The 72,089-nt window shown below is 35.3% G+C and overlaps 6 protein-coding genes across 6 annotated transcripts in view; 4 read left to right on the top strand and 2 right to left on the bottom strand.

Moving 5' to 3' along the window:
* Positions 1–5,748: 5,748 nt before the first annotated feature.
* LOC104882754 (uncharacterized) lies at positions 5,749–9,990 on the bottom strand. The gene is made up of 5 exons (XM_059734965.1): positions 9,956–9,990; positions 8,207–8,575; positions 7,402–7,517; positions 5,938–6,529; positions 5,749–5,848 (listed from the first exon to the last, which is right to left on the bottom strand). The coding sequence occupies exons 2-4, from the start codon at positions 8,536–8,538 to the stop codon at positions 6,516–6,518; spliced, it is 462 nt and encodes a 153-aa protein (XP_059590948.1). The 5' UTR covers positions 8,539–8,575; positions 9,956–9,990; the 3' UTR covers positions 5,749–5,848; positions 5,938–6,515.
* Positions 9,991–12,298: 2,308 nt separating this feature from the next.
* On the top strand, positions 12,299–13,898 carry LOC100853970 (UDP-glycosyltransferase 88F5-like). Its single transcript, XM_010667084.3, has one exon. The coding sequence runs from the start codon at positions 12,340–12,342 to the stop codon at positions 13,789–13,791; it is 1,452 nt and encodes a 483-aa protein (XP_010665386.1). The 5' UTR covers positions 12,299–12,339; the 3' UTR covers positions 13,792–13,898.
* A 16,344-nt stretch (positions 13,899–30,242) lies between these two features.
* Positions 30,243–32,302, top strand: LOC104882785 (UDP-glycosyltransferase 88F5). The gene has a single exon (XM_010667155.2). It carries the CDS (start codon positions 30,769–30,771, stop codon positions 32,218–32,220), a length of 1,452 nt encoding a protein of 483 aa, XP_010665457.2. The 5' UTR covers positions 30,243–30,768; the 3' UTR covers positions 32,221–32,302.
* Positions 32,303–48,680: 16,378 nt separating this feature from the next.
* LOC100854044 (UDP-glycosyltransferase 88F5) lies at positions 48,681–50,351 on the top strand. Its single transcript, XM_010667085.3, has one exon. The coding sequence runs from the start codon at positions 48,818–48,820 to the stop codon at positions 50,267–50,269; it is 1,452 nt and encodes a 483-aa protein (XP_010665387.1). The 5' UTR covers positions 48,681–48,817; the 3' UTR covers positions 50,270–50,351.
* A 10,402-nt stretch (positions 50,352–60,753) lies between these two features.
* Positions 60,754–62,603, top strand: LOC100854078 (UDP-glycosyltransferase 88F4-like). Its single transcript, XM_003634550.4, has one exon. It carries the CDS (start codon positions 61,062–61,064, stop codon positions 62,511–62,513), a length of 1,452 nt encoding a protein of 483 aa, XP_003634598.1. The 5' UTR covers positions 60,754–61,061; the 3' UTR covers positions 62,514–62,603.
* Positions 62,604–69,823: 7,220 nt separating this feature from the next.
* LOC100249918 (UDP-glycosyltransferase 88F3) overlaps positions 69,824–72,089 on the bottom strand; it is a 6,031-nt gene continuing 3,765 nt past the window's right edge. Inside the window, exon 2 of the mRNA XM_003634551.4 lies at positions 69,824–70,004. The gene's annotated coding sequence lies outside the window, so the exon portion shown is untranslated. The remainder of the gene's footprint in view (positions 70,005–72,089) is intronic.

The raw sequence follows: 72,089 nt of genomic DNA, 5'->3' as shown, positions 1-72,089 counted from the left end.
AAGAGTTACCTATGCATGCGTTGAAGATGCCGAGGTAGAAATGAAGTCATTGGGGTAGCAAACGTCCAAGTTCCGCTTCCAGAAATCAAGGTCTTCCCCTTCAACAGCACGAACAAGAAACTACTCCCTCTACAACCAGAAAATCTCTCAAAACCTCCATCTCCTTCACTCTTTCCTCTGTTCCTTTTTTCCTATTTTTTTCTCTCTTCTTTCTTTTCCTTTCTCTCCCAACACACAGAACTTTCTCAGGTCCAAAACTCTTCCCCCACTCTCTCTTTCTTTTTTAAGCTCTCCATCCTCTTCTCATTTGGCTTTCACTGTTTTGACAAAGTTTCCTCCTAGAATCCAGAGAGAAGTCCCCCTCTTCTTCCCCTTTTTTGGCTTTTATATCAGACCCCTTTGTTCCTCCAGCTTCCATTCATTTTCCTATGCATTCAGCTCTGGAAAACAATCCTTCAACCTCGAAACCACACTCCCTAATAACTCTCCTCACCAATTCTCCATGCAAGCTGACACCTTTAAGTTTTCAGCTTGCTTCACCACCAAGGATCCATATGGATTCATGGTGGGCTACAAGAAACCCAAACCAAGGCCCAAAATGGACCTATAATATAGCCCAAGACCGATCCGGAGCTTATGGGCCCAAGCCATGTAGGAATTAGGCTTCAAAATCATCAAAACCAGTGCTCCATACAAGCTAGCTTGATGAACCGGTTGAATCGAACGCCAACTGGTTGAACTAGTTGAGAAAAATTATGAAATTTTGATAGAATTTTTCATGAAGAATAAGGAGTCCACAAAAAAAATGGTGTGTGATTCTGAGGTCGGATGAGGAAGATATGGCCAAAACAAGCTCGAGTGCTCCGAATTCAGACTTGCTCCCATGCATTCTGCCTAAATTGAAACTTTGGGGACCGGTCGAGTTGGTTGAGAAAAATTATGAAATTTTGACAGAATTTTCCCTGAAGAATAAGGAGTCCACAAAAAAAACGGTGTGCAATTCTGATGTTGGATGAGAGAGATATGGCCAAAACAAGCCCGAGTGCTCCGAATTCGGACTTGCTCCCATGCATTCTTCCTAAACTGAAACTTTGGGGACTGGTCGAGCCGGTTGAGAAAAATTATGAAATTTTGACAAAATTTTCCCTGAAGAATAAGGAGTCCATGAAAAAAAAAAAACAATGCGCAATTCCGAGGTTGGATGAGGGAGATATGGCCAAAACAGGCCCAAGTGCTCCGAGCTCAGACACACTCCGATAAACTCCAATTGAGCTAAAACTTTGGGATGGCCCCACTTCCTTCCTATGGCATGATGCCAACAACTAAGAAAATGGCCACGATGACACTCCAAAATGAACCATACTCGCACCACAATGAACCACATACGAACCTAAACAAGGCTAAAAAAAAAATTGACTAAGCCCAAAAGGAGGCCCTAATGGTGCCATATGAAAGCATGGGTGCATGTGACACTTATAGGATAAATGCAAGTGTCAAGGGACAAAATTGAGGGTCTACAAGGTGAAATATGGAAACAATGGACTTTTTATATATTATCCCTCATTATTAATTCTAAAAGTGAGCTCATTAAGTTATAATACTTAAAAAAATTTATTTTATATGATGTCACTTCCCGATAAATGACACTATAAATATAAAACTAACATCATCTAACTACCTCAATTGAAGATTTTTAATATGATGTGTCACCTTTATTAATTATAAACTCTATGGTGTCATTATTTTAAAAGTGACACCATAAATTATTTTTGTAGTAGTGTTTTTAAAAGGTGAGTTTCTCGCACATTCTACTTTGCACAAAACATGATAGTTTTAGAAATATTTTGAGGCGAAGATTACTTTTGTTGTAAAGGTAGAGAAATTAGGGAGAAGAAAATAAGAGAGCGTATAAATTTCCAAGCCCTATTCATAGGGTTATGATCATAATGAATAATAAATGCTTTGATAATTAGAGTTACATGCATAGTTGAAAAGTTTAATATGAGAAATGGTGACATCTATAATTTTTTGTACTTATTTCTATTACTGAAGAGTATGCATTCTCGTAGTCAACACTTCGTTTGTACAAGAAACCTTAAGCTATAAGTCACACTTTATATCTTGTAATTTCATTTTTATCATTATACTTTCTTACGAATACTCATTTGTATTTGACTGGCTTGAGAACTTGAAGCAGACTACATGTCTAAATATTTCTCATTTTGTCAATGAGTCTAATTCTACCTAAGTAACTTCTTTCCATTTTAACCAACCTTTTCTTTGTGGACAATGTTTCAGACGTAGTTTAGGGTCATCATTTTTAATGATATCAATAGTCACTTGAAAAGAGAATATATTATCAAGAATAAAAGTATTTCAATTCCATTTTTCTCATCAATGTAAATTGTCAAGTAACTATACCTTTTCAACAGTTAATTATATAATTTGTGCATTTTTAGGGCCTATTTGTTTAATCTATTACTCTTCGGACTAATCAAGATTAATTTTTCATTTTTAATTTTTAGATGAAATTTGTTTTATGAAATATAAAAGATTTTAGCTAAGCAAAAAGTTAGAACCACAATCAAGCTAAAATCATAAGAGAAAAGATAAAAGTACCATTACTTAGGTGACGTTTATTTTTTTGGCTTAATTTTAAATAGAACTTATATTTAACTTAATACTAAATAATGCTTAATAGTATTAAGTATTAAGTTGTTTGTTTTTTTATATACTAAAAACCAATATCTTAATATTTTAATGTACTAAAAAAATATAATTGAACGTATTTCTAAAAAGTTCAAAATAATAACATTGTTATAATAAATAACTTATCATTGTCATCCTTACAAAAAATAATTAATATATTTATTTTTTATATAATTAAAATAAAATATTTAAACTTAATAATCTAAAAAATAATGGATTGATAAAAGCTAAATTAAATTAAATAAAAAACATAACAATTCAAGTACATATTTTCAAATATCCAAAGACATCACATTTTATGCTAATATCTAAACATTGCATTTCTTACAATGGTAAAAAGCTAAAAATGGCAAGTTAATTAAATACTTGAAATGATTCATTTGTGATTTGGTCTCAGAACTGTTGCATGAATTCTTGATCAGATGCTGCAAAGAAACTGCTTGTAGTTGAGTTTTGATTTTGATTTGCATTGCCACTTTCCAATTCCACTTCATTGTCATATTCAAAAAATAATCTATCCGCAACTGAGATTTTTCGAAGAAAATTGTGAATGGAGAAGCATGTCATGATAATTTTTGTCTGAGTAGTAAACGAATAAGGTGTCATTCTCTTCAATATTGGGAAATGTGCCTTAACAACACCAAAAGCACGTTCAATGACATTTATTAATCTTGCATGGCATTGGTTGAATATCCCCTCTTTTCCTACAACTTTACCACTACTACAAAAATCACTCAACTAATAGCGTACATTACAATATGGTGCCATAAAACCTCGAGTGTGTGTGTATGTTGCATCTACTAAATAATATTTTTCTGAAAAAAAAAAAAATTTGTGTTGATTATTATAATGAATAAATAAAAATTATATTAAATAAAATGAAAATAAAATATTTACCCAATGGGGGCATTGGAAAATTATGTTGTGGGTTATGGATAGTTTCTGTCAAAACTCTTGAATCATGAGTTGTTTCTGCCATCCAACAACAACAAACCTAAATATCATGTCAAAATCACAAACTGCCATAACATTCTGAAAACATTCTCCTCTCCCATGACCTCGATAAGGTACTTGTTGATTATTAGGAATGCATGCATGGATAAGAGTTCCATCAATTGCACCAACATCCTACGTGGTAATAATTCTTTAAAATATAGATAATTATTTCTATATGAGAATAATACAAATATGATATCAATAATTAGAAATAAAAAATAATATACCTTAAAAATTTGTCTTAGCCGACAATTGGAGATACCGTTTGAACTATCATTGAATGATGAAGGAGTGATCATCTCTTTTGAGAAATTCACCATGGCCACTAAAACCTCATGGTAGTATTTGTGAATTGTTTGACTTGAGTGTTGGAATCTATTCTTAATCAATCGATTCCAAAGATTATGACTAATAGTCATAAGAAACATGACCATTTTCTCTTCAACATTCAAATGTTTACTGTCAACAAGCAATCATTTTTCTTGAAACATGTGACATAGAGAAATAAATCAATGTTTTTCCACTCGCATTAGTTCATAACATGTGCTAGATGAACCATCTAAAAGCTCTTGAGTGAAAAGTGAACCTGTAAATGATGATGTAGAGACTTGTTCCTTATTAATAGATGAGTCACTTAATAATTGGAGCAACAACACAACCAATTTTTTTAAAAACTCTTGTAATTTCTAACTTTGTATCTTCATCTTCACTGATGATGATGAACTTGAACTATTTGAGTGATGTGAAGGATTCTCCATAAGAATATCTATTATAAAAAAAACAATAGTTATGAAATATAAGCATAACAATATAATCAAATAGTTATAACAATATATGAGTAACAAATATCCAAAACAAATATCCATAAAATGTAGAGAGAAAGTCTTATAATTGGAAAAGTTTAAATGTATCAAATATAAAAAAAAAAAAAAACAAACCAAATGTACCAAATTACAATCATCAAATAAGCCATATACCATATGCATTCCACAAATCTAAAACAAATATTTAAAAAGTTATTTTCGCAAGCTTTGAATCCATTCCATTCGCTCTTTGTCACTTTCCATCTCCACCCACACCTCTCTATACTCTTTCTTCTTGCAAAACGCATTAATTGCTACATAGTATAATGGATCCTCATAAGTCAAGTGCCTCTTCAAAATCTTCATGCATTATTTGACTGAGGATCCTTCAAAATTCTCCAACACATTCATTATTCTATTCATTTCTTCTTGAGTTTGCTATTTCTTTCATTTCTTCTACTTTTTCTTAAAACCTTCTGCTTCATCATTAGTATTTTTTGGCAAATTCTCATCTTCTTCTAAATTAGTTGAAGTTTCGCTAGGCATAGATGTAAAATGTGTTGATGATTCCTCAGCCCCAGAAGCTATCACTCCTCCAAAGCTCCAATTTTTAGACCCAGTAGCTAACAATCCTCCAAACAATACCTCTAATTCTTCCACATTTGCTAATGGTTTAAAACAAAATTGTTTAGCTTCTAGATATTTCTATTTTACAAGATAAACAACAAATTAGTCATGCGTACATATATAAGACAATTATTTTTAAAATTCACTCAAATCCATAAGAAAACTACCTATAGATATTCTTCCCATTTTTCAGTTGGCCAATCAAAAGTTTTGGTTACAGAGTTGTAACCATGTCCTGTCATAGTCATCATTTTACTCCAAATTAAATATTGTCTTTTCATGTAATCCTAAAACAAGATATGAAGAGAACATTACAAAGAGGACTTCTAATCATTCTCAAGTTTTTGAGAATGTGCTTAATTGCCATAATAATACCAAACTTCAAGAAAACAAGGGGAATTACCTTGGAAGTCTCCAACTTTGAGAGATTTAATTGCAATAATTGGAAATTTATCAGCATTATCCAACAATTCCTACCCTACATTAGTAGCATGATCATTCCACAAAGAGACCACAACACTCTTCTTCCTACAATTGAAACGTCCATAAGTTCAATATGAAGCAACATTAGACCAAAGTGACCAGTGCAAAAAATAAAATATACACTCACGTCTTGTCCGCAATAGTAATATCACGCTTAGGAACAATCTCATTGTTACTCTTCCTTCGTATGCTCATTGTAGGAGAGACACTTTGAACAACTCCACTAACATCTGGAATTAATAATGATATGGGTCATATTAAACAAAAGAACAAGTGAACAGGAAAATAATCCTTCATTGATTCTAAGATTGGTTCTTACCTACAAGCTCCTTCCCATTGACATAAGGACCCAACTCTTCAATGTCAACAAATTTGAATTTTGCTTCAGGGATAAAAGTTTCTTCATTACTGGCCTCCTCAACCTCTGAATTTTCATTCAGGGTCATTCCATAATCATTTTGTACAGTTTTAAACTGCTTGTTGGCTACTTTTAGAGCTCCTTTTCATATGTAATAGACCTTCCCCAATTGTCTGTGTTTTCTCTATATGATCATCCATTGAAATTTTGGAATTTCGGTTACAAATTCCTAGTATTGCCAATATAGAAAAACTACAAACCCCATCCATCATAAAAACAGACAACTCTGTTCAACACACCTCAAACATGTCTCTCTATTACCATAGGAAAACAATCATTAATTAAATCAAAAACGAAAAAAATGGGAAGGGATGCAAAACTTTGCATTGGAATCTAGAATGACCTAGTTGCTGAGTATAGCTTAACATATTAAAAAAGGAACCAGGAGGGAAAAAATGTGGGTATAAAGACCTGGAAAGAATGATCACAACTGCCTCCACTCTTCGCCAGCATAAACCACTATTTCCCCAAGCTCTTCTTCAATCTGAATCAACTGAAAGAAATTTAGCAGTTAATTTCATATTTTCCTTGTTGTACATCTAAACCACATGATTTCACAAACTTGCGTTTGTGATCAAAAGCTAAAGACTTTTTGAACTGTTGACTATATTAGCTAAAAGACTAAAAGATCATGAAAGAGCTGAGTTTTGGGGTTTCATGCGATTTTTTTGTTCAGGAGTCAGTGATTCACGAATGTATACTACAATAATGACTAGGGAGAAACTAAATCAGGATATGTTAATTAGAGTTCTTCCGACATTGCATTATATTCTCCTGCTCATTTGGAGCCTGCTTTTCTGTATGTGCAAAAGCTTTATCTCCCTCTAAAGCTAGGGAGAAACTGCATTGTCAAAGCATTTTCAACCCAAAAAGACCCAGTAAACGCTCCGCTTGTTTTTATGGAAAACAAAATCTTGGAAAGAGAGGACACTATGCCATCAGATGAGCATTATATCACAACTATGGTAATATCTGCAAGTTACTTGAATATTTGCAAAATATTACACAAATGAATTATGAACATCCTTCCCATTTTCTGGAAAGCAGTCTCCTAGATAATTAGTTTTTTTAAAAAAATCTAGAGATCAAGAGAAAGCATTCTTTATCGTAAAAATAACCTTGACAGTTAACATAACCTGGAGAATTATGTAGTAGTGCAATATACAAAACTACAAATTAAATTAGCAAAAAATACAAGGGTCAGAAAGGAGGAAGATGCATATTATTTTCCAGTTGAAAATGAAACAGATGAAGGTACATGACTAATTATGCAAAACAAGTACTTCTTAGTTTAAATCATCATCAATTTCATGCCAAGGAAGAGCAAATCAGAGAAAAATCAAATTGTTATAGGGTGTAACATACCTTTGAAATAGTGTAAACTGCCAAGCTTAGTACCGGTAGACAATTCCCACATGTACACAAGTCCATCATGTGTACCAATGATCCCATGACTAGCTGAAGCACCAATAGCAGCTGCCCTGCACAGTGAGATGATTTAAATACTGACTACATCAGTCAATCAGCCTTTTAAAATAAGAAAATAAGTTGTGGATTCCCGGCCAGACTTCAGTTGAAATAATAGTTTCAACACTAGTTATTGTCCATCAGAGTTTCAAGTGCATGATACGTTTTAGGTTCATGCTTAATGTTCCAGAAGTATATTCCTCATACTAGTTTCCCAGAAAAGAACATTCACTAGTACTTGTCTTATTAACCCATCTCCTTGTACTAAAAGGATTTAAACTAATGAATAATAATCTATTAAGTGGGGGCCACTTAAATGTTCCTTGGAAATTAAAACATCACTTAGCAGTTACCATAGCTTTCTGGATCAAATCCACCTTTAAGGTGAAACCCATAACAAGACCAAAGTGGCACAATAATGATTTATGTTTCCAAAAACCTGGACTCACATCATTCCTGAAATCTTAAATATCATCCTATGCATGCCATGAAACAATTTTATTACAAATGCTATTAAAACATTCAGAAGGTCATGCAAAAACACAATGGAACCACTTCTTTTCTATGGAACATTTAAGTGCCCCTCAATGTTTAGAACTAGGAAGCCTTCATCCCAATGCTTTAAAAAGACATAAAGCAGAATCATTACATGGGATACAGTATATGTTGTATTTAGATACTGTTTTAAAACACTAGAAAGCACCTTGGATCTAATGCACTTCCCAGGATGACCATATTTTTCACCAGGAGAGCTGGTCTCCACCATCCAACTGGATTTGTTTGGCAATCATTCATTTGATTGTCATGCTGAGTGTCAGAGTCAGAAAGAGTTGCAACAAGAAGCCACACAGAAATGCTTTCCCCCCCTAATGGAAGAAAGGTGTAATTTTCATTGTTCTTTGAGAACCACATTTTTGTTGCAGCCATTATTTTGTTGATGTGAAAATCCACATCAGGATAGCTGGAAAGAGGAACCTCACTTTGGAAACTAAACAAGCTGATTGGAATGAACTCAAAAATTGAAATGCTTGGCATTGCGAACCTTGATATGAGGATGCGTTGGGAAATGTCCCTGAAAGAAGTAAAAACAGGTGTGCATCATCAAATAACAAGAATAACAAGAATTACAGGACAGGCTGATGCAGCTTAAATGTTGATAAACTTTGTAATAAGAGAATTTAATGAAAGTACAAAAAAACTTTAAAAAAAAATTGGAATTTATAAGAACCATAAGTGGCAATAAAAACTAAATAGTCAATCACATTAAACTCACCTGGGGAAACGTTGTAATAAGATACAAACTGATTCCACATTCCAGAAATTGTAGAGGTAGTAATTACAATGAAGCACCAGAACATAACAAATTGGATGAAACAAAAAATACTAGCAAAAGATAACCAAAGAATAGAAAATAAAATCCTGGAGTGCCAGACGTAAAAGGCCATATTTTGACTAAATTTTTTTTTTAAAAAAAAAATTATCATGAGAAGGACTTGTTGACCCTTAGAATAATTGAATGCTGCAGGTTGATGGTTATTCCGTGTTTGTGTGTGTTCCATCTTTGTTTCCAAGGCATATGGTCCAGGACTTCCTCACTTTAGAAGAGGGAAAAAACAATTCACTAGTCACAGTGGCTGACCTTTTATCAAGCTTATTATAAGTTCACATTTAGATCAAGTTAAATCCTTTTTAAATGACTGATCATTACAGGCATTTTCCTTCACACAATTAAGAGTATCTTGATGATTTTTCATGACCTAGTAATACGTTTCAGTTTCCACTAGAAACAAAATTAAGTAATAAAAGCCTGATCTTTATAATTTATAATACAGAAGAATCTGCAGATGATATGAATATGATAATAGAAGTTATAACATTAAGAAATTGATCTAGACAACAGAGTTCCTTAACTTTTCAATTTCAATGAATTGACAGATATCAATTAGAGCCCTATAACTTGGTAGCGGATTGGAAATTCAAAAAATTTTCAATTGCACTTGAAGGAAAAAAAACAAATATCACTGCTGGCTACACCTATGCCTAATTTGAAATGCAGGAAACAGAAATAATTGGATCCATTAAGGTAAGACAGGGAAACTAAGAAGTGCAAGAAGCTGGTTACCACTCAAAAAATGTAGAGACAGTTAGCAATCAAAATTCCGAACCAAAAAGAAATTATGATAATTTGATATTTGTTTCTATTCAAACCATTTCAAAACTTTATTCACGCATTTTCCTAAGGACAATCTTAAGTACTTTGCCGAGACTTGATATTAAGTATCAAGTGCAAATAAGTCAAAACCAGTGCAGAAAATCAGATAGAACCTTTTTATCCAGATAATACTAATGATGTATCTTAATAAACCTGAATTATGCTAGCCAATTAATTCCCATATCAGTAGCCTTTCAATGGATGGAAGAAACTAATATGCAAGCAGAGAAGGCAGCATACCATAAACTAAATTCCCCAAAACCATGCTGTCTGATGTGAAGCTCTATGCATTAAAAAAAGGAAGAACAAATTATAAACTTAATTTTTTTTTAAAAATTAAAAAACAGCTCTTTAGGTGGCAGGGGAGGTGGGTTTTGGTTCAAATAGCTTATACTGCCTCTGGCATCTGTTCTTGAATTCTCCAACTTTGTCTCCCAAACATGTCCTAATTCCCAAGAGCTCATATTGTCGGACCTACTCATTAGGGTTTGCATCAGTTTCCATTAACATTTAACTAAAAAGAGTTAAAAAATTCAATCAAGGTCAAACAAAATCAACAATCCCACAGAGCAGAAGTTACATAGATATTCGAGAAAATCAGTCATGTCACAAACTGAGCAACTAATCACACAGCAGAAGTTCAGAAGTTCAGCTTTCCTCAATCCAACTAGCTTTGAATTGAGATTTTTGTGTTTATTTATTAAAAGCACAACCGTGACATGGAGAGGGAGATGGCTGCTGACATGGATGTGGAGGGGTAATTTTGGAAATGAAATTATAAAACAGTACATATTGCATGAAAAGCATAATTTTTTGGGTAACAGTGGACATATATTGGGTTATGCAAATTTGGGTTCTGAAAAAACTACTAAGATTTTTGTGTTTATTTATTAAAAGCACAACCGTGACATGGAGAGGGAGATGGTTGCTGACATGGATGTGGAGGGGTAATTTTGAAAATGAAATTATAAAACAGTCATGAAAAGCATAATTTTTTGGGTAACAGTGGACATATATTGGGTTATGCAAATTTGGGTTCTGAAAAAACTATTAAGATTTTTGTGTTTATTTATTAAAAGCACAATCGTGACATGGAGAGGGAGATGGTTGCTGACATGGATGTGGAGGGGTAATTTTGGAAATGAAATTATAAAACAGTACATAGTGCATGAAAAGCATAATTTTTTGGGTAACAGTGGATATATATTGGGTTATGCAAATTTGGGTTCTGAAAAAACTACTAAGATTTTTGTGTTTATTTATTAAAAGCACAACCGTGACATGGAGAGGGAGATGGCTGCTGACAAAACTATTAAGATTTTTGTGTTTATTTATTAAAAGCACAACTGTGACATGGAGAGGGAGATGGCTGCTGACATGGATGTGGAGGGGTAATTTTGGAAATGAAATTATAAAACAGTACATATTGCATGAAAAGCATAATTTTTTGGGTAACAGTGGACATATATTGGGTTATGCAAACTTGGGTTCTGAAAAAACTATTAAGATTTTTGTGTTTATTTATTAAAAGCACAATCGTGACATGGAGAGGGAGATGGCTGCTGACATGGATGTGGAGGGGTAATTTTGGAAATGAAATTATAAAACAGTACATAGTGCATGAAAAGCATAATTTTTTGGGTAACAGTGGACATATATTGGGTTATGCAAACTTGGGTTCTGAAAAAACTATTAAGATTTTTGTGTTTATTTATTAAAAGCACAACCGTGACATGAAGAGGGAGATGGCTGTTGACATGGATGTGGAGGGGTAATTTTGGAAATGAAATTATAAAACAGTACATAGCGCATGAAAAGTATAATTTTTTGGGTAACAGTGAACATATATTGGGTTATGCAAACTTGGGTTCTGAAAAAACTATTAAGATTTTTGTGTTTATTTATTAAAAGCACAACCGTGACATGGAGAGGGAGATGGCTGCTGACATGGATGTGGAGGGGTAATTTTGGAAATGAAATTATAAAACAGTACATAGTGCATGAAAAACATAATTTTTTGGGTAACAGTGGACATATATTGGGTTATGCAAACTTGGGTTCTGAAAAAACTATTAAGATTTTTGTATTTATTTATTAAAAGCACAATCGTGACATGGAGAGGGAGATGGCTGCTGACATGGATGTGGAGGGGTAATTTTGGAAATGAAATTATAAAACAGTACATAGTGCATGAAAAGCATAATTTTTTGGGTAACAGTGGACATATATTGGGTTATGCAAACTTGGGTTCTGAAAAAACTATTAAGATTTTTGTGTTTATTTATTAAAAGCACAACCGTGACATGAAGAGGGAGATGGCTGTTGACATGGATGTGGAGGGGTAATTTTGGAAATGAAATTATAAAACAGTGAAAAGCATAATTTTTTGGGTAACAGTGAACATATATTGGGTTATGCAAACTTGGGTTCTGAAAAAACTATTATATGCGCAAATGGGCGGGCCAAAACACAACTTTCCCGGAAAAATATGTGGGCACGCACTTTGATGCAGACCATTCAATGATGCGCTATTGCAATATTTTTTTGACTGAGCTTAACATTGAGGTGACCTGAAAGTTCTCATTCTGAGCTTGTCCAATCCAGAGATCCAACACTGAGCAACAATGGATGATGCAATAGTCCTGTATCCAGGTCCAGGCATCGGCCATGTGGTGTCCATGATAGAGCTAGGCAAGCTCATCCTTCGCCGTTACTCCCACAGATTCTCCATCATCATTCTCCTCTCTACTGGTCCTTTTGACACCCCGGCCACCACCTCTTACATTGACCACATCTCCCAAACCAATCCTTCCATCTCTTTCCACCGCTTCCCCTATCTATCGGTTGACACCTCTTCTTCCACTTGCAATATCGTCGCTGTCTTCTCTGAGTTCTTCCGTCTCAGTGCCTCTAATGTCCTCCATGCTCTCCAGCAACTCTCCAAAACTTCCACCGTTCGGGCATTCATCATCGACTACTTTTGCGCTTCAGCTCTTCCTGTTGCTCGTGACCTTGGAATTCCCACTTACCACTTCCTCACCACCGGTGCTGCTGTTAATGCGGCTGTCCTTTACTTTCCGACAATTCACAAACAGTATGAGAGCAGCAATAAGAGCTTCAAGGACATGCCCACTACATTTTTACACTTTCCTGGGTTGCCTCCGCTACAAGCCACTCGAATGCTTCAACCATGGCTCAACCGAGACGACCCCGCCTATGATGATATGCTATACTTCTCAGAGCTTTTGCCAAAATCCGATGGACTTTTGATAAATACTTTCCATGATCTTGAGCCAATAGCCGTTAAGACAATCAGGGAGGGGACATGTGTTCCCAATGGGCCAACTCCGCCAGTTTACTGCATCGGCCCTTTGATTGCGGATACTGGTGAAGATGAAAGCAATATTGCTGGTAGTGTAGCTCGCCATGGTTGCTTGTCCTGGCTTGACACACAGCCAAGTCAGAGTGTTGTCTTCTTGTGCTTCGGGAGCAACGGAACGTTCTCGCCCGCTCAGGTGAAGGAGATAGCTAATGGACTGGAAAGAAGTGGCAAGAGATTCTTGTGGGTGGTGAAGAACCCACCATCCAACGACAAAAGCAAGCAGATTGCAGTGACGGCCGATGTTGATTTGGATGCTCTAATGCCAGAGGGGTTCCTGGAAAGAACCAAAGATAGGGGAATGGTGGTGAAGTCATGGGCGCCGCAGGTGGCGGTGCTGAATCACCCATCTGTGGGAGGATTTGTAACTCATTGCGGGTGGAACTCAGTATTGGAGGCAGTGGTCGCAGGGGTTCCAATGGTGGCCTGGCCTCTATATGCTGAACAGCATATGAATAAAGCAGCTCTGGTGGAGGTCATGAAGATGGCTATTGGAGTGGAGCAGAGGGATGAGGATATGTTTGTGAGCGGAGCTGAGGTGGAGAGGAGAGTGAGAGAGTTGATGGAGTGTGAAGAGGGGAGGGAGCTGAGAGAAAGAAGCAGGAAGACAAGAGAGATGGCTTTGGCAGCTTGGAAAGATGGGGGTTCATCCACCACTGCCCTTGCCAAATTGGCTGATGTCTGGAGTCAAGATTGATTGGAATGTGTCTGAATCTAGCTTGCTTTTATCTTTCTAAGTAGCACAAATCTATGTTTGAATCTTTCTTTCTACCTATTAATGTATTGGAGCAGTTGGACGAGAAATATTGTGTAACTCATCATCAAGAAAAGTTATTAAAAGACTCAAAACACAACCACTTCTAAAACTAATGATTGGTAATGAATGGCAAAGGAGAAGATCATAGGGTAACTCATCATCAACAAAAGTAATTTTGGTTTTCAAATATTATTGACATTTCATAACATGATATTTCTATACAATTAGTAGCTGATAATGGATGATCAAAGGATAGTTTGACAAAGAATTGATAAAAAAAAAAAAAGGCAAGTAAAGTCTTCTAAGGATAATTATAAGGACTTCGGTATAAAAGAAATGGTTAGATGGGCAAAGGATAATCACCCTTGGTCTTGTATCAACTTTATTCCAAGGATAATCACCCATATTTGTCAGACTATATAAAGTTGCTGGAATAAAGGATGATGACCCTTATAAGGCTGATAAAGAAATGGGTTGATGGCAACAATGTAGGCTCGGGCGAGTCGTCCCGTCCCACCACATCCCACCTCAATTGTTTAGATCTATTACCTCATCATGTCGGAGAAATAATAATAATAATAATAATAATAATAAACACAAGGTAAGACAAGTTTTTTCAATTCTTTTTTTTTTAATTTTAACTAAATTAAAAATAAATATAATTGATAAATAATAAATATTATAAACTTTTTATAACTTAATTTTATGAGAAATACTTTTTTATTTTATGTGTTAAAAAAATGAATTAGAATAATTTTTATTTAATTATATATATAAAGAGGGTGCAGAGGCATAGGAAAATGTAATAATTAAATTCATTTCAAACTCGTCCCAGATTTGAAAAACTTTCCTACATCCACTTTAAACTTGTTTATCTTTATTTCACTTTAAATTTGTTTATCTTTATTTCAAACTTATATTATTAAGAGGATAGGAGAAAGAGGGTAGAATAATTGAATTTGCCATAGTGTATATATAACATTTGTTTTATCTTAATAGTGATGAAAAGAGATGATATTTGTGTGCTGTTTAACAAGACAGGTTTGGAATGGTTTAAATGGCTTAGTGGTGGGTTAGTAATTTCCCTATATGTTAGGAATATGGTTTATTTATTTCCTTGTACACCTCATCTATATTTGTATATAAAGTTTTAAAAGAAGTAATAGAAAATATAACTTTAATTGTCAAATTATCAAACTTTACAAACATACTAATTTTCATAACCTAAAAGCAAATGACGTTAAAAATTAAGCTAGTGTGATGAGCAATTTCTCATGCACTGTGGTAAATAAATAAATAAATAAAAACCCAAAAATAAGTAAAAAATGATTTTAAAAAGTATTTAATATTAGTGATCTAATTAAATTAGAAGAAAATTTATGATTTTTACTGAACTACCATTTTATGTTCTTCTATAGTAATTTGACGTGGGAAGGTGGACATTTGGAGCTACCGAAAGACTAGTTTTGGCAAATCTAGTTTCCATATATTAATTTTTTAGAATTATAATCAAATTATTATACTTTTAGATAATTAGAATTCTCCAATATGGTTAACATTAAAGTAAAAATAAAAATAAAAATAAAAAAAACTGCTACTTCCTGTACAACCTCATTTTGAATTATTCAAGATGTTCTTTCATATTTAATAAATTTCCTTCAATACTAATATTGACCTATTGAAAAAGTTCTTTAATATTTAATAAAACTCCTTCAGTATCAATATTATCCTTGAAAATTTATGACTTTGATTTTAATTTCATTATCCATTAAAGCCAAAAAAAAAATCCTAGATGAGGCTTTCTGATAGTTTGGTCAAGCTCAAGTTTGTCTGAGTCATGATCGGGCTAAAAAGTAAGCGAACCCTTGCCTTAACGTGGTCAAGCTAAGTTGAGTCTGGCCAACGCATGCAGTAATGTTAAGTCAGGCTTTGGTTCAAAATCTTCGAGTAGGCAAGACCGGATTTAGATCACTTGCTTGTGTATGAATGTTTGTGAGTGGAGCTGAGTTAAAGAGGAGAGTGAGAGAGTTAATGGAGGATCAAACAGGGAGGGAGCTGAGAGAAAGAAACAAGAAAATGAGAGAGATGGCTTGGGCATCTTGGAAAGATAGGGGTTCATCCACCACTACCCTAGCCAAATTGGTTGATGTATGGAATCAAGATTGATTGGAATGTATCTGAATATTTCTCCTACATGAATAATGAATCTTGCCTTAAACTTTCTAATTAGCATAAGCCTATGTTTAAATCTTTGTTTCTTCCTATTGATCATGTATTGAAGCAGTTGGATAAGAAATATTGTGTAACTCATCATCAAGACACAATCGTACAAGACAAAATTTTTTACACAAAAATCACTCTCAAAATCTAGCTCCTAGAGACTATGAGGATGTAAAAGCCAAGGGGTAAGACACCATTGATCACAAATCTACTATCGAAAGAAAATTAAATATATAGATTTATCTAGGAATGCTATTCCAAAGTCTTGCCCCCTAGTACCTATACTAGTCTCCATGCTCATGAAGTAGCACCACACATGCACCGAGTGGACTATAATAACACTTAACGGGATGTAAAGCTCTCTCAAAAACCCAAGAATGAGAATTATCAAACATTTGAGCATTTTGGGATGCGAGAAAGCTAGCACTTGATTTTTCTAAAGTTTACATCACACACAAAAAGATTTTTAGGCATAGTATTTATATAGATGAAACCATAATGGACATAATCCTAAATTTTCAAAAAATCAATCTTTAGAAGGTAGAAAGAATTAAAACAAATCACAATTTGTAATTAGGAAAGTATGCTATGAACACTTGAGTGCTTGAGCACCTCTAATGCTTGAGCGTTTTCAAGAAGCGCTTGAATGCTTTCAAGAAGCACTTAAGCACACATAGCTCTTGAGTACCAAGTAAGAGCTCTTGAATGCTTGACTAATTTTTTAATTTAATTAATTAAAAAGCATTTTAACTCAATTTAAACCTAAAATCCACTTTATACCATATTTTAATCAAATTAGTCTTTCTTGGATCTCTATACTTGCTTATGTTATTTTGAGTTGATTACATAACAACCTTGAATCTTTAATAGATAGTAAGACACGGTTAACTAGAAAAGTCATAAGCCAAGATGAATGGAACAACATTTTCAACTTAAACTAAACAACCTAATGTACTAACAATCTATGAGTTATTTTCAATAAATCAACTATGGGTCAACTTTTCATACCCATGTGTATACCCATTTTAATAATTAAAGAATACTAAGAAGTGCACAATGTTTTATATACCTTGGGAAATAAAAATACATGAAATCCTAGTAACTTTAGCACAATAATTTACAAATCAATACCCAAAAATTTTTGTAATGATGTGGTGATTTAGTGGTGACCGTATTGACAATCTATGAATATGTATGTTTTTTATTTATAACATTATGGACTCAACTTTTTTATTTTTTTATTTTTTTATTTTAGGAGTAGATTAATCGGTTTAAAGGAGCGATTTGTATTTTAAAATATTGTAGCCAATTATGGAAAATTTATGTAGTAAATACTTGTGATATTTAGAGCCCATTTAGGATAACTTCTTATTTTTAATTTTAATTAAAAAAATAAATAGAAAGTTATAGTTAAGGTTTTGGAAGGATAATATTGATTTTATCAAAGTTTCATTAAACATAAAAAAACTTCTTGCATAAACCAAAATAGAAATTCGACAAGAAATAACATTTTTCTAACTTTCAAATCAAGCAATTTTTTCTTTTTAATTATGAGCTCTTTGAATAAAATTAATCAAATAGGCATAAAAACGCTTCTTGAGCTCAAAAAAGAGCTTGTGACTTCAAAGTAATCAATCCAAACATATCCTTAATAAATTATAAAGAGAATGAATAAACAATGAAGACAAAAGTTTCCATCACTTTTAACATATAATAAATTAAATAAAAAATGAAATTCTTTGTCCACAATTTCAAATAAACAAAAATTAACTGCTTATGATCACATGCTTTGTTGTGTAGGCAGAAGCTTCAATGTTGATACAAGAAACAAAGATAAAACCAATCCACATACAAAAGGGATGTGAGGTTGTTGAATAACCAATTTTTATAAAAACTTAAACTTGTAGAATTTGAGCTCACAATGTATATCAAGCATTTTAACACCCTCCTTCACATATAGTCTCCACTTTTAGGCTTATAGATGGGCTTAATAAATTGAGAAGATAAACATACAATGGTGATGTTCGAATGCTTGACCTACGACTGAACAAGGCTTTGATACCATGCTGAACAATCAATTTTTCTAAAAGCTTAAACTTGTAGGAATTTAGGTTCACAGTGTATGTCATGTACTCTGATAGAGGTTTTAATGTGGTTCAACCAACCATACTTATGTTCATGGATGAGAGAGATTATTCTACTACATTACAAAGAACATTATAAAAGATATAAACTCGATACAACTATTTGATTTCAAAACATTCAATGTTTCCCCACTTCCTATATCTACACCTTGAACCACAAGTCTCCTTAATCCATCAAGTGTCTCTAATTCTTTCTCACATTTTTATCTACCACATAATGTTTTCACAAACTCATCTCAATTTTTTAACCTCTTTCCCCTCATGACCTAGAATATTTATGGAGATATTCATGATGAATTTCTTTATTCTATAAGAAAATCTAATATTATAATGACATATCAATATATGAAATATATGCAATATTTTTTAATAAAAAAATCCATACTAATTAAGAATTTGATACAATTTGCAATAATTTCCACATCCAATCAAATTCCATTACATAAATCTTCTATCACTCTCTATACATGCTTTATAAATCACACCCCAAAGAGAGAACAATTAATTCCACCTTCAATTAAAATCCATTTTGTTATTCTATTATGTGTTTGTGCTCTCTTTAACTCTTTTAGAAAAATTTAATCAAGGCTCAGATACCAATTTATTGTGTCAATAGAAGTTTTAACAATGTTTTAAAAACCGGACCGGACCGGCCAGTCTGACCGGTCCGACCGTCGACCGGTCACCATTCCGGTCCGGTCCGGCCATTTGGCCCGTAAAGAGGTTGAGCCGGAATCGAACCGGCTGAACCGGCGATCGGACCGCCGAACCGGACGAACCGGCCGGTTCCCTCCGAACCGTCCGACTCAATCTTTTTTCTTTTTTTTTCTTTTTTTTCCTCCCAGCATCCGCGTGGCTGTTCCCATGTTCGCCGGTCACTGGAGCGTCGTCCCTCTGGCAGCAGCCCCCGCGCTTCCCCGAAACGCTGCAAAGCCCCGTCGCCGGCCACTCAACCCCCCTCCCCCGCGGCTGTTCCCATTATCGCCGGCAATGTTTGAAATATCGAAAAAATTTGGCGATATTTCTCAAAAATCGTGGAGTTAGGGTTTGTGAAATTTAAATCCATTGGCATAAAAGCAAAGAGACCCTTAGAACAGATCCGGAAAACACAAGGAGCAAAAAAAATAGCAATTTTGTTGGTTTTCCTTGGGGGTTTTGAACGGATTTTCTCGGAAATCAAACGAGAATGAATTTTCCCGGAAATCAAATGAGGGATGGATTTTCTTGGGAATCAAACAGGGGTTGCAAAGAAAAAAATAAAAAACATGGATTAGTAACTGCGAGGATTGAGAGTGGCAGAGGAAAGTAGGGTTTTTTACCTTTTACTTTTAGGGATTGTGTCGTTTGGAGTGCACCTTCAGAGAAAAGTCAGAAAACTGAAAAGGGCTTCTTTGCCTCGAGTGAGAGAATTCCTCCTTATAAATAATTATTAATTATTAATAATTCATCTTAATTTTTATTAAATCAAAACCGTGCTTGAGTTCAATGCATTATACCATTGGACTAGTCTTTGATAATATATATTTAATTTAAATTTGTTAAGGTTCATCATTAAAAAAAAAAAATCTAATTTTAATTATTTTATTTTAAATTATTTTTAATCTATTAATAAAAATATAAAAAATAATATTATAAATTATATTTTTTAAAATTTTTTAATAATATATAAAAATATATATTTATGACGTCACCGGTTCAATCGCGGTTCGACCACCGGTCCGACCAGTGAACCGTGAACCGGTAACTTTTCCGGTTCAATGACCGGTCCGGTTCTGAAAACATTGAGTTTTAATGAAATTATGTTAATACAAGAATCCAAAGATAACAAATCCACACACAAAGATATGTGAGGTTTTAATATGGTTTGACCAACCATGTTCATATCCACAAATGAGAAAGATTATTCCATTATTCTATAGAAAATATTATAAAGAATAGAAATCAAGTACAATAATTGAGTTGCAAAACATTTCATGTTTTCCCACTCCTTATATCTACACCTTGAATCATAAACCCCTCTCTCATTCTTCCTCATATCTCTATCTACCACATGTAATCTTCACAAGTTCATTTTCATCTAATAACCTTTTTGTCTTTATGACTAAAAATATTTATAGAGATATGCCTAATAACTTTAATTTCTTATTGTATTAAAAAAGTTAATATTATATTAACATATTGATATAAAAAATATTTTATACAATATTCTTTACAAAAAGAAACATGTACTTATTAGAATTAAATGAGACAACATGTTTGCTAATAGAAAATGAAATTATCTTGAAATTTATGCACTTAACCATTAAACCATTATGATATGAAGCACTCTAAATGTTACAATGTCTACTTTTTAAATAATTATACTAATATTATTACATAGCAAATTTCATTTTTCACTTTTTAAATTCATTATTGAGGAAAATATGTTAATTGCCTCAAAATATATACTTGATTTAATCTACAAATATTTTTTTAATGCCAGTTTTTTACACATACACTCTTTCTCTCTTGCACACTCTAAAGTTCAAAAAAATTTTGTTTATCTTATTATACATCTAAACGAGTAGCTTAGGTGATTCATTATTAGTCTATGTTAAGGGTTCTCCTAATCGGGTTTTGATGATAACAAGTCATGGTTAAGTGACTAATTGGTTTAATGGTTAAGAATCTCAAGCATAAACTTGAAAATTCATCAAATAACCAAATGGATACAAGATTGAGATGCTTGGAAGACTTGTGATCATAGGAAACTAATGTAAGATGAATGCATGAGTGCATTTAGGATTTTCACACGTTTCATGCAACTTAGAAAACTCAGTTTATTCTTTAAAACTTCAATTTCATTAAAACCTGAGTTTTTAACAAATGTACCTTAGGCAAAATGTTTTATAATTGGATTAGTAATTCTCCTAAAGACCTTGCCTAAGTGTTAGAAAAGAAAGGAATTGAAAAAGATAGTTTTTCAGGGCCAAAAGGCTCAACCAATCGAGGCTATGGCCAACCAGCTCAACTGGTTGAGGAACTGGTCGATCGGTTGCCCTCGTCCGGTCTAGGACCGGTCGAGGGATGCACAAAAACTTTCTCTCTCTCCCAGTGGCCTTCTCTTCTCTGTCGAGGTCCGGTAGAGGCAACAGTAACCTATCAAGCATTAAATGCTCCAACGGCTAGTGAATTGGTTGACCCTTAGCTCGATCGGTCGAGGTTACCCTTTGCTGTTTTTGACTCCCAAGCTTAGAAACCTATAAATTAAGAGTTGCACTTCATTTATTGACAAGAGAACACTTGCAATCAATTGTCTACCTACCTGTTCTTGACCAAAAGCTCTCATTTGTTTCTTAATGCATTAAATCATCACTTGCATATCCTTTAGTGCACTCTTGTGTGTCATCCTAACTTTGTCTTGTATTTGAGCTATCCTTAAGCTAGGTTGAGGGATTCTTTCTTGTAAAATCTGAGTGTTAAAGCCTTCAAGAGGTTTGAATCTTGAAGAGATTGTGTAAGAGCCCATTGGAGCTAGAATCCAAGTGTAAGAAGATTGGAAGCTTGGTTGAAGCTTCAAATTAGTAGAACCCTCACTCGGTTAGGAGATTGAGGAGAGTGGACGTAGGCAAGGAAGTGTCGAACTACTATAAAACCCGAGTTTGAATTCTCTAACTCTATCTCTTTATTTTGTTTATATTGTGCTTGAACTTGCTATGATTGAAAAGATTTTAAAAAAACCCAATTTACCCCCCATTTTGGGTGTTTTTCTTAATTAAGCATAACCTTTATTTTCTCAGTCTAGTTCAAATAAAATGGTTGTATGATAATAGTAAAACCTAAAATTTCTTTTAATTTTTTTTTTTTCTCAAATGTGTGTTGGAGATTAGGATTCTTTAAGTTTATTTTCATCTCCATCCCAAATAACAATTTAAACACGGTGGGACAAATTACTTTATATTGAAATATAATAATAGGTTTTTGTGCAATTACTCATAATATGGAAAAAGTTCACTACTCCCATTCCACTGTTAAGGTGGGTTCAATATTTAGACGGCGAAGATTGTTATAAGGCTTACAAATATCGATCTAGTAGTTGGGGTCTTTGGCCAGTTGTCATGAAATAATTTAGGGAAACTTGTGTTTTGGGTTGGTAATATGAAAAATATATGAAATTGGAAACCCAACTTTTGACCTTTTTAATATAACTATTCTAATCCCAAAAATAATATGAGATTCATGCACTCTCAACTTAGTTGTTAGTTTATATCCAAATTGCCCTCTTCTTTCCTCCAACTCAGCTTCCATATCAGATAATAAATAAATAAATAATATAAAAAAAACTGAAAAACACCCTACACTTTTCTTTCTACCCTGGTCAACACTAACGTTGAATAGACGATTCCATCCTCTATCTACTTCTCTTTCTCTTGAAACCCAAAAATCAAGAAACCCTAACACCTTTTCTTGTGTTGATCTGAATCTGAAAAATCCAAATCGCATAAATAAAAAAATAAAAAAACAAACCTCTTATTTTACCAAATATTCCCGGAATCACAAGAATACGGTGAAACTTAACCCTAACTTTTTCTTGTCAGAACTAGACGATGCAGATCGAAGGGCATGGGATACCCATCATCATCAACTTCTTTACATGTGTTTCAGTCGCACTGCACTTTCCAAGCTCCTTCATTTCCAAACATAAGTTTCCCATTGGGTATTACCCAATTTCAATTTGGTAGCATCGTCTGTCCCTTCACAAACAATGCTTTCTCTATAATAAAGAGACGAAATGGTGGCTTAAGCTATATCAGTTTCCTTGAGTTTCTCTATTGTTTCTCACAACATGCCTTCATCTATTTCATTCTTTTATCTCAGGTTGAATTGAATTTTGTTTTGTCCACAACTTCGTTTTTTTTTTTTCCTTTTGTTTGCTAACAATACTTTTTTGATATCTTGTTAATTGGTTCTATTGAGATCGAGGTCGTTGTACATTGTGAGAATGTAAACCTAGATTAAGATTCATTTGGGGTGCAACTAAATGTTCATTTGATTCAATAACAGTTCTTTTCAGCTCATTACCCCCAATTTGTAGTATACATTGTGTTAATTTGACTTCATTGTCCTAGTTTCTTGAGGATTACGACAGAAGCAAAAATAAATGATGATATTGATCAAGTGATCATGCTAACTGCATATTGATTGAATTTAGATATTTATTTTAAAAGATGTTAATTAGCACCTAAACATGACTTCTTCTTTTTTCCCTTTCGAATTGAGAGTATCTATGGAGATAGTAATTATTCAGGTTAAATATGGCGTTGTTTCTAGGATTATCTAGTAAAACTTTTGGGTTAAGTCCAAAGAGGAAAATATTGCGATATGAGGGTATTGACACGATATTTCATGGAGAAATATTATATCGACGATTTTGGCGATATATCGCGTGGTCAACGGAAGTCAAACGCGCTAAAGTGAAGTCACTGTGCTACAGTGCCTTCTCCTTTTGCTTTTGAGGGGATTTGAACCCCAAACCAAAAGGTTTGGGGTACACTCCACTTGCCATCTGAGCAAACTTGCCCTTGTTATATATTGTGCACTAAACTTACATATACTTAAACTCATTATATAAAGAAAATATTAAAAGAATATTTTAAAGAGCAAATTAATTGTAATTATTTTATAATTAAATGCAAAATTTTCTTTTAATTGATTACCAAAAATATAAAAATTATATAATTTTCTTCATAATGTTTTTAATATCATTAAATATTAATAAATTATATATATATATATATATATATATAAAATTTATTTTATATTGTTTAATACAATTGAATTAAATGGATCATAATTTTAATATTAATAGATATTTTAAAATTAGACATATTATAATCAAATATCATAATATTAGATGTAATTTAATAATAAATGTACACTTATAAAATTCATATTTTTATCGATGCATACAATATTATTATCAAATATGATAAATCATGTTATACATATATCAAATTTTTTCAATAAAATAACTTTAAAATGTCTATTATACTTCTAATTATATTATTATGAGGTTTTCCTTACATTTTCATGAGTTTTTGACAATTTTAAGCCTATCGATATTTTTTTCCAAAATATCCACTGATATATCCGATATATCCGTAAAATCGAAGTACCAATATATCCGTAATTACAGATATTTTCATCCTTGGTTAAGTCTAAAGGTTGACAAACGGGATTGCCATATTGGTAATTCGAGGTGCACTTCTTTTATCCTTCTGCTTAAATTGTTGCATCATGCATTATTTTAAGACTTTTCAACAAATTGAAATTATAAAAAACATTTTTAATGGTGGTGGTGCTAGTTATTTGTTTGGTGTTGTGAGTATGCTACTTTCATGTTGATGGTTTCACTCAGAAAAGTTATGTTTACACATGAAATTGAATTCTTTCTAAAGGTAGTGTCACTTATCATTATTGTCATTACCATCATTTTTATCATTATTTAATATTTGTTGTTGTGAATATCGCAATCTCTATTACTACTTATTATGGGAAACCTAGGCTATATTCACTAAAGAGTTGGAGTAATCCTTAGTTGCTTAGAAACTTTTGGAAGATTATCATCAATAGACTTAGTTATAGGAGGTTTTAAATTGTTTTCTTTATAGCCTATTAAAGTTGAGGAGGGTTACATTTTGCAAATCTTTGGTTGTTGAACTATTGGTTTTGTACATTTTTATAAGATCATTGGTTTTGTACATATAAGCATGAGAATGAGAATTTTCATGGTTGGAGAAGAAACAAAGAGGAAAATTCCTAGCCAATGAATAAAAAATTAGAATTTAAAGGGTGTTGAATAAATATAAGGGATCGAAGTGTATGTGTGTGTTGGAATTGCATATATACCTTGTGGACAGTATAACTATACATGGAGTTCAAGCTTCATTTTGATGAATTTCAAGTTAAATAACATGCTTTTGCAACGTGTTAATTGAAGGTCAACAATTTTGTAATTAATTAGGCTTAAGGAAAAGCCATAATTGCACTACACATGATGTGTGGAGTTAGGGAAAATAGATGATGATTGTAGGCCTTGTGACACATCTATTAAATGATGGAGCACAACTAGATTGAGGCAAATTATTGTATTTTTATTATTTTTTCCATTAAATTTGCCAAAATCAATGATGTATACTTTAATGTACTATGTGTTTAATTAGTGTGGTCAATCGGTTAACATATGGTATAGTGGTGATTATACCTTAAGTACTACCTTAGTAACCTTTAGGTACCATCTTAATCTACCTTAGGTACTATCTTACTTAAACTTGGGTACTAACTTATGTGAAGCCCCAAACTTCATTTATGAGCCATAATCACAACATTTGTAAACATTGGGTAGCTTTTTTGCCAACCTTAGGCAATCGGTTTGTGGAACCATATGACCCACATGTGGCATTCAATCTTAATGGAACTTAGAACATATTTGGTGCCACATAGAACTGAGCATGGCATTAGATGCTAAATTAGTGAGGTCAGTTGGTTCACCTTTGGTCTAGTGCTGACAGTCCCTTAGGTACTCCCTTAACCATCCTTAAGTACTATCTTAATCAACCTTAAGTACTACCTTAGTGAACCTTAGGTACTACCTTAACATACCTAGAGTATTACTTGTGTGAACCTTAGCAAACTTCATTTTTGAACATTAGTTACTTCATTTGTGAACATTTGGTGTTCATTTGCCAATCTTAGGCAGTTAGTTTGTTAAGCGTAGGACCCATAAGTGGTTTTCAATCCGAACGGAACTTACAACATATTCGGTTCTACATAGAATTGAGCATGGCATTATGTGTTAAATTGGTGTGGTCAGTTAGTTCACCTTTGGTATAGTGGTGACTATACCTTAGATACTACCCTAGTAACCCTTAGGTACTACCTTAAGCAACCTTATATACTACCTTAGTGAACCTTAGGTATTACCTTAATGAACCTTGGGTACTATCTTAGTGAACCTTAAGGACTACCTTAGTGAACCTTGGGTACTACCTTAATGAACCTTGGGTACTACCTTAACGAACCTTGGGTACTACCTTAGTGGACCTTAGATAGTACCTTAGTGAACCTTGGATAGTACCTTAGTGAACCTTAGGTACTACCTTAGTGGACCTTAGTTACCACTTTAGTGGACCTTAGGTACTGCCTTAATAGACCTTAGGTATTGCCTTGATGAACCTTAGGTACTGCATTAGTGAACCTTAGATACTGCCTTGGTGAACCTTTGGTATTGCTTTGGTGAACCTTAGGTACTACCTTGGTGAACCTTAGGTACTGCCTTGGTGAACCTTAGGTACTACCTTAATGCACCTTAGGTACTACTTTAATCAACTTTGTGTACTACCTTAATGCACATTGGGTACTACTTTAATCAACCATGTGTACTGCCTTAGTGCACCTTAAGTACTACCTTTGTGCACCATAGGTACCTCATTTGTGAACCTTACGTAGTTCCTTTGTCCACCATAGGACTTATCTTTGGCATTCAATGATGATACAATCCATGATTTCAAGATCAATTAAGAAAGTGTTTAAGTATTTAATTATGATTGTGGAAATATCATAGTTACTACAATTTTAATTATGATTGTAGTTATATAGGCTTTGTTCTACATCACTCATACTATGACCCCACACAGAATGCCTTGCTTTTTTGTTGTAAATTGGCTACTATACTTGATTTCTACTTGCATATAATTTATTTTTTTTACCTAGTTTTTAATTATCTTAAAAATATTGTTTTTCACAGCCTTCTAACATTATGCATATGGTCTTGTTTGCATTCTTCTTAAAGTAGATGATGTTTACCCTATGAGTCATTTGAAAATTTTATGCAAATTTCATTTTCATACCCTACAGCTGCAAGAATGGTCATACTATTGGGAATAAACTTCTAGATTGTTTGGTCATGGTGGTATGCAAACTTATGTCTTCCCCCTTAAAGTAGGAACTGATGAAATGTTCAAAAGTGTTTATTTCTCTACATTACTTGTGCCTATGGTGCATTCCTCTACAGCACAATATTGTTAGTCATCAAGAGTATATCATTTACTCTGTAGTCATCCTTATCCACACTTCCTGAATTAGACTATTTTATTTTGTGATGATTGATAGATAACATTTTTTTTTGTTCATTTTTACCTTTTAGCTGTTTTTCAAAGCAGAGGTCCATGAGGGTGGCAAAAATGCAAAGACAGAAGATTTGTGGAGTATTCTTTCAGAAGAATCCGACGTTCAAGTGAAATCAATTATTGACACTTGGATAAAGCAAAAATAATATCCTATTATTTTTGTAAAATCCAAACATGCTTTTGTTATAGGTTTTTACATTATATGTACTTTTAAATTCATATATTTGATGTATTGCTTGAGTAGTGCAGTCCTAGGTTATGTTATCTAGTTTGTTTGTTGAGGGACAATGGATTCTTCCAATAAGCTTATGTATTGGTTCACATAATAGAAGCAAAAATTTCCTTGTGGAAAAACAAGTTAGAACAATGGATATATCTTAACCGCTTTATTCTTATTATTTTAATTTGAGTTCATCCAAGGGAAATGATCATTGCAAATGCAAAAAGCACTCATGGGTTAAAATTAACATTTAGTATACTATTTTCTATAGTACAAACTCTAAAATAGTTATTTTGTTTGATAATCCCGCTTGGCATAGGTTAAGAATTCCTAACCCACTCTCGAATCAGACATATCGATAGATAAATAACCTACCCAAATTGCAAAAATAGTAAGATTTGATCAATTTGTAAGGGAATCCATTATTTAGCACAATCTGCACTTCTACATGTAGCTTATCTCTAAATTCTTAGAAGTTAGATTTGAAGAATTATTACGAAAAATTTATGTTCAAATCACTAGTGTTTACTTCAAAAGATTTTATCAATTTTTAGAATTATATGTTTTTAAGTCATCATCCTTTAGATGTGTAAAAGAAGGCATTAGGCAACATGTTCTGCATTTTTAAGTCATATTCCATGCTTTTATTATGTCCAAAAAGTTGCAAAGCATGATTGAATAAGAAAAAATAGGTTGTCTTGATAGTTGGTTAATCTTACAATGGACAATGGACAAAGAACAAATCTAAACCAAAAGAAATGAAATCATGTTTGTTTTGCAAGAAATGAAATCCCGTTCCTTATAAAATGGGGTTATTTATTTTTGGCAAAAATTGATGATGATGCCTTAGTGACATCTGGTTTTTGAATATTGGTGGCATGGGAAATGTTATTTTACTAACATTCTTTTATGGCTTCATCTTCTAGATTCTAAGATCACTTTAGTCTAACCCTTAATCTTTTCCTACCATCCATTTTTTTGCAAGGAAGATTGAAGAATCTGTAAAAAGGTGGAACAAAATCTTAAAATTTCCTTTTCTTTCAACCAAACAAAACATAATAGAAAAAGTATCTCTTTTCTCAAACTAAGACCTTTTCAAATATTTATTCCAACACACACCTAATGAACAAACCAAAAACTCAACCAAAACAAACAAGCTCTTGTGTATCAATACATTCATTCAATCTTATTTTATAGATGATTCGATCACATATGTGTAAGAGGACAACTTCATCTCTGATTTGATAGTAGCAACCGACTAATCATTAGCTTGTTAGTGACCACATTTCAGGAACTGCTTCCTTTATTGTTTCCAACAATGCAAACTTTGTAACCTATATGATCCGAATAATTTATTTTTTGGGTTCAAAAATTGTTTGCAAATCATTAAATTGAAAGAGTTATAGCATCTTGAAAATTTCATATACTTTATAATAACTATATATACCTCATAGTGGTCATCAAGGACACCAGATTTGTAGTGAACAACACCTGATTTCTTTGAGGTAGAGTCTCTCATTGTCACTTTGTTGGCTTTTCAATGTTGAATAGTTGATTCACAAGTCTGCACGAAGTTACAAAAAGAATCAAATGTGGAAAATTTGTTAAATCTTGCAGCTTGTAATTTAATATTTTGATATGCAGACATGTATTTTTCATGGTTGAAGTTGGTTGGATGGGAATAATGAGAAGATTTGTTTGAAAAATATTTTCAAAGATTATCCCTCTTATAAACTATGTAAATTTTGTATGACCATGTTGACTACTTTGTGATTTTCAAATGACAAGAGACTAAAGAAAAGGTAGTTGATGAAGACCAATAATGTGGTCTTTGGATGGTTGCAAGGGAGGCATGTTAGACCACTAGAAAATTATTGGAGGGCACTTTTCATTTTTTGTAAGAACATTATAAATTTATAATATAAGATCCAATAGTTATATAATTCACATATTCTATCTTGGTGGGGTTTGGTTCAAAAGCTCACCTATATGTTGAGCTATAAAGGTTCACACCTATAGATGATTAGAGTATTTTTTTTTCCAAGTATTGTAATGTTCATAATCCTCAAATTTTGTATATGGTAATCTTTAATAACCCATTTGGAGGTGGGGAGAAGAGTAACCAACCATAAAAAATAAAAATAAAAAACAATCATGGCATAGGACTTGAGCTTTGGGTTCTTCTCCAGGGGAACCTTTGAGTCTTTCAAGAATGAGAATAGTTTTTAGCTTATGGAGCAATCTCAATTATTCTACAAAAATTGAATCCAACACTTCCCAATCAAAAACCAAAGCTTTATTCAATTTTTATATATCATCAAGAAATAAGGTAATTATCAATGTGTAGAGAAGAATAAGGAAAATTTGAATTACTTCAAGAAGAATTTTAGACCCAACTCTCCAGCATTCTTCTTCATTGAATTCCATCACTTCACCACCATAGCTTCTTGCTCCTTCGTGAAACCTATTATATTGCAGAGGAGTTTGTTCGTCAAAGAAAGATAGGCATTTTGAAAAGAAAAAAAAATCTCAAAAAATCTCTTTTTTCTAAGAATTATCAATATTTGAAGGTTGGCATCTTTGAAAATCTAAAAAATAAATTTGACTCTTTTTCATTTTCTAAAAATAAGTTCAATTTTCATAGGAAAAAAAAAAAGGTTAAGCCATAGTTGCAAGATTACTCCATTTAAATATATTTATTTTGTCATTTAAATAGTCTCTAATGGCAATAAGTTTTCTTCATTGACTTTTATAATTGGAATTCACAAAAGCAGTTCCTTCTATCAGTTTAATTTTCCATTTTTTTACGAAGAATGTATTAAGAAAACAAATGAAAACTTAGAATTATATGACAGGTCAAGTGGAGACTTAACGGTTGGTTGTTTTAGTTGGTGGGTTCACAAGTAAATGGGTGGAGTGTGGTCGTGTGGGGCCTTATAGTTAAGGTGATATATCACTCATAATTTCCTACCATTTTTAGGTGCATCTACAACCAATAATTTAATGGAGCTGTTGACAGGCAACGTGTGGCACGGGAACAAAATGTCGGCACGTACTTTGATGCAGACTATTGGTTCAATAATGCGTTGACTGAGCTTAACACTGAGGTCATCTGAAAGTTCTCATTCTAAGATTGTTCAATCCAGAGATCCAACACTAAGCAACAATGGATGATGCAATAGTCCTGTATCCAGCTCCACTCATCGGCCATGTGGTGTCCATGATAGAGCTAGGCAAGCTCATCCTTCGCCGTTACTCCCACAGATTCTCCATCACCATTCTCCTCTCCACTGGCCCTTTTGACACCCCGGCCACCACCTCTTACATTGACCACATCTCCCAAACCAATCCTTCTATCTCTTTCCACCGCTTCCCCTATCTCTCGGTCGACACCTCTTCTTCCACTCGCAGTATCGTCGCTGTCTTCTTTGAGTTCTTCCGTCTCAGTGCCTCTAATGTCCTCCATTCTCTCCAGCAACTCTCCAAAACTTCCACTGTTCAGGCATTCATCATCGACTACTTTTGCGCTTCAGCTCTTCCTGTTGCTCGTGACCTTGGAATTCCCACTTTCCACTTCCTCACCGGCAGTGCTGCTGCTGTTGCGGCTTTCCTCTACTTTCCGACAATTCACAAACAGTATGAGACCAGCAATAAGAGCTTCAAGGACATGCCCACTACCTTTATAGACTTTCCTGGGTTGCCTCCGCTACAAGCCACTCGAATGCTTCAACCATGGCTCAACCGAGACGACCCCGCCTATTATGATATGCTACACTTCTCAGAGCTTTTGCCAAAATCCGATGGACTTTTGATAAATACAATCGATGACCTGGAGCCAATAGCCGTTAAGACAATCAGGGAGGGAACATGTGTTCCCAATGGGCCAACTCCTCCAGTTTACTGCATCGGCCCTTTGATTGCTGATACTGGTGAAGATGAAAGCAATAGTGCTGGTAGTATAGCTCGCCATGGCTGCTTGTCCTGGCTTGACACACAGCCAATTCAGAGTGTTGTCTTCTTGTGCTTCGGGAGCAACGGAGCGTTCTCGCCCGCTCAGGTGAAGGAGATAGCTAATGGACTGGAAAGAAGTGGCAAGAGATTCTTGTGGGTGGTGAAGAACCCACCATCCAACGACAAAAGCAATCAGATTGCAGTGACGGCCGATGTTGATTTGGATGCTCTAATGCCAGAGGGGTTCCTGGAAAGAACCAAGGATAGGGGAATGGTGGTGAAGTCATGGGCGCCGCAGGTGGCGGTGTTGAATCACCCATCGGTGGGTGGATTTGTAACCCATTGCGGGTGGAACTCGGTGTTGGAGGCAGTGGTCGCAGGAGTGCCAATGGTGGCATGGCCTCTATATGCTGAGCAGCATCTGAATAAGGCTGTTCTTGTGGAGGATATGAAGATGGCTATTGGAGTGGAGCAGAGGGATGAGGATATGTTTGTGAGTGGAGCTGAGGTGGAGAGGAGAGTGAGAGAGTTGATGGAGTGTGAAGAGGGGAGGGAGCTGAGAGAAAGAAGCAGGAAGATGAGAGAGATGGCTTTGGCAGCATGGAAAGAGGGGGGTTCATCCACCACTGCCCTTGCCAAATTGGCTGATATCTGGAGTCAAGATTGATTGGAATGTATCTGAATCTAGCTTGCTTTTATCTTTGTAATTAGAACAAATCTATATATGTTTGAATCTTTGCTTCTTCCTATTAGTGAGCAGTTGGACGAGAAACATCGTGTAACTCATCATCAAGAAAAGTTACTAAAAGACTCAAAACACAAACACTCCTAAAATTAATGCTTGATAATGAATGGGCAAAGGAGAAGATCATAGGGTTATTCATAATCAACAAAGGTAATTTGGGTTTTCAAATATTGTTGACATTTCAAAACATGATATTTCTATACAATTAGTAGCTGATAATGGATGATCAAAGGATGGTTTGATATAGGATTGATAAAAATAAAAAATTAAATTAAATTTAAAAAATTAAAAATTAAAAAATCAAATCAAATCAAATAAAAAGAGGAAGGGCAAGTAAGGTCTTCAAAGGATAATTATAAGGACTTTGGTATAAAAGAAATGGGTAGATGGGCAAAGGATAATCACCCTTATTCCTGTATCAACTTTATACGAAAGAGTTCAATTTCTCCATCATATTTGTCAGACTCTTTGAAGCTGCTGGAATAAAAGGATAATTATCCTTATAAAGTTGATAAAGAAATGGGTGGATGGCAACAATGTAGGCTCGTGAGTCGTCCCGTACCATCCCATCCCATCACATCCCATCTCAATTATTTAGGCCTATTTTCATTGTCATATCAAAATAATATTAATAATAATAAAAAAAAAACATAGCAAGGTAAGCCAAGTTTAAGACAAGTTTTTTTTAATATTTTTAAATTTTATCTAAATAAAATTTATAAATAATAATATTATAAACGTTTTATAACTTTTTTTTTATGAGAAATACTTTTAATTTTATATGTGTTAAAAAGGAAAAATTTTAATAAAATTGAATTAGAATAATTTTTTATTTAATTATATATATATAAATGGTGTGAGGGGAGAGGAGAAAAGGTAAAAGTTGAACCAATTTTGCCTTTGAATTTTTTTTTGAAACTCAGCTTCAAAATCATTTATTTTTATCTCTAAATTGTCTTATTAAGGATGTCCGAGTATATAACATTTGTTTTAGTAATGATTAATATTCTTTGTTGAATAGTGATGAAAAGGGATGATATTTGTGTGGTTGGTTAGTAATTTGTTTCTTTTTTGAAAAATAAAATAAAAATCTAGGTCGGGTTTTAATACTATACTATTGCATCCATTTAATTATAAAATTAAATAAAAATATTTTAATGTCAATTCTTTGCATTTTTCTTTTTATGTTATATAAAATAAAATATAAGTTTATCACTCGTAATAATAAAATATAAAATTTATGAATTTTTTTTATTATAAATTATACTTATTTTAGTATAATTAAAAGTTAAAGAAATAATAATAAAAAGCTTTTAAACAAGGTGCTATGGGCATGGAAACCCCAAACCCATTCCATCTCCGTTCGGATATGGATTTGGACCAAAAATAAGAATATGTTAAAAAAAATGAGAATATATTTAAGAAAAAGTCAAAATGGGTTTGACCCAACTTGTTGCTCTCCAACTTCGAATATCGATGTTGAACACTATTAAAGGAAATATTCAAGAACTATGGAATCAAGCACATAAAAAAATAGAAAGGCACTCTCATAAATATTTTCATAAATATAGAGGAATAAAAAATAATTAAATATTAATAATATTTGATTCTCACAATATTTGGAAATCAAATATTGATAATATTTAATTTTGACAATATTTGATTTTCAAATATTTGATCAAATATTAATAATATTTGGCTCTCTTAATTTAAGAATATTTTCCTATATGTTAGAAATATTATTTATTTCTTCCCTTGTATAAACCATCTATATTTTTGTATAAAGTTCCAAAGGAAGAAATTGAAAATATAGTTTTCATTGCCAACTAATCAAACTTTATATGGTATTAGAGCCAAAAAGAAAAAATGTCTTCTTCTTTATCATTTTCTTCTTTCCCAAACATAGAATTTGAACTCAATATTCCGTCATTTTATCAATGCTCTAGTTTCATCTCTATCAAGTTAAACACCACAAATTTCCTATTATGGAAAAATCAAATCAGTCCCTTAGTTTGTATCATTGGTGTTCTCTATCATCTATTAAATGGAGAAAAACCTACTAAAGAAATTAAGGATGATGAGAGAAACAAAAACCTTAACTGTAGGGACCACCCCTAAGCGTACACGTGGCAAGCCACCTTGGCCTCACAAGGCACTCCTCCGATGGACACGTGGCACGTCCTACCCTCTGTCCGAACCCGGTAGTTGTCGTCCCAAACAGGATCCCTTACCATATTTCACGGGCAATCATTACTCATTTCGTCAAAAGCATGCTTGACAGGACATTCCCAAGCCTTGTCAAACGACCTGCCCTACACCACCTATAGAGTGAAAAGACAAGTGGGACGACAAAGTCATCCCCCTAACAATCTCTGACAGCCGCCTACAGGATAATGATGGCTCTGTCACCCTCTAAGCACCATCATGATTGCGAAAGTTAAAGAACCTTCCCATCTTCAAGATGACGGGGCTCCTAACACTATAAAAGGCCCTCGATGATCCAGTCAAGGGAGGCAAGCATTCCTTAGAAAGCTCCTGGAATACCAATATGTTGGATCGCCAAACTGACAAAAACTTCGGAGAGTGTGTCCGAACCACCTGTTCGGACATCTTTTGCAGGAAAATAGAAGGAAACATCGTTCTCAGCTAAGGAGGCGAGTACTTCAGGGAGCTACCGTGCCTCTGAGACATCCCAACATCAACATTGGTGTCGTCTGTGGGAAAGAGGCAGGTGCGAAGATGTCTACACCCTTTAGAAGTCGTTCATCAGCCATGGGTGATGAGGGCTATTTTGACTGGTGCAAAAGCATAGAAAGACGATAGTTGGAAAGCGAACGGTAAGTGCAGGCCCTGCTCTAGGAAACAAGGAGGCTTCGGGAAGAAAACGATGTGCTAAGAATCCAGGTTTCATCCTCGTGACCTCCCCGCAACTAGCGAGCGAGAGGCCAAAGGACAAACTCTGGATATAACTAGGAGGTTACGTATCCTAGAATTGCAGAGATCGCCCTTGATATGCATAGTGGGCAGCCTAATGAATTACCCTTACCTATGTATCGCGCTCCGCAAGTTGAAAGCTCGGACTACACTCATGTCTCATCAAAGAGACAACGCGACAAGAGACCCCAGCTATCTGACACAATGCGTGCGAGGTTGGGACCATAAGCACTTGGTAAGGGTGGGCCACATACAACCGCAACCCGGGAGACGTATCCTGGTCTCTCAGCCGCACCCATCACACGAGGCAATCCCTCACACCAAGCACTACGACAAGTTGGAGGTAATTCGGCAAATGAGCCCTTCCCCCCTCCCCGGGCTCCATCAGTATGCGATTGGACGACATGCTCTCCACGCCTTTTAGCTCTCGTATTATCAATTACGAGCCCCTAAGAGGGTTTCTTGGGCTAAAATTTTCCGCGTATGATGGGTCTAGCGATCCGTTTGATCACATCATGCACTACCGACAACTCACGACTCTTGACATAGGGAATAACGCCCTATTGTGCAAGGTCTTCCCAGCCAGCCTCCAAGGCCAAACCCTCTCATGGTTTCATCGACTCCCTATGAATTCGGTTGATAACTTTCGAGATCTATCATAAGCCTTTGTGGGGCAATACTTGTGCTCAGCGTGACATAGACAGAATATTAGCACCTTGCAAAACATAAAAATGCAGGAAAACGAATCCCTGAGGAAGTTCTTGAAACAATTTGGACAAGTTGTACTACAAGTAGAATCCTACAGCATGGACATTGTCCTCCAAATTTTTAAGCGGAGTATATGTCTAGGCACACAATTCTTCGAATCACTCGCCAAAAAACCCCCCATGACTATGGACGACCTGTTAAGGCACGCAAACAAATATTCAATGCTTAAAGATGATGTATGCGCAACCACCCAACAGATCCTGGTTACCGGACAACCAGCCAGGAACGACGCGACAAGAAACTCTAGACCTCCAAATCAACAAAGTCAGTCGGAGCCGCCACCGTTTACACCCCTTACCGTGTCATATGAGAAGCTTCTTCCAATGATCCGTGAGCTGTTCGAATTTAGATGACCCGAACCCCTCAAAGCAGAACCAACCAAGAGAGATCGCAACAGGAAATGTGCTTATCATAAAGAGCATGGACATACTACGGAGCAGTGTAGGAGTCTCCATTACTTAGTGGAAAAGCTCATAAGAGCAAGACACCTAAAGCAGTACATCCGCTCAAGAGCCAAGGGAGGAGAGACTTCCTGAAGTCAAGCCTCAGGAGCCCCCTTAGCTCCGATCACCCCTAGGGCCGTAATTAACCACATTCATGGTGGACCCCTAGATGAAGAGTACGACTCCAAACGAAAAAGGCAAAGACTCCTACGGGCTGCTTCGGTACGCGAACGTATCAACTCCATTCGACCCGGATTAACAAGCGGGAGCGCCCACCCAATAGATGGGACAATCATTTTTCCTCTAGTATACCCCATACGAATATTGCAACCACACCGAGACGCCCTTATCATGTTTCTTGGGATTGGAGACTTCGACGTAAGAAGGATTTTGGTCTACCCGGGCAGCTCGGCAGACCTCTTACAAGTATCAGCAATCAAACAAATGGGACTTGTGCCCTCTAGCTTGGAGAACATGAGGTGGATTTTGTCAGGATTCAATGGAGCCACAATAACCTCCCTTGGAGACGTTGTGCTATCGGTCCAAGCAGGCCCAATCATCCTCAACGTACAATTCTCAGTGGTGGAAGATTTATCCCCCTTCAACGCCATTTTGGGGCGCACCTGGTTGCACTACATGAAGGCTATCCCTTCCACGTACCATCAGATGGTGAGCTTCCTCACCGAAGACGGACATATTGATTTATATGGCAGCCAATTAGCAGCCCGCCAATGCTATCAAATAGCACGAGAAGTCGGGTCCTGCAACGATCGCGAGCCATTCCCTGAGCCAGCAAATGCACCCGACCAATAACAATTACAGTACCCGGCGAATAAAGATCCCCCGATGGTAGATCCATTGCAAACCATCCAAATCTCGGAGAAGAATGATCGTCTCACCTATATTAGTTCCCTTTTGGAACTCGGTGAAACCCAGAACATCAATGAGGTGCTCTAATAAAACCAAGACGTTTTCACGTGGACCCACTCCGATATGCCTGGGATCCACCCATCAGTTGTGTCCCATCGACTTAACATTTTGCCTTCATCAAGACCTGTTCGACAAAAGGTTAGACGATTTCATCCGGATAGACAGAAGATCATTCAGGGTAAGGTGGATAAGTTATTGGACACCGAGTTCATCAGGGAAGTTGAGTACCCGGAATGGTTGGCAAATGTGGTGGTAGTCCCCAAAAAGGAATGAAAGTGGCGAGTGTGCGTTGATTACACCAACTTCAATAATGCATGCCCAAAAGATAGTTTCCCACTGCCGCGGATAGATCAAATAATGGACTCTACTACTAGGCAGGGGATGCTTTCCTTTCTAGACGCCTTCTCCGAATACCATTAGATCCTCATGGCCCTCGTGGATGAAGAAAAAACTGCTTTTATAACGCCGCGTTGACTTTATTGTTATAAGTCATGTCATTCGAACTCAAAAACATTGGCGCCACCTACTAAAGACTGATGACAAAGATCTTCAAGCCCTTGATCGGTCGCACGATGGAAGTGTACATTGATGACATAGTGGTCAAAAGCAAACTAGAGAAGAGCATACCCACCACCTGCAAGAAGTCTTCCACTTGCTGAGGAGATACGACATGAAGCTTAACCCGTCCAAATGCGTCTTCGGCGTGAGCGCGGGAAAATTCCTAAGATTCATGGTCACCCAAAGAGGAATAGAAGTCGGCCCGAATCAAATTAAGGCGGCCATGGAGGCACCCGCCCCCAGTAATAAAAACGCCTCACCAGAAAGCTCGTCACATTAGGACATTTCATAGCCCGATTCACAGACAAACTGCGTCCTTTCTTTCTGGTGCTAAGGAAGGCTAACGCAACTGGATGGACGAATTACTGCTAGAGTGCGTTTGAGAAAATCAAACAGTACCTTACGCAACCACCCATCCTAAGCACCCTTCAGCCTAGCGAGCGGCTGTACATGTATTTAGCGGTATCTGATTGGGCAGTTAGCGCTGTCTTGTTTCGTTGTCCATCATGCAAAGAACAGAAGCATGTTTATTATATCAGTAGAGTGATGGCCAATGCAGAAACAAGATATTCAAATATAAAACAAACTGTGTTAGCCTTGCGAAGCGCCGCCCAAAAGCTTCGCCTATATTTCCAAGCTCACCTAATAGTCGTGCTTACCGACCAACCCCTCCGAAGCATCCTGCATAAGTCGAATATGTCTGGAAGGATGCTGCAATGGGTCATAGAGTTGAGCGAGTATGGGATTGAATACCAGCCTAGGTTGTCCATGAAAGGGCAGGTCATGGCTGATTTGTGGTTGAGTCTCCCCAATAGCCCGCTCGGGGCGGAGAATCCAACAAGACGGAGTGGTGGACCTTACGAGTCGACGGAGCCTCCCGGTTGTCAAGATCCAAAGTAGGACTGCTGCCACAATCTCCAATTGGCGAACAACTAGAGCAGGTCATCCAGCTCGGATTCCCCGCATCAGACAACGAAGCCGAGTACAAAGTCATTCTATCCGGATTGGACCTCGCACTCACACTATCCGTCTCTAAGCTCATAATCTACAATGATTCTCAACTCATTGTGGGACATGTGCAAAAAGAATACGGAGCCAAAGATGAACGCATGTCCCAATACCTGACAAAAGTGCGGGACACCCTACAGCAATTGGACGAGTGGAGTATTGAAAAAATCCACCGGGCAGACAACGTACGGGGCGATGCATTGGCAAGGATAACTATCTCGCTTCCCATCAAAGAAGCCATATTGCTATCCATATATGTGCAGGCTAATCCCACCATCGCAGAATCGCCCGCTTGTAATGCTATTGAAGAAAGCCAAGCGTGGATGAGTGTCATAAAGAAGTACCTCCGGACAAGCGCTCTGCCCGAGAAATCCAAGCATGCGCATAAGATCCATGTGCAGGCTGACCATTTCACCTTGATTGGGGAGTGTCTTTACAAGCGATCTTCTACAAGCCCCTACCTCATATGCTTCGACCACTCGAAAGTCTAGTATGTGCTAGCAGAATTACATGAATGCGTATGCGGCAACCACTTAGGAGGACGATCTTTAGCACATCGCGCCCACTTGCAGTGGTACTATTGGCCCACTATAAAGCAGGATGCGGAAACCTATGTAAAAATATATGACAAATGCCAAAGATACGCACCCATCCCACATGTGCCATCCTAGACGTTGAACCCGATAACAAGCCCTTGGCCATTCGCGCAATGGGGGATGGACATAATGGGACCTCTGCCCGTTGCGGTTGCCTAGAAAAAATTTCTACTCGTTGCCACGGATTATTTCAATAAATGAGTAGAGGCGGAGGCATATGCTAACATCAAAGATAAAGACGCCATGAAATTCATTCGGAAGAACATCATTTGTCGGTTTGGAATCCCTTAAGCAATCATAGCAGACAACGGCCCACAATTTGACAGCATTTCCTTATGAAATTTTTGTTCAGAACTCAAAATCCAAAATTTATACTCCACACCACGGTACCCCCAAATCAATGGGCATGCGAAGGCAATGAACAAGACCTTACTGTCAGCATTAAAGAAAAGACTAGAGTGAGCCAAAAGAAAGTGGGTGGAGGAACTGTCCGGCGTCTTGTGGGCCTACCGGACAACACCCAAACAACCAACAGGAAACACTCATTTCACACTCGCATATGGAATGGACGCAGTCATCCCCATGAAAATAGGCTTGCCCATGACCCAGACTGTCGTACATGGTCATAGGGATGAAGACCAAGAACTCGGAAAGAACCTAGATTGGGCGGATGAAGTGAGGGAAAGTGCATCCATCCGGATGGCCGCCTACCAGCAAAGGGCGACTACTCATTACAACCGTAAGGCACGACCTCAAGTCTTCAAGATTGGAACACTTGTCCTCAGAAGAGTCTTAAAAAACACAGTCGAAAAGGGGTAGGGGGGGGAAGTTCCAAGCGAATTGGGAAAACCCCTACATTGTCTCAAAAATAAGTGAAAGCGGAGCTTATCATTTACAGAAGTTAGATGGAACCCCTTTACTCCGTCCATGGAATGTATCTAAACTTAAGCAGTATTATCAGTAAAAAGAAACAATGGGCAAGAAAAGAGTAAAGCAATGTGGCATTTATAAATAAGTGTAAGAATTATCTTTACAAATCAACCAGACCATTCATGACAAAAGAAAAAGTTATGTGGAGGAACTACACAAAAGTTAAGTCGTCTCATCGTAGAGGACCTCTAGGTATCTCATCCTCGTCATCAGAAGGGAGGAAAGGAATGTCATACATGATGCCATTTTTCTTTATACATGATGCCATTTTTCTTCATACAACAGCAGTAGCCAAAAAAGTACATTTCATCCACTTGCCTTTGGTACTATGTTTCCAACTTCTTCTTCTGCACGACAAATTCGGTCTCCAGCTCTTTCTTCTAGGTGAGCAAGCCCGGTGTTCATCCACTTCCCTCCTTAATTGGGAGTTCTCCTACTCCACCCCTTTGAACTTAGCCTCCATAATCTCTCATTTCTCCTTCAACCGATCCGCCTCAGCCTGAATCGCTCTCTTCTCTCCTTCAACCAGCTTCAACGTCTTGGCTCCGTCCGCAACGACCTTCTGAGAAGCAACCAAGTCAGCCTCCACTCGCTCCAGCTTTGCGCGCGACTCTTCGATGTCACCTGGGTGGTGGGAGATAAAGGCCCGCATAGCTTCTACCACCTCCAGCCGCTTGAAAAGTTGTGCGTGCTGTCGCATCATGTTGCGGATGCCAACTACCAACTAGAAGAGATAATAAAAACCAAGTTAGTACTAAGCGGTGGAGTATGCATTACTTGAAAATAGGGCAAGATAAAAGGAATTACCACTTCTACAGTCTCTGGTACCGTTAATTCCTGTAGCTGCTGAATATGGAACACAGCAAATTCAGGAGTGATGAATAAGAGTCAAGCTAAGACGAAGGAAGGAGGGTCGCCGCCCATATTCACAGATATTCGCTTGGTAAGGGGGAAAGAACTCTAACATTTTTGTAGATGGAGCTTCAGCGTCTGTGAAGCACGGCACACGCTTCAGCATCTCCATCATTTCGTCTCAGCTTGGAGGAGTTGTAGGAAGAGAATTGTCCTTCTCATCCGAGACCCCCTCGACGGGAGCAGCATCCGGACCTGCCTCTTTCCCGAAAGCCTCTTTCTTTGCATTCGGAGCGCTGCTAGGTCCCACTACATTTGACTAGGCCACAACCACTATGCTAGGTCCCGCTACATCCGGCTGGGGCACAGTCACTGGAAGAGCCCCCCTCGTCGGCTCCTTCTGAACCCTCTCTGGGCAAGCCTTTTTGGCTGGGGAAGGGACCATGTCGATCGTCTCATAGAAGCGTTTGTGGTGTCTCTCCTTAAATCCGGCTCTTAAGTCATTCATGTCCTCCTCCTCCTCTGACTCCTTTACAACTCCCAGAGCAATAGACTATGACCCGGGCTGAGAAGGGCCAATCCTCGGATCAATGGTATCAAGCATCGACGAGCTAGATTCACCCTCAGATGCCTGGGCGGAACTGGTTGATCGGTTGGATGTTGAAGCAGTGGAAGTAAACGAAGATTCAAGAGTCGGGGACGCAACCTTAATCGCTTTGGCAATGGTTTTTTTTTCTTCTTCTTAGGAGGAGGACGGGCCCTAGACGATGGGCCACAACTTTTCTCATCGGGCGCTTTCTTCAACTTTCCCTCCTGCCTTTTCTCCTCCCGCTGCTCAAGACGCTCTTGGCGAGCCTTCACGTCTGCCTCACGAGCCTTTTCGTAGAAGGGAAGGTCCTTCAAAATGAAGTGCTCCCTAGGTACCACGATTTTCGGTAGCCGCCTAGGGATGATGTTGAGGACGTACGACTGAGGTTCTCAGACAACCGCAAGCAAATTCTAGGCGGAAAGGAGCATGTGGTGGTTTCTTTCAACGGCAGTGATTTCGAACAGCTTGTTTAGGCAGGCGAAAGAAGCCTTCTCCACCCACTCGACCAAGCGATCCCTCTTACATGAGCCTGCGTAAGCCAAAACAAAGAAGGTTAGCAATCTAATCAAATTAAGTCAAGCATCAAATTTCAATAAGGAACGGACACTCAAAGCCACCCCTACCCGGAATCTTCAGCGAATAATTAGGACGAAAATCCCTTTCCGGGTGTTCCATCAAACCAGCCCATGGTCCCCTAACCAATACATGTCCCTTGGCTCCCCCTTTATTCGAGTCGGGAAGGCCCATCACTAATTGAAGAGACGGGATGTGGGCAAACATACTAAAGATATCTTTTTTGCCCTTTTTGAGGGTATAAACGAAGAGAACCTCCAGTAGGGAGAGGTCTAGGTTGAACAACATATTCAGGATGCTGCACCCCATCAGCACCCGAACGATGTTGGGATGGATGTAGGCTAGGGGAATTTGGGTGTAATGGAGGAATTGTTTGAAAATAGACGGGAAAGGAAAACGGAGCCCCACATTGAACTGCTCCTTGGTGAAATAAATGGCGTTGTGTCCGGCTTTCTCTGTGGACATGGGATCCCCCTTCACTAACTAAACGGGAATGTCGTTTGGAAGACAGAAGCGGTCGCGAAACTCCTACTCATTGAGGAGCTCAGTGGGCTTTCCTGGATAGTGGCGTCCGGAACCGCCCTTCCCACTTGGCCCAGCCACGCTAGATGAAGCAATATTCTTCTTCGCAGGCATGTTGGAGCATGGGGCCGAGACAAACCTGCATGGTGCAATGCCAAAAATTAGAGGACAATTACTCGGCCCCACCGCCCTGAAGATGGTGTCCCAAAATGCCTAAGCTAGGTAACAAGCCTGAGTCAGTAACCTCCCCAAGACAGGAACCTTGGTTCCGCTAGTCAACTCCTAACCCTAGCCAAGAAGTGACTCAAAGTCATTTTCAGGCATATGAAGGGGCGACAAAATACTTAGTAGACTCAATAGAGCCTCGAAGCACAAAATAACCCAGAAACAACCCTAGCCAAAATTAGCAAGGTATGCCGCCAACAGAATGTGACGTCCTTGAACAAACCTATGCATCCCCCCTCTACAAAACCTAACAATGACATTTCCCAACCCACCAAAACCCTCAAACATCACTCATATCCCTCAATCACAAACTGGCACCAAAAACCAAGGAAAATCGAGAAAACGGGAATCAGAAGACGAGGAGGTAGAAACAAGGAGCATACCTAACAAAAGTTTGCAAGAAGAAGGTGAACTAAGCAGCAGTCGCTTGAGTGAACCGGTTGTGAGATCGCGAAGAAAGCACCGTTGAGTGAAGCCCTAGGAACAATGCCCAGTTAACGCCAGAATGAAGTGGAAAATGTGCTATCGGGGAGGGATTGATTCCCTACTTATGGGGTGAAATCCCTAGGAACCCCAAACAACCAGGCACCCAACTGTACTACCCTCGAAACAACACGCCGCCTGGTAATCATCCCAAGGATGGTAGCTCTTCATAAATGCCCCCCTTAGGTGCCACGTGTCACGTGATTCCCAAAAAAGAAGCTGAAGTGATCATTTTAACCCGTTTTTTCTGCCCGGACAAAATAGCTGGGTTAAAATGGGGCACTGTAGGGACCACCCCTAAGCGTACACGTGGCAAGCCACCCTGGCCTCACAAGGCACTCCTCCGATGGACACGTGACACGTCTTACCCTCTGTTCGGACCCGGTAGTTATCGTCCCCAACAGGATCCTTGACCATATTTCATGGGCAATCATTACTCATTTCGCCAAAAACATGCTCGACATGACATTCCCAGGCCTTTTCAGACGACTTGCTACAACTTGCCCTACGCTGCCTATAGAGTGAAAAGACAAGTAGGATGACAAAGTCATCCCCCCAACAATCTTTGACAGCCGCCTACAGGATAATGATGACTCTGTCACCCTCTAAGCACCATCATGATTGTGAAAGTCAAAGAGCTTTCCCATATTCAAGATGATGGGGCTCCTAACACTATAAAAGGCCCCCAACGATCTAGTCAATGGAGGTAAGTATTCCTTAGAAAGCCCCTGGAATAGCAATATGCTAGATCGCCAAACTAACAAAAGCTTTGAAGGGTGTGTCCGGAACACCGGACATCTTTTGCAGGAAAATAGAAAGAAACATCGTTCTCAGTTGAGGGGGCGAGTACTTCAGGAAGCTACCGTGCCTCTAGGACATCCCCGCATCAACACTAACCCGTACCAATTATAAATGTTTTTAGTATGATCTTTGATGTTGAAACAACATATAGAGTGTGGATGTCTCTTGAAAAGCAGTTGTTTCCCATTACAATGGAGAAAAAAAATGAATCAGAAAATTATGTTGATGACTCTAAAAAATGGTCACGGCCTCTTAAAGAATATTAAGAAACTTTAAAAATATATGTGACAATCTCAATGCAATCAAAAAGTCAATTTCAGATCAAGACAAAGTTTTCCAATTTGCTATGAGTTAAGACAAAGGTATGGAATTTTTTTACTTGCTATGTTTACTAAACTACCTATTCTTCCTTTAAACATTTTGTGCTAGCTCTTCAAGGATATGGACAATCACTCATCGCCTAAAAGGAAGATGAGAAAATGTTCTTAGAGCATGATGAAGTTTTCTTTGGATAATGAGGTTGTGGCCTAAATGGTCGAGTGGGTACACTCTAAGGGAAGAGGATTCACACCTACTAGCTCAAATAATGGCAATAAGGTAACTTGTCAAATATGTAAAAAACCAAACCATTTTGCTATTAATTGTTGGTATAGGTTTGATTATTCCTATCAACCTAATGATTTTCCACAAGCCCTTCCTACTTTTGCTATGAACAACTCAAAGAATAAGTCCTCTATTGTTGATTCTAGTGCTACCTCACATATGATAAATGATGTAGGCAATTTTTTCATATTAATTATATGATGAGAATGATGTTATTTATGTTAGAGTTGGAAATAGTCCACCAATTTCTCATAATGAATATGCTTGTGTTCTTAAAAATGAAGGAAAATTGGATTTAAAAGATGTATTAGTAATCCCTAATTTGATGAAAAAGAAAAAAATGGTTATCTATTGGAAAATTTACTGCGAATAATCTATGTACCTTTAAATTTTCTTCATCTACCATTATTGTTAAAAACCGAAATCAAAGGACGGTAGTGAAGGGCCATAAAAAAGGATGACTATATACTCTGAATGAAAACTATCAAGAGATATTTAGTGCAATAAAGAAATGTGGTTCTTCATCAATTTGGCATCAACGACTTGGACATCCAAATTCGAAGATTCTTTTCTTGTTAAAGGAAAAAAAAAAAAGTTATTGATATTAGGTAGTTAAACCTTCTATCTACAACCATAGATTTCATGATCACATGTCCTTAAAATTACCCAAGGGGACACACTATGAAAAATGGGACAAATAATGTGAAAGAGGGTGCGAAGAATATGAAAAATGATACAAACATTGTGAGGAAAGATACAAAGAATATGAGAAAGAGTATGAGCATTGTAAGAGAGAGTGTAAAAAAGGGTACTCTCTCACATTATTCATACCATCCCTTAAATTGTTTGTATCATTTCTAATAATCTTTGTATCATCTCTCACATTCTCTATATCCTTCCCCACATTGTTAGTATTTTTATCATATTTTTGTACCTTTCCTCACATTATTGGTACTCTTTCTCATATACTTTGTATCATCTCTTATATTATTTGTATCATTTTTCACATTATTCGTACCCTATCATATACTTTTCATACTCTACCTCACATTTGTTGTACTCTTTCTCTCTTATTATTCATACCCTTTTTTACATTGTTTGTACCATTTCTTATATTATTCATATCCTCTCTCACATTATTTGTAGTTTATCTCACATTATTTGTATCAACTCTTACAATTTTATTTTATTTTATCATCTCTCATAATATTCATATCATCTCTCACATTATCCATACCATATCTCTTATTATTTGTATGACCTCTTACATTCTTTGTACCATCTTTCACACTGTTCATACTAGTCTCGCATTTTCCATGCCCTCTCTCACATTTTTTGTATCTTACCTCACATTATTCATACCCTCTTTCATGTTCTTTGTATCATCTCTCATATTGTTTGTACCCGTCTTACATTATTTGTATCTTCTCTCATATTATTTGTACCATTTCACATTCTTTACACATTTCCTCACATTATTCATACTCTTTCTTACACTTTTCATACCCTCTTTCGCATTATTCATACATTGTTTCACATTTTTTTATACCTTCTTTAACATTAGTCGTACCCTCTCTTTCATTTTTTGTATCCTCCCTCACATTATTTGTACTCTTCCTAATCATATTGTGTGTGCTCTCCCTCATATCATTCATACCCCCTCTCACATGGTTCATATCATTTCTTACATTCTTTACACCCTTTTTCACCTATTTGTTTTATAATAAAAATGTGATTTAAAATTTTAAAATGTCATGAATAATATTTTAGAATCCTTAAAGTACAAAAATAATGATATAAAAAATTGAAATTATTACAAATATGACAAAGTTAACGCAATTTGACTAATAATAAAATTATAAAAAATTCTTAAATCTAAATCAATTAAACATTCAAATACTATTTAACATTTAAATAGCACTTCTATTATATCAAATATTATCCAAACACTTTTAATCACTTAAAGAGTATATTCTTCAAGAAATACATTTTTTTTTTATTTCCTTCTTCAAAACATGTCAAACTTAATCATCTTCTAATTTAATCTGTAAAAACTCTCATATCACATGTTTTCCAAACAATATGCTAATCATAGCAATTTAAGTTTCATATTCAATTATTATCTCCTTTTGCGTATTTAATTAATGAGAATACAATGCTAGTTTGTAGAATTTTCTTATTTTAGACAAGGGTTAGACATCCTAGTCAATAGGAGGCAATATATTATGAGATGCATGTGATTTTCTCTCTTCAAAATATTCAAATTTGTTAAAAACAATTAATTGATAACAAATACGACTAAGGCATCTCAAATAGACTAAGGATAAACTCATTAAAAAAAATTCAAAATTTAAATCCTATTAATCATTAAATATTCAAATACTATTTAACATAAATCTTCTACGAACAAAAAATATCAAATATTACCTTAACACTTTTAATCACTTGAAATCCTTCTTAGGGATGGCAATGGAGCGGGTTTTTTTGGGTACCCACCCCGTCCCGTCCCCAATGGGACGAGTTTCAATTTTAATAAACCGGTTTAGAATGGGTTTGAGAATTTTTTTTTAAAACCCAAGGCAGGTTCAGGTGTAGGTGCGGGTTCGAGTATTGCCTTGTCTCGTCCCGCCCCGATTATAATTTTTTTTAATTAATTTAATTTAAATTTTATTTTACTATTTTTAATATATAGATAATAATAAAATAAGTTATAAAAAATATAATAATTTAATAATTTATAAAATATATTTATTTTAATATAATTAAAAATTCAAAAAAAAAGTTAAACGGGGCATATCGGGGGCGGGTATGAGAATTTATCATACTCGCCCCATTTAAGTTTTCAAATGTGACAAAAATGAGAATTATTTTGAATAAACGGGACGGGATTGGGATGGGGGCGACCCATTTCGAACCCGCCCTATTGTCATCCCTAATCCTTCCTACAATATCTTCTTCAAGATTTTTTTTTTTTTTTTTTTTTGTTTTCCTTCTTCAAAACATATGAAACTTGATTTTCAAATTTTATCTATGAAAAAAATATATAAAAATATTGAATTAAAAACAAATTAATAACAAATATGACTAAATTATCTCAATGATAAACTCATAAAAAAATATCCAAAATCTAAATATTATGAATCATTACATATTAAATACTATTCAACATAATATTTCTACTAACAAATGTTACATTTAGATGAAAAAGTTTTTCTTTCAATTTTTTAACCATGTATATTTTACATGTTTAATCTTATTAGAGGGGTCAAAGATGGATAGGTACTCCCAAAGTGAAGAGTGGATACCAAAAAACAACCCTGGACCATAGCTTTTCTTTTCAAATTTGTTCACCATACCTTAAAATATATGACAGAGAGCATGGGAAATGCGTAAACCACTCTTTTTATTAGCTTCTTAGCAATTGGTTAAGTAATGGGTTCTTTAGATTCTTTTAATTGCAACAAAGTATATATTGTTTTATTACCCTAATTAATCTTTTTAAATTCCAACTTGCTTCAATTCCAAACTCTATTTATTTGTTTAGTATAGTTTTCGTTTTCTTATTGTTGAAAATATTAAATAATTATAGCATTATATAAAATATAATAACCATTATACAAAAGGTATAAACTTGTCGCTTAAAAATTATTTTCATTGCCAAATTCCAAGAAAGAGTCATCAGGTTAAAGATTCCCAAAACAACAATGGAGGATGCAATAGTCCTGTATCCAGCTCCAGGCATCGGTCATGTGGTGTCCATGATAGAGCTAGGCAAGTTCATCCTTCGTCGTTACTCCCACAGATTCTCCATCACCATTCTCCTCGCCCCCGGCCCTTTTGACACTCCGGCAACCACCTCTTACATTGACCACATCTCCCAAACCAATCCTTCCATCTTTTTCCACCACTTTCCCTATCTCTCGATTGACACCTCTTCTTCCACTCGCAGTCACCTCGCTGTCTTGTTTGAGTTCATCCGTCTCAGTGCCTCTAATGTCCTCCATTCCCTCCAGCAACTCTCCAGAGCTTCCACCATTCGGGCATTCATCATCGACTACTTTTGCGCTTCAGCTCTTCCTATGGGCCGTGGCCTTGGAATTCCCACTTACTACTTCCTCACCTCCGGTGCTGCTTCTATTGCTGCCGTCCTCTACTTTCCGACAATTCACAAACAGACTGAGATCAGCAATAAGAGCTTCAAGGACATGCCCACTACCTTTATACACTTTCCTGGGTTGCCCCCGCTACAAGCCACTCGAATGCTTCAACCATTGCTCAACCGAGACGACCCCGCCTATGATGATATGCTATACTTCTCAGAGCTTTTTCCCAAATCCGATGGACTTGTGATAAATACATTCAATGACCTTGAGCCGATGGCCCTTAAGACAATCAGAGAGGGGACATGTGTTCCCAATGGGCCAACTCCGTCAGTTTACTGCATCGGCCCTTTGATTGCTGATACTGGTGAAGATGAAAGCAATATTTCTGGTAATAAAACTCGTCATGGTTGCTTGTCCTGGCTTGACACACAGCCAAGTCAGAGTGTTGTCTTCTTGTGCTTCGGGAGCAAGGGAACGTTCTCTCCCGCTCAGATGAAGGAGATAGCTAATGGACTGGAAAGAAGTGGCAAGAGATTCTTGTGGGTGGTGAAGAACCCACCATCCACCGACAAAAGCAAGCGGATTGCAGTGACGGCCGATGTTGATTTGAATGTTCTAATGCCAGAGGGGTTCCTGGAAAGAACCAAGGATAGGGGAATGGTGGTGAAGTCATGGGCGCCGCAGGTGGCGGTGCTGAATCACCCATCGGTGGGAGGATTTGTAACCCATTGCGGGTGGAACTCGGTGTTGGAGGCAGTGGTTGCAGGGGTGCCAATGGTGGCCTGGCGTCTATATGCTGAGCAGCATCTGAATAAGGCAGCTCTGGTGGAGGTTATGAAGATGGCTATTGGAGTGGAGCAGAGGGATGAGGATATGTTTGTGAGTGGAGCTGAGGTGGAGAGGAGAGTGAGAGAGTTGATGGAGTACGAAGAGGGGAGGGAGCTGAGAGAAAGAAGCAGGAAGATGAGAGAGATGGCTTTGGCAGCTTGGAAAGAGGGGGGTTCATCCACCACTGCCCTTGCCAAATTGGCTGATGTCTGGAGTCAAGATTGATTGGAATGTATCTGAATCTAGCTTGCTTTTATCTTTGTAATTAGAACAAATCTATATATGTTTGAATCTTTGCTTCTTCCTATTAGTGAGAAGTTGGACGAGAAACATTGTGTAACTCATCATCAAGAAAAGTTACTAAAAGACTCAAAACACAAACACTCCTAAAATTAATGCTTGATAATGAATGGGCAAAGGAGAAGATCATAGGGTCATTCATAATCAACAAAGGTAATTTGGGTTTTCAAATATTGTTGACATTTCAAAACATGATATTTCTATACAATTAGTAGCTGATAATGGATGATCAAAGGATGGTTTGATATAGGATTGATAAAAATATATAAAAAATTAAATTAAATTAAATTAAAAAAATTAAAATAAAATAAAACAAAAGAGGAAGGGCAAGTAAGGTCTTCTAAGGATCATTATAAGGACTTTGGTATAAAAGAAATGGGTAGATGGGCAAAGGATAATCACCCTTATTCCTGTATCAGCTTTATACGAAAGAGTTCAATTTCTCCATCATATTTGTTAGACTCTTTGAAGCTGCTGGAATAAAAGGATAATTATCCTTATAAAGTTGATAAAGAAATGGGTGGATGGCAACAATGTAGGCTCGTGAGTCATCCCGTCCCGTCCCGTCCCATCACATCCCATCTCAATTATTTAGACCTATTTTCATTGTCATCTCAAAATAATAATAATAATAATAATAAACAACGTAGCAATGGTAAGCCAAGTTTAAGGCAAGTTTTTTTAATATTTTTTAAAATTTTATCTAAATAAAATTTATAAATAATAAATATTATAAACGGTTTATAACTTTCTTTTATGAGAAATACTTTTAATTTTATGTGTTAAAAAGGAAAAATTAAAAAAAAAATTGAATTAAAATAATTTTTTATTTAATTATATATATAAATGGGGTGCGGAGAGAAGAGAAAAGGTAAAAGTTGAACCAATTTTACCTCAGACTTCAAAACCCTAACCCATTCCATCTCGTTCGGATATGGATTTGGAACAAAAATAAGAATATGTTAAAAAAAATGAGAATATATTTAAGAAAAAGTCAAAATGGGTTTGACCCAACTTGTTGCTCTCTAACTTTGAATATCCATGTTGAACATTATTAAAGGAAATATTCAAGAAGATATATGGAATCAAGCACATAAAAAAGTAGAAAGATACTCTCATAAATATTTTCATAAATCTAGAGGAATAAAAAATAATCAAATATTAACAATATTTGATTCTCACAATATTTGGAAATCAAATATAAAAGAAACTGGAAATCTATTGTATTTTCAATCTGTCAACTTAATAAGAGAATAAAATACTATGAAACCAAGGTTTGGTTAATCTTGATTTTGATGATAACAAAACAATATTTAGTACTAATGATCATATTTCAAGTGTGATTAGGCAGGATGATTTCCAAAGTGTCAATCACAAAGACAAATCAAGCCAAGAAGAAATCATGAAGAAGAATACCACCTCAAAGAGAAGTGTTTTTCAAGACCCAAGTTCCATAAGATCTCTTTATAAGGTTGTTGGTACACTAGGATTTTCATGCATTACATTCTTTACTTATACACCAAAATCATCCAATAGTTATTTTGTTTTAAATATTTTAAGAATTGGATGATTTCATGTTTTCAACTAAAACCTTGTGTTATATGTCTTTCAAACTTGTTTTAAAAGGTTTTAAGTTGAAAAAGTTGGTTGTTGAGCCAAAAAACAGCTTAATCGGTTGAACCGGGTGAGGAACCGATCGACCACAAGCTCAATCGGTCGAGGTCCGGGTCGACCCCCAACTCAACCGGTCGAGGCTCGGGTAGACCCCCAACTCAACCGGTCGAGGCCCGAGTAGACCCCCAACTCAATCAGTCGAGGGTGCAAAAAACTTTCTCTTTCTTCTAGAACGGTTGTTTAACCGGTCAAGGTTGAACCTCAACCGGTTGAGGTCCGGTCGAGGTCCGGTTGAGGCCCAACGATCACCTGCCAAACATTTAATGCTAACGGCTAGTTAACCGGTCGAACCCCCAAACGGCTAGTTTGGTTTTTCTCTTCTATAAAAATGCTTCAATCTTCATTATTTAGATAGCTTAACCTTCCCAAATCTTTCTTGATTATATTTGAGCCTTGGAAGAGTGTTCTTTAGTGCACCATTGTTATAAAACTTGCATATCCTTAGTGCACCTTTCAATCCTAGTTTTCTTGTATCAATTGAGCTTAAAGTTCTTGTGCTAGGATTTTTGTGAGATCTTTTATTTGTAAATCCTTGAGAGGAAGTTGTTCAAGAGTGGGATATCTCTTGAGAAGTGTAAAGAGTGCTTGGAGTCAAAAGTCCAAGAGGGTGATTGGAACCATAATCCAATTGTATTGCTTGAAGGCTTGGTTTGGAAGCCTTAAATTAGTGGAACCTCAAGCTCAGGATTGAAGTTAGAGGAGAGTGGATGTAGGCCGAGTTGCACCGAACCACTATAAACTCTTGTGTTTGCATTCTCTCTTTCCTACTCTTTAATTTATATGCAATTTTCTATATACTGCTTATTATATACTTGCATATAATTGTTTGTTACAGTCACTTGTTTAAATTTGCAAAAAGAGACCATCACCCTATTCACCCCCCTCTAAGGTGATTACCATAAGTTGGATTAGCCTAATATTCCTAACAATTGATATCAGAGTAAGGCTTCTTATTTAAGACTTAACCGTCTAAGAAGTAATGGCTAATCCATCAAGCTCATCTCACATTGAAAGGTTTTCAACCATCCGACCTCCACTTTTCACGGGAACCGATTATCCCTATTGGAAAACCAAAATGACTTGGTTTCTCCAATCTTTTGATTTATGGGATGTCATTGAAGATGGTCCCCACATTCCTTCAAAATTAGAAAATGGAGTGATGGTTCCAAAACCTAAGCATGAATGGGATGAACTTGATAGAAAGAAAGTTCAATTAAATGCCAAAGTCGTTTTTATCTTACATTGTGCTATTGATAGAAATGAATTTAATCGTATTTGGCAATATAAATCAGCTAAAGAAATTTGGAGACTATTAGAAATCACTTATGAGGGAAACAACCAAGTTAAAGAGTCTAGAATCAATATCCTTGTGCATGATTATGAATTATTTTCTATAAAGGATTTTGAATCTATTGTTGAGATGTTTTCTAGGTTCATTGTGATTGTGAATGAACTTGAAGCCTTGGGAAAGACCTACACCAAAGTAGAGAAAGTCATGAAGATCTTAAGGTCTTTACCAAAGAAATGGGAAACAAAAGTGACGACTATTTAAGAAGCAAAGGATCTCACCAAACTTCACTTGAAGAACTCATTGGGTCACTCATGACTTATGAGATAGAGTTGTACAATCATCAAAGAGTTGAAGAAAATGAGAAAATTATAGCTTTCATGGCTTCAATAAATGATGATGAAGAGGAAGAGAGTGAAAGTGAAAGTGATGAAGACTCCATGGAAGAAGAATGCACAAATGAGGATGCCAACATGTGCTTTATGGCTTTGGAAGAACATCAAGATGAGGTAAACTTCAACTCTAACCATTTTGAATTTCAAGATCTTGAAAAACTTGATTTCAAAAATATCTCTCTCAAGAAAAAGAATTCTTGTCTTCAAAATGAACTCAATGAGCATAATGAAAATTTTGAAAATATTGAGAAGGCAAAAATCTCTTTTGAAAGGGAAAATGAGGAGTTAAAAATTCTCCAATGGCCAAAAGACTTTTAATATGATTTTGGCAAGTCAAAAATTCATTTTTGATAAAAAGAGGCTAGCTTATAAGCTTTTTAAAAATCATTTTTTTTTTTTGTAAAGGAAGCCTCTAGTTTTTCGCCTTTAACTATTTGCAATCTTTAGAAGATGTCACAATTAGTGATATTTGTCCCTTAAGAAAATCTCCTCATGTTCTTCAAAACTCTAAATTATTTTGGATTCCAAAGGGAAGAAAGACTAACCCTCTAAGACCCAAAAAGATATGAGTACCAAAGGTAAATTTGTTTTGTAGGGATCCATGCAAGAAGGAGGATATGCTTACCTTGGAAAGAATGCATTGATGATATTGGTAATGGTATCCCTTTCTAAAGCTTAATTTGCAATATCATTTTGCTAAACTTGGTATATTTTTGGTATATTAATAATATAACATTTGGTATCACTTTTATAAAATTGGTATATTTGTTAAACCAAGGTATGGATTAAAAAGAAGACTTTTTTTTTACACCTAGGTAAAACTAAATGATCATATGCTTGTATGCCTTAAAAGTGTTATTCAATGCATGTTATATATCTTTTTAAATGCATATGTTCTCCCATATATTTTTTCCAAATCATGCTTTAAATTGGGAATGCTTTAAGGATGAGCAATCTTCTATTTGGAAACTATTCTCAAATGAAAACGGGGGAGATTCATTTTCATGAGGAATTATATTTTTGATATCATGTGATTCCCCTTATATACTTTATTGAAACTTTTTGTTGATGACAAAAAAGGGGAGAAGTAATGGTAGGTTGCTAACTTAAGAAGAAATGTCAATATTGTTTTAGCAATTCTATTCATATTGATGCTATGTGTTTTATTGATTATATTTGTATGCATCATATTTAATAATAATGTCTTTCCAAATTGCTAAATTGCTCTTTATGCTATTTATGTTTGATTATATCATCTTGAGCATCCTTAATATACTCCTTGAAGTTTCTAAACTTGAATATTTTCTAAATTCTAAGGAGTATATATTGAGGGGGAGCTTTTTAGCAACCTTGGTTTTGTCATCATCAAAAAAGGGGAGATTGTGAAATCAAGGTTTGGTTAATCTTGATTTTGATGATAAAAAAATAAGGTTTAGTACTAATGATTATATTTCAAGTGTGATTAGGCAAGATGATTTCCAAAGTGGCAATCACAATCAAGCCAAGGAGAAATCATGAAGAAGAAGACCACCTCAAAGAGAAGTGTTTTTCAAGACCCAAGCTTCATAAGATTTCTTTGTAAGGTTGTTGGTGCACTAGGATTTTCATGCATTACATTCTTTACTTATGCACCAAAATCATCAAAGAGTTATTTTGTTTTAAATATTTTAAGAATTGGATGATTTCATGTTTTCAACTAAAACCTTGTGTTAAATGTCTTTCAAACTTGTTTTAGAAGGTTTTAAGTTGAAAAAGTTGGTTGTTGAGCTAAAAAACGGCTCAATCGGTTGAACCGGTCAACCGCAAGCTCAACCGATCGAGGTACGGGTCGACCCACAGCTCAACCGGTCGAGGCTCAGGTAGACCCCCAGCTCAACTGATCGAGGGTGCAAAAAATTTTCTCTTTCTTCTAGAACAGTTGTTCAACCGATCAAGGTTGAACCTCAATCGGTTGAGGTTCGATCGAGGTCCGGTCAAGGTTTGGTTGAGGCCCAACGGTCACCTATCAAGCATTTAATGCTAACGGCTAGTCAACCGGTCGACCCTTATCTCGACCGGTCGAACCCCCAAATGGCTAGTTTGGTTTTTCTCTTCTATAAAAAGGCTTCAATCTTCACTGTTTAGATAGCTTAACCTTCCCAAATCTTTCTTAATTATATTTGAGCCTTGGAAGAGTGTTCTTTAGTGCACCATTGTTATAAAACTTGCATATCCTTAGTGCACCTTTCAATCCTAATTTTCTTGTATCAATTGAGCTTAAAGTTCTTATGCTAGGATTTTTGTGAGATCTTTTATTTGTAAATCCTTGAGAGGAAGTTGTTCAAGAGTGGGATATCTCTTGAGAAGTGTAAAAGGTGCTTGGAGCCAAAAGTCCAAGAGGGTGAATTAGAACCATAATCCAATTGTATTGCTTGAAGGCTTGGTTTGGAAGCCTTGAATTAGTGGAACCTCAAGCTCGGGACTGAAGCTAGAGGAGAGTGGATATAGGTCGGGTTGCGCCGAACCACTATAAACTCTTGTATTTGCATTCTCTCTTCCATACTCTTTAATTTGTATGCAATTGTCTATATATTGCTTATTATATACTTACATATAATTGTCTCTTGCATTCACTTGTTTAATTTTGCGAAAAGAGACCATCACCCTATTCACCCCTCCTCTAGGGTGATTACCATAGGTTGGATTAGCCTAATATTCCTAACAGATACATATATACAAAACATTGGTTAGCCTATTCTAGGAATCTATGTGCAAGCGAATAAGTTACAGTCAATAAAAAATAATCTCCTATATACAGTCAATCTCATCCTAAAATTATGGGATTCTTGATTATTTTCCCATAATACTCCCCCTCAAGTTGGAGTGTGTATGTCAACAATGCCAAACTTGTTGAGAAGGGAATGAAAAATTGATGAATTGAATGGCTTAGTGAACAAATCAGCAAATTGGCAAGCAGATGGAACATGAGCAGTTACTATGGCACCTAACTGAATTCGTTCTCGAACAACATGCAATCGATTTCTATATGCTTGGTACGTTCATGGTAAACTGGATTAGCAACAATATGGAGTGTTGCTTTACTATCATAGAATAGTTTGGTTGGTTGTGTTGCAGAAGCGCTTGGAAGAATTCAAAGTCACAAGGTTTGGTGCTCTAATACCATGAAAGAAAACAGAGCAAAACAAAGTATTTGGAAATATGGAAATCTATTGTATATTCAATCTATCAACTTAAGGAAAGAAGATACACATATACAAAACATTGGTTAGCCTATTCTAGGAATCTATGTGCAAACGGATCAGTTATAATCAATCAAAAATAATCTTCTATATACAATCAAATCTCATCCTAAAATTATGGGATTCTTGATTCTTTTCACATAATAAAATATTAATAATATTTAATTTTGACAATATTTGATTTTCAAATATTAATAATATTTGGTTCTCTTAATTTAAGATTATTTTCCTATATGTCAAGAATATCGTTTATCTCTTTCCTTGTATAAACCATCTATATTTTTGTATAAAATTCCAAAGGAAGAAATTCAAAATATAGTTTTCATTGCTAACTAATCAAACTTTACATGGAATTAGAGCCAAAAAGAAAAAAAATGTCTTTTTTTTTTTATCATTTTCTTCTTTCCCAAACATAGAATCTGAACTCAATATTCCATCATTTTATCAATGCTCTAGTTTCATCTCTATCAAGTTAAACAACACAAATTCCTACAATGGCAAAATCAAATCACTCCCTTAGTTTGTAGCATCGGTGTTCTCTATCATCTATTAATTACTTGAAGAGTATATCCTTCAAGAAATACAATTTATTTTGCTTTCCTTCTTCAAAACATGTCAAACTTAATCTCATGATTTAATCTATAAAAACTCCCATATCACATGTTTTCCAAACAATATGCTAATCATAACAATTTAAGTTTCATATTCAATTATTATCTCTTTTTGTGTATTTAATTAATGAGAATACAATGCTAGTTTGTAGAATTTTCTTATTTTAGACAAGGGTTAGGCATCCTATTCAATATGAGGCAATATATTATGAGATGCATCTGATTTTCTCTCTTCAAAATATTGAAATTTATTAAAAACAATTAATTGATAACAAATACGACTAAGGCATCTCATATAGACTAAGGATAAACTCATTAAAAAAATTCAAAATTTAAATCCTATTAATCATTAAATATTCAAATACTATTTAACATAAAACTTCTATGGAACAAAAAAAAATATCAAATATTACCTTAACACTTTTAATCACTTGAAATCTTTCCTACAATATCTTCTTCAAGAATTTTATTTTTTATTTTTATTTATTTTTTTATTTATTTTTGTTTTCCTTCTTCAAAACATATGAAACTTGATTTTCAAATTTAATCTATGAAAAAAATATAGAAATATTGAATTAAAAACAAATTAATAACAAATATGACCAAATTATCTCAATTTGACTAATGATAAACTCATAAAAAAAATTCCAAAATCTAAATATTATGAATCATTACATATTCAATATTATTTAACATGATATTTCTACTTATAAATGTTACATTTAGATGAAAAAAAGGTATCAAATCTTCTTACAGTATCTTTTTCAAGTGATACAACTTTTTTTGCTTTCCTTCTTCAATAAATATCAAGCCTGATCTTCAAATTTAATTTATCAAGACTCTCATCCCCAATATTTTCACATATTTTCCAAACAATACGATAGTTGGAGCTATTTAATTTTTATATTAAATTATTATGTCTCTTTTATCTTTAATTAATGATATTAATAAGTTTTTCTTTCAATTTTTTAACTATATATATTTTACATGTGTAATCTTATTAGTGGGTCAAACATGGATATGTACTCCCAAAGTGAAGAGTGCATACCAAAGAACTATCCCTAGATCGTAGCTTTTCTTTTCGAATTCATTCACCTTACCTTAAAATATATGATTGAGAGTATGGAAAACGCGTAAATATGAACATTTCCATTAAATAACAACCAATATCATTACGTAATTAGTTGTTGTGACTTGTACTACATTTAATCTACTAATAAAACCACTCTTTGGATTTGGTGCCTTTTTCTCTTTTCGTTCTACCACTCTTTTTATTAGCTTCTTAGCAATTGGTTAAGTAATGGGTTCTTTAGATTCTTTTAATTGCAACAAAGTATATATTGTTTTATTATGCTAATTAATCTTTTTAAATTCCATCTTGTTTCAATTCCAAACTTTATTTATTTGTTTAGTATAGTTTTCGTTTTCTTATTTTTGAAAATATTAAATAATTATAGCATTATATAAAATATAATAACTTTTATACAAGAGGTATAAACTTGTCGTAGACACTTAAAAATTATTTTCATTCCCAAATTTCAAGAAAGAGTCATCAGATTAAAGATCCCAAAGGTTGTCAAGACTTCTATGAATTAAAAAATGATTTGGGAATATCCAAATTTACAAGTATGAAGTTATATCAACCCCATAAGTATCTAGGCCTTGGTTTGATTTTTTGAATGATCCAACATCCTTCATCTCTACTCGCCACCAACCATGGCTTCCATCCTAGGCTCTCCAAGAGTATGGATAAACCCTTCCTTCATTTACCTCCACGCTTAAAAATTATGTGGGGTTTAGTCTTTGGGCTTTCTTTAATTTGGATATTGTTGGTATTGGCTTTAGGCTTGGATTGTTTATTTGAGTTTGGTTACTTCAATTAAAACTTTTAGATTTAGAATATTCATTGGACTGTGGGCTTGGATAAATATTGTATGTGGGCTTTAGTTCTTGGTTGAAGATCTTCATTTTGGGCTTTGCATGTTGTATTTATGAGATTGGGCTTTACGTTTAATTTGGGTTTGCATTTTAGTGACTTGTATTTTGGGTTGAACCTTGTCATTGTCATATACTGCGGTTCACTTCTATAATCATTTGAGGGTTATTTTTTGGCTTAAACATGAAGCTGAGGATAATCTATAAGGAGTTGAAAAAGCAAATTCAAAAAGAGGGACTACTTTCTCCCTCCTTGGGTTCTCTCCCCTCAATCCTAAGGTATTACACTTGGACTACATGTAGTTGGTGGAAAACAATAAGTTAAGATATTTTTATTCCTATGACGTCATATCCATTAAAAAACAAATACATGTTCTAAAATATCATTTTTAATTAAATATAATATTTTTTATATTATATCCAATATAAATGAAATCATATATCTAATAAATTATATTATATTATATTTATACTTAATTTACAAAATAAATCAAAGAAAAATAAAATAGAACATATATTATTTTTTTAATATTCGATATTCATTTAAATAAAAATTTAATCACATTTCAATATTAAAAAAAATACATCTATTTAAAATAGGAAATCTTTCTTAGGTTTAAATAGATTTATTATTAAATATTTAAAATTTATAATTAAATTTTTTTATACTTTTCTATTTAATATATAAAAATTTAATTTTTTTAATCAAAATTAGAAATTAAAAAAAATAAAAAATAAAAACCTTCCATCTAATTGGAAAATAATCAAACTCTGCAAGTCCAAAAGCTGAAAGGAAGAAAGAGGAAATAAAGGAAAAGAAAAAAGTCACAATATACACATGAAGAAAAACCTATCCTTTTCAGGTCATCATGTGCCAGAAAATTCAACCTGAAATGAAGAAAATGAATCCAATTTAATTTTTTTTTTATAATTAATCTCCCTAAATATTAACTTTAGAGCTTGAATTCATGCTAAAGTTAAGTAAAGTACTGTTGAAATTTTGACAAGTATTCATAAGCGACAAAACCAATGAAAGAGATAATTTCAGAGGTAATTGACTTCATCCTGGAATTAATCAACTTTTTATATCTTAGGAATAAATATATTCCAGTAATTTCGTCTTCCTTCTACTCAATGGCCTTTGTTTATAAACGTACTAATCAAATATGAACAAATTTTTAAGAGTTAAAACACATCACCATTGTTTTTTAGTAGATTAAATTATCAAAATTATAATTCTTTAGTTTAATAAAATTTGGGCTCGATAATTTAGCCAGGTATATATTCAAAACGTGGTAGTTGACAAAATTTAACAAGTTACAGAAGTTAGGATTGCAAAAAACATCCCATCTTCTGATCTTAATGTTGCATCTTCGGAAGGAAAAGATGTTTGAATGCTTAGGGGAAATGGGTTGTTCAGGAATAATTTAATGGAGCAGTTGACAGGCAACACGTGCCCGTGAGAACCAAATGTGGGCACGTCTCTTGATGTTTTCTGACCGAGCATTATCATTGAGGTGATACAAAGTTGTCGTTCTGAGTTTGTCCAATCCAGAGATCCAACAATAAACAACAATGGAGGATGCAATAGTCCTGTATCCAGCTCCAGGCATCGGCCATGTGGTGTCCATGATAGAGCTAGGCAAGCTCATCCTTCGTCGTTGCTCCCATAGATTCTCCATCACCATTCTCCTCGCCCCCGGCCCTTTTGACACTCCGGCCACCACCTCTTTCATTGACCACATCTCCCAAACCAATCCTTCCATCTCTTTCCACCGCTTTCCCTATCTCTCGGTTGACACCTCTTCTTCCACTCGCAGTCACTTCGCTGTCTTGTTTGAGTTCATCCGTCTCAGTGCCTCTAATGTCCTCCATTCCCTCCAGCAACTCTCCAGAGCTTCCACCATTCGGGCATTCATCATCGACTACTTTTGCGCTTCAGCTCTTCCTGCGGGTCGTGGCCTTGGAATTCCCACTTACTACTTCCTCACCTCCGGTGCTGCTTCTGTTGCTGCCGTCCTCTACTTTCCGACAATTCACAAACAGACTGAGAGCAGCAATAAGAGCTTCAAGGACATGCCCACTACCTTTATACACTTTCCTGGGTTGCCTCCTCTACAAGCCACTCGAATGCCTCAACCATTGCTCAACCGAGACGACCCAGCCTATGATGATATGCTATACTTCTCAGAGCTTTTGCCCAAATCCGATGGACTTGTGATAAATACATTCGATGACCTTGAGCCGATAGCCCTTAAGACAATCAGAGAGGGGACATGTGTTCCCAATGGGCCAACTCCGTCAGTTTACTGCATCGGCCCTTTGATTGCTGATACTGGTGAAGATGAAAGCAATATTGCTGGTAATAAAGCTCGTCATGGTTGTTTGTCCTGGCTTGACACACAGCCAAGTCAGAGTGTTGTCTTCTTGTGCTTCGGGAGCAAGGGAACGTTCTCTCCCGCTCAGATGAAGGAGATAGCTAATGGACTGGAAAGAAGTGGCAAGAGATTCTTGTGGGTGGTGAAGAACCCACCATCCACCGACAAAAGCAAGCCGATTGCAGTGACGGCCGATGTTGATTTGAATGTTCTAATGCCAGAGGGGTTCCTGGAAAGAACCAAGGATAGGGGAATGGTGGTGAAGTCATGGGCGCCGCAGGTGGCGGTGCTGAATCACCCATCGGTGGGAGGATTTGTAACCCATTGCGGGTGGCACTCAGTGTTGGAGGCAGTGATTGCAGGGGTGCCAATGGTGGCCTGGCCTCTATATGCTGAGCAGCATCTGAATAAGGCGGCTCTGGTGGAGGTTATGAAGATGGCTATTGGAGTGGAGCAGAGCGATGAGGATATGTTTGTGAGTGGAGCTGAGGTGGAGAGGAGAGTGAGGGAGTTGATGGAGTGTGAGGAGGGGAGGGAGCTGAGGGAAAGAAGCAGGAAGATGAGAGAGATGGCTTTGGCAGCTTGGAAAGATGGGGGTTCATCCACCACTGCCCTCGCCAAATTGGCTGATGTCTGGAATCAAGATTGATTGGAATGTGTCTGAATATTTCTCCTACATGAATAATGAATCTAGCTTGTTTTATCTTTCTAATCAGCACAAACCCATGTTTGAATCTTAGTTTCTTCCTCTTGATGTATTGTAAAGCAGTTGGGCAAGAGATATTGTAGAGCTCATCATCAAGAAAAGTAAGTTCAAAGACTCAAAGCACAAACACTTCAAAAATTAATGGTTGATAATGAATGGGCAAAGGAGAAGATCATAGGGTAACTCATCATCAACAAAACTAATTAATCTGGGTTCTCAAATATTATCAAGATTCCAAGACCCGACATTTCTACACAATTAGTAGTTGATAATGGATGAGCAAAGCATGGTTTGATATAGGATTGATAATAATAAAAAAATGGGCAAGTAAGGTCCTCCAAGGATATTATAAGGACTTTGGTATGTGTGATGGGCAAAAGATAATCACAATTATTTCTTTATCAACTTTGTATAAAGACTTTATTTGTTGTTGATAAGAACAATTGACTTTATTCCAATATATCTAGCATTTGTTTTCTCTTTATTTGCAATGATACATATCCTTGTTGAGTAGTGAGGAAAAGGAATGTTTATGGGCTGTTTAAAGTTTGGAAGTGTTTAAATGGATTAGTGGTGGGTTAATAATTTGTTTTTTCTATTTAATCTTAGCGGGGTTTTGATATTATTCTATCATGTCCATTTATATATACTAGTAAGTGTACACGTGTCAGTGTCACGTCATATAAAATAATATGAAAAAAGCCTAATAAATATATAATTTTTATTTTTCAAATAGAGATTTAATGTCAAATAATTGAATTAGACATGCATGAAACCAAATTGAAAAAAAAAATTAGGAGGGGATATAAATAAGATTATACTTTTTCATACCAAAATTTTAGATAGTAAAATTATTTTCTAGTTAATTTTTCTAAATCGTGAATATTAGTTAAAAAAATAAATTTAAAAGAAACAAAATAAGACAAATTAAAAGTATTAGATTATAAAATAAAAAAACTGCAATCTCCAATTCCTACAAGAATAATAATTTTAATTTAAAAAAAAAAAACAAATCAAAGATTTTATTCTTGAGAAAACTATAATCATCCTAATATTGAAATTGAGAGTACCGATTTACAAAAACCTCTAAATTCTCTTCAAAGATACAAACATTATGAGAAATTTGAAATGTTTTAAAATTTTAGAGATTAAAAGTGAAATTGTTAGTTTGATAATATATTAATTATAAATATTTTATAACATTAATTAATATTAATAGGGAAATTTTAAAGAAGATAAAACTTTATAACATTAATGGATGTTAATAGGTTGTGATATAAATAAATTGCTAATGGATAATTTTTTAAATTAAAAAGTAAATTCATGGGACATTTTTGGAATGAAAATTTTGACAAAGTAAATATGTATAAGTTGTACATATTTGTTTAAAAATCATTTTAGAATAGTAATTTATATTAAAAAAAATTAGAAAAAAAATTGTGAGAAAATTCTACTCGTCCCAAAATGAAGATTCTATTAAACTAAAATTGGGGGGAAAAAACCCCTCAAAAAGCAATTACCTTATAAAACTTTTTTTTTTCCCTTCTTCAAGACATACAAAACTTGATCTCCAAATTTAATCTATTAAAGCAAAGAAAAATGATATAAAAATATTGAATTAAAAACAAATTAACAATAAAATGACAAAATTATATCAATTTGACTAATGATAAAATAATAAAAAATTCCAAAATCTAAATATTATGAATCATCACATATTCAATATTATTTAACATAATATTCCTACTCACAAGTTTTACATTTAAAAGGAAAAAAAACGTATTAAATATTACATTTAACACTTGTAATCTGTGGACCCCGCATTTCGTGCTCATGCGTTTTCCACTTGATGGCGAGCTCGATTTTTTTTTTTTTTATTTGAAAAAATGATTTTTGTTGATTAAGAAAAATGACTTGGAGTCGCCACTTATTTTTGTTTTATTTTTAAAGGGTAAACAAAATAAGAAAGAAAAACCCTAAGTGTGACTCCTAGTTTTGGAAAAGGTTGGTCTACGAAAAACCGGATCGGGTTCGGGGGTCAGGTTACTTATCGGGAAGGTACGGTAAAGACCGTAGCACCCCTCTAAGTCCCTAAAATCGGGTCTCTACTAATGAGATGAAGCTGACATGGCAATCAATGAGAAAATCAATGAATACTCAAATCAAACATGCACATATGAGAGTCAGAAAATGCATATAGACTAACCAGAGTGGGAATGAGTGTGTACCTGAGCAGCGAGCCACTATACGCTATCAAGAGAGAGGGTTAGTGCAAAATAAAGAGCATAAGGTCGAGCATGTCATAGAGCAGAATAAAATCAATCATGCATGACAATTAAATCAATCAATCAATCAATCATCAAGATCATGTATGTAGGGCCCCCACCAAAGCTCGTTTATTTTTGCATGAATTAATTCCATAAATTCCATTATTCGGAATTACGGAATTTAATTCATACTTATTTTAAAACATTTTAAAACAAAAGAGATGTTGAAATTGTTTGCCAGAAGGAAAGATGGCAACCAAGTTTTATTAAAAATGGGATTCTTGGGTGATCCTAAAAATCCTAAGGATGAAAGATGGGAAAATTGGAATTATTTGAAAATCAGAATTTTGATAAAGAATATTTACAAAATGAGATTTGAGAAAACATTTTTAAAATCAAATGAAAAGAAAACCAAGAATGTCACATGGCCCAAAGGTGGCCCATACTAAAGATGGCCAATGCATGGCCTGTTAGGCATAGGGCCCAGTTGACTTGTGCATGCTGGGGCTGCTGATAGACACTGCCTGAATTTACTCTCACCACTACATGTCCATTTGGCAACTGTATCTGGAATTCACTCCATAATTCGCTCGTACATCCATGGAATTAGCCTGTAGGAGTCCTCTGGCTTCCCATTAATTGCCTCTTTTGCCTTCCTCCTTGCTCTCTATAATTTTTGATAGCCCGCTTCAGCATCAAAGTCTGATTGAGCTTCGTGTATCCTTTTAGACAAAGAACAAGGACCAGCACTTGGCTTCTCTAGAATCAATCCTCAAACCAAATTAGAACTCAAACCCAGTTTGCAACCCATCTGATCCTGCACAGAATGTTTATGAATGCTGATAAATCTTTTCACCATGACTAAACTTGTGTTTCTTTCACAAACAGCTGTTACTTTCCAAGGAGGACCATCAACCTTGCATCGAGCGCGCATATATTCAGAACTGTTGACTTTGACTGTACACTCAGAATTATTTTCAAGTGAGTGTTTCTCAACAGTAGCCTGAAACTCATCTGGGTTATTAAATAGTTGGCATTTTTTTCCAAAGTTACCCTTTTATGCGTAGCAGCCACAAGTGGAGAATTTTCCATGTATTTTGGAATAAAAGCCATGATATCATTGCCGCAAAGATTGGCATTGAGCTCTGCATCATTCCCGCTTGGTATTGGACGCCTATGAAACTGAATGGGATTGATAATTCTAACCCTTCACGTACAGCTTTGTCAAAAGGTTCATTATGTCGACACAAAATACCCTCTTTAAATCTCATCACATGTGGCCAGTCAAGCTCTAGGCGCGCCAAACATTTCCATGTTTTTCAAGAAGGTCATGCATGCACTAAGACGGGCATGATAGTGGTGGGCGTTTTCGAGCAACATGCGGCCACGTTCTAGCAGGTTTATGCCGCGGCAGTGATGGTTGTTGACTGTGTACCCGGGTCAAGGAAGCTTGACGATTCAGGTGGGGAACTGGTATCTCAGATTATGGGGTGATGACTGTTTGATCGACTGAATTCTGGCATTGGCACTGCCTCTTGATGAGCTACTCGGTATCCCCTAGAAATGTTCATGCATGATGACTTTCATGTCTGTGAATAGGGAGTAAGCAGTGGGTTTGGGGGAAGTGCATGAGAGATGACGAGTGGTGCACAATAATGAAGAGAGAAAGGAGTTCAAAAGTGGAGTTAAGTGAGTTCATGCATAAAGGTATGGGATATGGGTATAAGCTTCAGCCGCGGGTGTAGGATGAGTGGATGTGGGTATGAAGCAATGGGTTGCATGGTGGGATAGAGAGAGAAAGAATGAGAGAAATGGATGGTTGATACACATAGGCAATGAATGGGTATGGTGAAGTATGGGGATCCTCTGCGTACATGGTGGAAAAGGAAACAGTGAAAAGTACCCACAGCCAACTGAACTTTCATCATTCCTCTCATTTTAACATAAGCTTGACCACAATATTTCTGAACTCTCTTAGGACTCATACTGCCGATGGCTATTTTGTGGTCTACAATGCCAATGGTGATATTTTCCGTCTTTCAAAACCGAAAAGAGGTAAGTGACCCTCATCAATCGAACAACTCACTTTCTTATATATTCAGGCAACAACTAGAGCAACTCCAGATCTGTGAATAGTATGGGCCCAAGAATCTGCTTAACAGAATGCTCCAAACTTTCAACAAGTATAAATCAGCCGGATACAATTGCACATTGTGCTGCAGCGTGAACAACAAAGATGGCAAAAGGGCTTCATTGTCATGACCGGAAGAGCGTCAACTTCTTTCTCATTGACTGGCATAATATCCTCAATAACAAACTGATCCAGATCAAATGTAAATGCAGTATTCCCACAAGATACAACCTGAACATGACCTTGCTTCTTTTCCATCTAAGATCTTTGCGCAACCCAGATCATCTGGAGGAGTTTTGTTCATCCTCAACACTCACGGGCCATGATCTGTGCTATCACCACCTGGCTCTCTCAAATAGGGATGTACAACCTGATGTATAACAAGGTAGGATGCCGAAAACAGGGGAATGGCAAAACCAAATAGAAAACAAACCAGTGAAACAAATAAAACAACCAAAGCCATGTTTCATGTTTAGATCAACAGGTTTGGCTGTAGGTGAGTGAACTAGAATGCACCCCATGGAGATAAGAACAGGACAAAACTCCCATATGACGCATAGTGAAACTAAAACAGAGATATATTATTCTCAAATCTCCCCAATAAAAATAGATGAGCTAGCCACAATACATCCATGAACCAAATGAGAACCATAAAACTGAGCGCATAGTAAAACAGTTCACGGAAAATGTCAAGAACAAGGAATGAGACTATATACCGATAAAGAAAATCAAAAGATCTATGACAGTCATACCTTTCGTGTCTTCGTCCTCTGGTTTTTCTTACCCACAGCTTACCTCTCTATTTTCTTCCTAAAACTCTTCTCCCCCGCATCCTTCAATGGAAAATTTCTTTTTCTCCAAAAAAAAAACAGACAGCTCTGCAGCTTCCCCCGTTCAACCTCTAATGTCTTCCCCAAAGCTCTCTAGAAAAATCTCTTCCTCTCTCTAAAGCTCTCTACTCTCTTCGTTCAACATCTAATGTCTTCCCCAAAGCTCTCTAGCTTGCTCCTCCCTCAAGCTCAATCTCTCTCTGTTTTTCTCATCTTCTCTCCGTAACTCTCCCTCTCTCTCTGGAAAACTCTAACTCTCTAGCTCCAGAGAGTCTCTCTCTCAAAAGCACCCCCCAAAAATATCTCCCCCGGAAATCCTCTCCACCTTGACCTCCAAAACCAAGGAATCCCCCCTGCAACTTCCAAAAAGATCATTTTCTCTTCAATGCAGCTGCCTCCCCCTCTAAAGATCTCTGCCCACTTTCCTCTAACGGCTGAGCCTCTGTCCCCCACTACTCTGCACCACTACCTTGCTAATAACAGAAGATGCTCCTCAATACAACGGCCTGCAGATCCTCATGCCACCTGTCAACCTTCCATTGGCACTTCAAAAGCAACATACGATTCTGCATTGTCCTCTCAAAAGGAGACACGTGATTGAGCAAGGCTCTTCCACGTGGCCAAAACGGGCAGCTGCATGAAAGGCCCCAAACGGGGGTCTACAATAATCATTCTGCAATATCTTCTTCCATAAATACAATTTTTTTTCCTTCTTTAATAAATATAAAGCTTGATCTTCAATTTGATTTATCAAGACTCATCCCAAATATTTTCACAAATTTTCCAAACAATATGATAGTTGAGCTATTTAATTATTATCTCTCTTGTATATTTAATTAATGATAGTTGATAGGATTTTCTTATTTTAAATAAGTTAGATATTTCATCGAATAACAAATCATATTTGATGATAAATTATAAAGAGAAAATTGTAATACTTATATGCATATGAGATGCATGCGAATTTCTTTCACCATCGGGTAATATTTACCCATTTAATATTTATATAGATTCTTTTAATTGCAACAAAGTATATACTTGTTTTATTACATTGATTAATCTTTTTAAATTCCAATTTGCTTCAATTCCAAACTCTATTTATTTGTTTAGTATCGTTTTTGTTTTTTTATTTTTAAAAATATTAAATAATTCTTATATAAAATGTATAAACTTACGTTAGATGCTTAAAAATAATTGTCGAGACTTCTATGGATTGAAAAATGATTTGGGAAGATCCAAATTCACATGTACGAGTTTCTATCCACCCTAGAAGTTTTAAAGGTTAATTTTTTTCCATTGGACCTAGGACCTGTTCACGTGGACTATGGGCTTGGATAAATATTGTATTTGGGCTTTGTTTAGTGGTTGTAGATCTTCCTTTTGGGCTTTGCATGTTGTATTTGTGGGATTGGGATTTACCTTTAATTTGGGTTTGGTTTTTTAGTGACTTGCATTTGGGGGTTATTTCTTTTGGCCTTGAGGAGCACCACATGGAGTATTGGGTTTTTGGGCTTGAACGCAAAGTTGAAGACAAGGTTTGAAATATCAGTAAACACGGATATATCAGTACAAATATATTGAAAATATTGGAGAAATATCGATGAATATTTTGACTAAAATATTGATAAGGTAAAAATTATTTAAAATTCATGAAAATATTTGAAAAAACTCTAAAAAAAATTATAAAATAAATAAAAATTCACATTTTAAAGTTACTTTGTAAATGTAATCGACATAGATATTGTTATGAAAAAAAATATCTATATGCAAGGATATATTTGTCACACCCCAAGACCCACTGTAAGGGGGTGACGGTCAATTCACGCCTCAAACCCAAAGGCTTAAAGTATAATTTGACCTAAACAATTATCTTGTAACTGGAAGTTACCAATTACCAAATATCGGAACAAAATTTCTAAAATCTTCAAAACTTAACTTTAAAACTAAGCATCCATCAACCAAAATCCATTATTCAAAGAGATTGCAAACTCAAACAATTTAAGTGCTAACAAAATTTTCATAATCTCCAAATCTCAACTTCAAACTATCATAAAAAATTAAAAGTTCAATATTTAAATAGCTTCCAAAAACCAAATAATCCAAATGAACATAAACTTATAAGCTAACAATATTCGAAAATAACATCTTATCCTAATGATGACCATTCCCCGACCTAGCCATCACTCCTCGACCGAACTAAGGGTACCTAAAAAATTATCAACAAAGGGGAATGAACTCAAAGCCCAATAAGAAACACTAATGCAGTGCATGAATCAGATATTTCAAGTTCACTTGCAAAATAGGAGACATTATAACTAATTATTTTCATAAACCTTTGAGTCGGTTTTGTCAATACATTCAAAACTTTTAATTGTACACATTCATTTCTGATTCAAACATTTTCATATCAAATTCAGTCAAAACATTCAAATCATTTATTTACTCTGATTATCAAATATCAAATGGTGCCCAGTTAGGTGAGACTTTTCAAATAGATGGCTAGCCTTAAATTGTTCATTTAAGGTGGACAGAACCAAACACTACTAGTACTAGTAACGTTTAACCAATTTATTCTACTAATTAAATTTTATGCTACTTATTAACTTACACTCATCATTAGTATAATAATATTGATAACTTCTATTTTCTCACTTTCAGTTTTTTTTTTTTTCCACTAAACATAAATTGTATCCCCAACAATTCTCCATTATTGCTAACATATATATATATATATATATATATTTTTTTTTTTTTTCTTTTCACCATTCTCCATCTTCCACAACGACGCATTTTTTTATTTTTAAATTTCATTACTTATATCTATTCATCTAATAAATTTTGAATTTCCCTATTTTCATCAATAGAACAATCTATATTCCTAATTTTAATATTTTGACCTAAAAGTTTTAAATAGGTTAACCCTAACCTAAATCGAAATCTTTCGGAGAATCATTTTTTTTTTTTTCAAAAACTTAAGATTTCTTAATTTCTAACAATAAAACCACCAATAATCCTAAATTTCCTATATTTTCATATTAAAACGAATTAAAAAAAAAAACAAACTAACCCTAATTTAATTTTTTTTTTCAAAAATAACTAGCATGTTTAGAACTAACTAAGGAATATAATATATTAATTTAGGGTTAGAATCTTACCTGGAAAAAAAAAAAAAAAAAAAAAAAAAAAAAAAAAAAAAACCTAAACTTCAACTCTGAATTTCTAACCCTCGAGCCCTACTATCTCCAATTCTCTACTTTTGGTTACTAGGATTTTCTTAATGAAGAAGACAAGACGAAAAGTCCAATTTATACCTAAGATTTTTAATTATAAAATGACTCTTTCACCCTTAATGAATTTAATTAATTACTTAATTACTTTGTAAATTACTATTTTGCCCCCAGATTAAATTTTGGGGTGTTACTATATCGGTCTTAATATATAATTTATTATTTATCTTATCAAATTAATTTTAATTTATAAAATACTATAAATTTATTATTATCATTATTATTTATATTTTAGTTTTTTAAAATAAATTTATATATTTAATATTTTAAAATAAAAACATTCAAAATTAAAAGGATAAATATAAAAAATTTAAAAGTGAAGTGATAGTAATTTTTTAGAATATGATTAATGAGATAAATTATGATACGTATAATATTAAAACTATAATTTATTTAATTCAAATACAATAAATAGTGTGAAATAAATGATAATATATTTATATAATTTTTTTAATATTTATATTTTTTATATTTAATTATCATATAAATAATATAAAAAACCTTATTCAAAAAATTACAATATTGATTTTTATATTTTTATTAATCAATTAAATATAATTTAAAATAAAATAATTAGAATTAGTTTTTTTTTTCAATGATGAACCTTAACAAATTTAAATTGAATATATATTATGAAAGAGTATCATAGTCTAATGGTAGCCAGGGATCGAACTCAAAAGGGCCACCCACTTCCCTCACTCGAGGCACCACCCACTTCTCTCACTCGAGGCATCAAGAAGCCCTTGTCTGAAGTTGCCCTCCAGACGAGAGAATCCCTAAAAAGGCCCTATTTTCCTCTGCCACTCTCAATCCTTGCAAGTACTAACCTAATCATGTTATTTATTTATTTTTGTTTTTTTGCAACCCCCGTTTGATTCCCAAGAAAATCCATCCCCCATTCGATTTCCGGGAAAATTCATCCTCGTTTGATTTCCAAGAAAATCCATGCAAAACCCCCAAGGAAAACAAAAAAAATTGCATTTTTTTTTGCTCCCTGTGTTTTC

The sequence above is a fragment of the Vitis vinifera genome, chromosome 18 (assembly GCF_030704535.1).
Source record: "Vitis vinifera cultivar Pinot Noir 40024 chromosome 18, ASM3070453v1".
NCBI lineage: Eukaryota > Viridiplantae > Streptophyta > Magnoliopsida > Vitales > Vitaceae > Vitis > Vitis vinifera.
The sequence above is the reverse complement of the archived record's forward strand: the minus strand, read 5'-3'. Positions and strand labels throughout refer to the sequence as shown.

Coding starts and splice junctions, on each gene's coding strand:
- LOC104882754 (XM_059734965.1), bottom strand. CDS start 8,538: ATGCCAAGCATTTCAATTTTTGAGTTCATTCCAATCAGCTTGTTTAGT. Junction 7,518..8,206: donor GGAAGTGCATTAGATCCAAG/GTGCTTTCTAGT, acceptor CTCACTGTGCAG/GGCAGCTGCTATTGGTGCTT.
- LOC100853970 (XM_010667084.3), top strand. CDS start 12,340: ATGGATGATGCAATAGTCCTGTATCCAGGTCCAGGCATCGGCCATGTG.
- LOC104882785 (XM_010667155.2), top strand. CDS start 30,769: ATGGATGATGCAATAGTCCTGTATCCAGCTCCACTCATCGGCCATGTG.
- LOC100854044 (XM_010667085.3), top strand. CDS start 48,818: ATGGAGGATGCAATAGTCCTGTATCCAGCTCCAGGCATCGGTCATGTG.
- LOC100854078 (XM_003634550.4), top strand. CDS start 61,062: ATGGAGGATGCAATAGTCCTGTATCCAGCTCCAGGCATCGGCCATGTG.